We start from the raw sequence: 71515 nt of genomic DNA on the forward strand, positions 1-71515 counted from the left end.
GCCAATCCATCCCTAGAATGACGTCAAAGTCTGTCAAATCTAGAAGCACAAGGTCGGCGGAGAGGCATCTTCCCTCAACAAAAACTGGACTGTACTGGCAGACTGACACTGCCACTGACGGGTCACACTTGGGTCCACTGACCCATAGGGGACACCCTAACCCAGAGACTATCAGACCCAACCTCTCAACGGCTCTCGGAGCAATAAATGAATGAGATGCACCCGGGTCCATTAATGCATACACATCAGAACACCCAATGACGAGATTACCTGACACCACGGTGTTGGATGTGTTAGCCTCCTGCTGTGTCATGGTGAAGATCCTGGCTGGAGCTGATGGACCTTCACCTCGGGAACCAGAAGAAGAGGCTGCCCCTCTCCCTCTACCTCTGCCACTGCCCTGAGTTGTGGCTGGAACTGTTGGCTGTGCCACACTACCAGAAGCTGTCTGCTGGGGCTGGCCCATAAAAGGTGCTCTAGGACAATCCCGAGCCATGTGTCCCTCCTGTCCACATCTGAAACATGTGTTAGTCCCAGCTCGACACACTCCCCTGTGCGGTCTTCCACATCTCTGACATTCTGTACCATCTGAGCCTGAGCTCGAGCCACCGCCGAATCCCAAACCGGATTTCAACTTGTTCCAAAACTTATTCTTCTTCGACTTCCTGGTGGTGTTATCCCACCTCTTCTTGCCTGAACTCTGAGAAGAGAACCCTGGTCCTCCTCTGCCTGGGGTCTTAACCCCTGAAGACTGGGTCACTGACTGCTTCATTGACCCCTCAACTATAGCACTTGCCTCCATTCTTCGAGCCATATCCACCACAGTGTGGAAACTTTCTCTCTCAGCTGACTGAACCAACGAGGAGTACCTGGAATGCAGCTTCATAACATATTTCTTGGCTTTCTTCGTATCTGAATCTAGAGCTTGCCCTGAAAAAGGCAATAGCTCCAAGAATTTATCCGTGAACTCCTCTACACTCATGTGCTCTGACTGCCTCAGTTGCTCAAACTCAATCATTTTCAGTTCTCTAGAACTGTCTGGAAAAGCCCATCCAGCGAACTCATTCGCAAATTCTTCCCACGTCATACCGTCTAGTCTCGGGTCCACATAACACTTGAACCATTCCCGTGCCTTCTTGCACTTTAAAGTGAACCCTGCCATCTGAATGGCCCTACTGTCACTTGCCCCTAGCTCATCAGTTATCGTCTTCACCACTCTCAGATACTCAAAGGGGTCATCCCCTGACTTGTATTTGGGAGCATCTAACTTGAGGTAGTCTGTCATCTTTACCTTGCTCCCATCAACTGAGCTAGGTCTAGGAGGTTGAGTAACTGGGGCTGCTGGTTCTGTAGGTGGTGGAGGTGGAGGTGCAGCATTCCCCGAGGTGGGGTTTGCCGGGTTTGGATAGAAGGGTGAGGGTGGATAAGCTGGGTACTGTGTGTAGGGTGGATAGAAAGGTGGGTAAGGCATGTAGGTAGGGTAGGGGTGAAAGCTGGAGTAATCCGATGTACCTCCCATCGGATACCCTGAACCCTGTGGGAAGGGTGGATAATGGGGTGGAAAACCATACCCCGAGGCCTGAACGCCTCCCTGTGACTCCCCTGTCCCTTCTTCCTGCATGCTCACATCCAGGTTCCCATCCCTCCTCTGATCCTCTTCCATAACCTCCCTCACATCTGAAGAACTTCCTCCTCTATCAGTCCCCCTTCTGCTAGCATCAAAAGACCTTCTAGGGTCCCTTGACACTCTTTCTCTGTTGGCTCTACAAGACATTGCCCTAGGCAATGTAGGAGGACGGGCGCTCGTGCCCTCGTCCTCAGGTGGCACTCCAGTCAACCGTGCAGATCGACGAGTTCCTCTCATCCTGTTTTCTGAAAACAGTACACAACATACAAACATTAGCATCATATGGTTCATGTGAGCACACATGAACCCTCATCACATACATCACATAGTATATCATATCATTAATGCACATGCATAAAGTCATGGCATTTCACATCATCATGCAAGACAGGTCTCAACATCCTATCCTAGTGGACATGACCTTCCTATTGTGCTTGACCTTCTATAACATCTATGAGCCCGACACTCTAGGTCCGACCATATGAACCTAGGGCTCTGATACCATTCTGTAACGCCCCGAAAATCGGACCGTTACCGGCGCTAGGATCCGGGTCGACTTAAGGCCGCCGGGACCCGTAGCAAGCCTGACATGTAACCTGTAACCCTGTTTAATCCCATACATGATCAACAGTCATACATAAAAATTTAAAACTTTTCCTCATACGTACTGTCATCAACTAACTCAATCTGTGCATACCCTGAACATATACATAACATAGTCCCTCTGTGGGATCTCATCATGCCTTAAAGGCAAAACAGCCTGTGTTGAGTTAGTTTACATAAACATCATAACATAAGATCATGTATAGACAAAAGGGATTAACAATACATTATGGTCAAGCACAACTCTATCCTCAATAACCTCATTACATAACATTCTGAATATTTTTACATTTCATCAATTGTCATGTCCACAAACTAACTATTACATACATAAGACATACTTCAAAACTCTGGCTAACCTTCTGATCTACCCTGTACCTGCACATCTGGGGTTAGGGGAGAGGGGTGAGCTACAAAGCCCAGTGAGCAGAATAGTATAAAACAATATATTAAAATTTTATGCTTTCATGGAATGCAACACATCACAACAAATCACATCTCGGATGGTATTGTCACCTATAGTCCTCTACATAGGTCCAACTGTGCCGGGACGTAGAATGGGTCAACCGGTCTTTCCCTTATCATAACATATCATATGGACCAACTGTGCCAGGGACGTAGAATGGGTACAACCTGGACTTTCTCTTACATCATGCCAGGGACGTAGAATGGGTACAACCTGGACTTCCATACCATAACATGCCATAACATCAATCATATCATATGAGGACTAAAGGATCATCCAATAACCAATCCACATCAACATTAACATCATAAATGCAATGCAACATATTCGTGAATACTAATGCAAGCAACCTATTATATCTCATGGCATTCATGATGCATGGATCATGCTCAAAATTCATATTTCATTTATTTAAAACTTAAGGTTTATTCCACTCACCTCTGGCTAGCTCTGACAAACTCTGTAGCAGCTGGCTCACTGCTGGGGTCCTCGGTTCCTCGGGTCCGAACCTACACAGGTGGACTCCAATGAGGGACCAAACATACATAAACATAACTCTAATATACTCCCCAAAAACCCCCTAAAACATCATGAAACAATCACATAACAACATGCAAGAAATGGCTGGACAGGGCACTTTCGGCGGCAGGTTCGGCGGCCGAAAGTCCCTCCAGAGCCGAAAGTCAGGCAGGTTCGGCGGCACCTTCGGCGGCCGAAACTCCCAGACAGAGACGAAACTCATGCATGTTCGGCGGCACCTTCGGCGGCCGAAAGTCCCAGACAGAGACGAAAGTCTCCCTTCGGGGGCAACTTCGGCAGCCGAAAGGCCTGCCTCACCAGCCATGTTCGGCGGCCGAAAGTGCCTTCGGCTGCCGAACCTGGTTTCTACCGAAGGGCAGAAACTTGGCTCCCAAATGCATTTTTGCCTCCAAACTCACCAATCATGCATATACCTCAGTTAAAACATGCATACAAGTTCCTAGGGGCCTCAAAACATCAAATACCCCAACTACAACACTTCAAACACAAAAAAAAACAACATACATTGTCCAAGACATCAAGATTAACCCATAACTCCACATATAACCTAACATGCATTTCTACCCATCGGTCTAGCATAAAACTTATTGAAAACACATAAGGAGCTTAAGATCGGCTCTTACCTCTTGAAGATCGAGAGGGAGACGACCTAAACTTGGAGATCCAAGAAGATGAGCTCCTGAGTTCCCAAAGCTCCAAAACTTGTTTCAAAAGTTCAAAACCTTCAATGCAAGCTTAAAACTCAAGAAAAATGGTGGGGATTTGGAGGAAGAACACTAGGTTTGCAAAGGGAAAGTCGGAAGCTTGCTGTGGCCGAAAATGGCAGAAAGCTCGCCCATTTTGGCTAAGTGCCCCTTATATAGTGGCTGGCCAGGCCACGTTCGGGGGCCGAATGTGCCTCCGCATCCATGCAAATGTTCGGCGGCCGAACTTGACTTTCGGCGGCCGAACCTGAACTTCCCTAACTCATGCTTTCGGGGGCCTAACGTGCCTCCAAAACGCATGCATGTTCGGCGGCCGAACTTGACTTTCGGCGGCCGAACCTGGGTTTTCCTCCAATGCTATTTTCATGCAAAAACTCATTTAGTTTCATACTTAAAAACATTAAAATTCATGAAAACATTTTATAAAACATGTCTTTACCCTTCTAGAAGTTCCCGACATCCGAAATTCCACCGGACGGTAGGAATTCCGATACCGGAGTCTAGCCGGGTGTTACAGAATGCATGTTTAGGCTTGTTGTTAGGTTTATGGGTCTAGGTTGTGATTTGAACAATGTATGCTGAAATGTGTTGTTTGAAGTGTTGTAGTTGGGGTATATTATAGTTTGAGACCCCTAGGTGTGATGTATGATGTGTATGCATGTGTAGAAACAAGTTTATGCATGTTTTGAGGCGTTTTGGAGGCTGTGGACACAAGGGAGCCAAGTTTCTGCCTTTCGGCAGAAACTCAGGTTCGGCCGCCGAAGTGACTTTCGGCCGCCGAAGTGACTTTCGGCCGCCGAACCCCCTTGTGGAGGCAGTTTCGGCTGCCGAAGCCTGCCCCCGAAACTCAAGTTTCGTCTCTGTCTGGGAGGTTCGGCCGCCGAAAGTGCCGCCGAACCTGCATGACTTTCGGCTGCAGAGGGACTTTCGGCCGCCGAACCTGCCGCCGAAAGTGCCCTGTTCAGCCATTTCTTACATGTTTTCATGTGATGTTTTCAGGATGTTTTAGGGGGTTTTTGGGGAGTATTTTAGAGTCATGTTCATGTATGTTTGGTCCCTCATTTGAGTCCACCTGTGTAGGTTCGGACCCGAGGAACCGAGACCCCCAGCAGTGAGCCAGCTGCTTCAGAGTCTCTTCAGAGCTAGCCAGAGGTGAGTGGAATAAACTTTAAGTTTTAAAGCAAATTAATGAAATGTTTTAGCATGATTCACGCATCATGAATGCCATGAGATATATTAGGTTGTTTGCATTAGAATTCACGAATATGTTGCATTGCATACCTTGTTGTTGATGTGGATGAATGTTGAATGATCCATTAGCCCTTGTATGTCATGATAGCCTATGTGAGTCCAGGTGTGCCTGCTACGGCTCTACGCCCCTGGCACTATGACTGATTATGGAAGTCCGGGTGTGCCTGCTACGGCTCTACGCCCCCGGCATGTATAAGTAAGAAAGATAGGGGCTAAATGGTGACAAGTTCATCCTTGTTGTGAAATGTTTGTGTTATGACGCATACATGAAAGCATGATTTAAATTGACGTTTTATTATTCTGCTCACTGGGCTCTAGTAGCTCACCCCACTCCCTTTATCCCCAGAGTTGCAGGTACAGGATAGATCAGGAAGTCGGCTAGAGTGAAGTTAAGTCATGTATGTTGTAATAGATAGTAGTGGACATGAACATGATGTAATGAGTATTTATGACCATGTAATGTAATTAATGATTTGATGATGTATTGAGGATTATAGTAGTGCTTGACCTAGAGGTGTGTGAATCCCCATTATGTACAGAGTATTTAATGAGTAATGATGTTAATGACCATGATTATCCAAGCTGATATGTATGATGATGATACCCCATTGGAGTATTTGATGAGGACTCCAGTGTGGGGTTTATGTATGATTTTGTGCATGCACAGGTTTTGCTTGGATAAGAGAAAAGAAAAATTTTACAGATCATGTATATGTTGTTATGTGTGGGATTCCACAGGTTTACAGGAGGAATGTAGGCTTGCTATGGGTCCCGGCGGCCTTAAGCCGATCTGGATTCTAGCGCCGGTAACGGGTCGGATTTCCGGGTCGTTACATCACATCACCGGGCTGGACTTCTTCCTGCTGGATCTGGGCTCGCGGGTAACCCATCCGGCCCGGCGTGTCTGGATCAAGGCCTGAGATGCTGAGTTGGTCAACTTAAGGAGGGTTTGATGGGCTTTGGATCATTGTTCTCCTCTTGAGTCCGGCCTCACCCAGAGTAGAGGAAGCTCGGTGGTCATCAAATATTAACAATTTTTATATAGAAAATTTAGTAATATTAATAAAATTCTAAAATATAAAAAATAATTAATTAAATATATACTTATATTTTTATACTATTTCATATTATCTCGTAAACACTTGAATTAAATTTATAATTTATTAAATATTTAATATTATAAAAATTAATAATTAAATATAAAGTAATTATATTATTAATGATTTATATAAAAAGGTTAAAAATAATTCATATAAAAGGTTAAAAATAATTCAATATATTACTTAGTTGTAATTAAAATTTTATTAATTAAATTTTAAATTTTATAGAATAAACTTAATTTAATGGTACGTGCATCTGAATAAATCTGAGAGATCTCAGATTCTATTACCCTAATCTCGAATTTTCATTTTAAAAAAATTATAAAATAAAAAAAATTATATTTATTTAATTTTATTTATTTATATAAAATTCAGAGTATAATTAATAAAATTTAAAATACAATATAATTACTTTTTAATTGATTTGATAAATTATTAATAATATAATTAATTTGTATAGTTTTATAAGTTTAGAGGTTTAATAAATTATAATTTTAATTTAAGTGTTAAATAAATTAATTCTAATTAATACAAGGATGTAACTATATATTTAATAAAAATGAGTTATTGCATTGAAATTAATATGTTTAGGTAAGAAAATATATTACATTATTAGATTTTTTTAGTGTCCAAACGTAAAACAATATGAAAAATATGTTGTTGAAAAATATATATATTTTAATTTAATTTTAATTATTAATTTTAAGAAATCATATCATTTTATTAGACGTACATATTTTATTAATTGAATAATTATTTTTTATTATACAGAAGCGTTTAACATGTTCTTTCATTTCATTTTCCCATCCTGATCCATCGATCCACATTTTAAAAATCACCTATTTAATTTTATAATTTTACGCACACAGTTTTAATTCAGTAATAAATATATTTATATTTAAATATGAATAAATATATCTCATATTATATTCATTTAATCTCTGATTTCAGTTTAAAAAAAAAAATAATTTTAAAAGTCAATAAATTGCACTCACACGTTTAGTCCGGTGATAAATGCATTTGAGTAAATCCGAGAGATCTCAGATTCTACTCCTCCAATCCCTAATCCCATTTAAAAAAAAATAATAAATTAGTCCAACTATGAAAAATATAATTAAATTACTATTATTGTATTAATTTTTAAGATTGAAAAAATATAATTAAAACTTAGATTCATTTTTTTATTCTGTGCAGATTGGTTACTGAGCCAATGTGGACATTAGATTCCTAGACTACACTAATGACGAATTAGTAAATCTAAAATTTTAGAACGTAATAATTATTTCTCCTTTATAAATTATAGGAATTAAAATGTAGTTTACCAAACAAAATTTTCTGGTACAAACTGCAAATGGGGAGTTCAGAGAGATTGTACAGGAGGAGAAAGCCATCAAATTCATAAACCATACAATCATCAATCATTCTTCATCATCTCCTTAAATAATGTGCCTGTGATTCTACACGTACTTGTCTCCATAGCTCTGCATGATATCTATCTCTTCTTGCCAGCTTTTTCCTTTCGCTATCAGGTCCACCACCACCAACCACCTCCACAACCACCTCTACCATCACCACCTCCACCTCCTCCTCCTCCTTCCCCTTCACTATGGAGTCATCATGTAGCTAGAAAATTTGGGTTAATGTGTTTTTTGTAATGTGTGCTCTGCTTTTCCCGTGATTGAGGCACCAACATCTCTGCTTTGTCTTTCTCCATGACAACTCTTTCTTCTCTCTCGCAATTCCCACAAAAACCCAGAAAAGTTTTGCCATTTTCTTGCACGCGCAGAGAGAGAGAGTAATTGACTAGAAAGTGGAGGGACAGGGAGAAAAGCAGAGAAAATCCAAAGAAAGCATATTTAAGGAAATTCACGACTGCTGCATGTAAAGAAGGCAAAGACAAGTGTCATGGAAAATGACCAAATATTTTTTTAAGTTTTGTGCATATTAATTTTCTTGATTTCTTCTCACAACAAAACGCAAGTTCCAAAATCTCCCTTCCCTTTCATCACCATCCTTATTCAAGAATTTTGACACAAAAAAGCTAAATTATTAGCCGTTCTTTGGTTTCATCACCATCTGCTCTCTCATTCATTCTCTTGTTTTTTCGATCAAGTGTTTGTTGCTGGTTCCTACACAGACACCCATATCTCCCGTCTTCTTCATCACGTGGTTTTCAAAATTTTCCAACGGCTAGTTAAAGCCCATATCCATCTTTGCATTAAAATTCATCATTGTTACTCAGCAACCTCATATTTTTCTGCTGGGTTGTCCTTTTCTTACTCATATTGCTAGATTTCTATAGCTTTTTCTTCTTTGCAGTGAGACCCAAGTTAAAAATTACATCTTCCATGGCTTGGATTCTTTGGTTTCGAAAGCTATGGTTTGTGGAGCCGGTTAGGTTCCAGTCTTATGAATCACAACAATGTGAGAAGAAAGAAAAAATTGTTGCCTCTGCTAAAGAAAATGACTTAGAAATCACCAAGAAAAGGGCTAAAACAAGGTCTAAAGAATTGGGTTGGGTAGACTACTGTTGTTGGATGATTGGGTATATATGCACAATTTGGTGGCTTTTGTTTTTGTTCTATCACTGTTTGTCAGCCATATTACCTGGCTTTCAGGTCCCTGAATCACCTGGGACAAGACTTAAACGCGAAGGCTTGGTGGCTCAGCATCCAGTGGTTTTGGTGCCTGGCTTTCTTGCTGGAGGCCTGGAGCTCTGGGAGGGCAAGCCTTGCGCAGAAGGTCTCTTTCGAAAGCGACTTTGGGGTGGTTCCTTCTCTGAGATGTTAAAAAGGTTTGCTTTGGAATTGAATCACTATTTCTTTAATCAATTTCTTATGTTCTAATAATCTTGACTGTTCTTATTTTGGAATGTTAGTTGATGATGTTAAAGCTCTTATGAGAGAGATCGGTAATGTTTCTATTAGTTTTATTAAGCAGTCTGGGAATCAGTGTGCTCATACTCTTGCTGAAGCTGTTGTTTCTGTGTCAGGTTCGAATGAATGGGAGTATCTCGTCCATCATTATAAGGGATGTACTTATCTCTGATGTTCCTGTTTAAAGAAAGTATTAGTGCTTTATTAAAAAGAAAAAAAAATACTGAATTACAGAAATGAGAAATTACAGTGAAAATTTTTCGGAATTTGATCCATTTCCTCAGCAGATTGGGCCTGACTATGAATATGATTAATGTTTCTTAACTTCTTTTGGTCAATACGTTAATTTCAGATGTTAGAATTTGGATTGTACTTGCTGGACATGATTTTAATATTATCTGTGCTCTATTCATGAGATGATACTTTGATGATATTAAATAAGCTTATATGCAAGTTGTGTGTTATTGTTTAGACCCCTTTGTTGGTTGGACCACTTGATTTTGCACAATGAGACTGGTCTTGATCCGCCGGGTGTTCGAGTCCGTGCAGTCGAAGGACTGGCTGCAGCTGACTATTTTGCTCCAGGGTACGTTGTTTGGGCTCTTCTCATTGAGAATTTGGCACAAATCGGTTATGAAGAGAAGAATCTCTTCATGGCAGCCTATGATTGGAGGCTCTCTTTTCAGAATACAGAGGTATATGTACCTCTGTTTCTCTTAATGCATCCATCTATTTGAAACTCACTCTATCTTAGATATCTGGATTTTAGTAGCTACAGCAGTGTTGATCATGAGTATCATTCTACTTTCTTAATGAAATTCCTAAACCTTCTTTAAATTTTACCATGTATAGCGAATATTCATTCGATTTCTGGAGGTTCTTCTGATTATGTCTCTGAAGGGATCTTTTTTAACCAAAAGCATTTTAATTTTGTGTACTTATGATTACATTGAATTGAGTTTCCACTAATGTATTCCTCACTCAAAACGAGCAGATTCGGGACCAGTCTCTAAGTAAATTGAAGAGTAAAATAGAGCTTATGTATGCAACAAATGGTTATAAGAAAGTGGTAGTGGTTCCCCATTCAATGGGGTCTATATGTTTTCTACACTTCCTTAAATGGGTTGAAACACCTCCTCCAATGGGAGGTGGTGGTGGTCCAGGTTGGTGTAGCAACCACATAAAAGCAATCATGAACATCGGTCCGACATTTCTGGGTTCTCCCAAGATGGTTACGAGTATACTTACTATGGAGGGCAAAGATGTTGCATGGCTCAGGTTGGTGATTGAAGTCTAGAGCAATTGTTGCGTGGATAATTGAATAAGAATAATTGAATAAGAAAACTGATGCTTTTGAAATGTTTGCGTGGACAATGATAGAGCTATGTTTTCTGGTGTTTTGGATCCTGAACTTCTCGGAATTCAAACTCTAGAGCACGTCCTGCGGTTGTCTCGAACATGGGATTCAACTGTTTCATTGCTGCCTAAAGGAGGAGAGACTATCTGGGGTAACCTGGATCGGTTTCCTGAAGAAGGGCAAGTTTGTGTTTTATCAAAGAGTAGATCCTTGAAAACCTCCAAAAGTAACAGCAGCAGTGATGTGGAAGGTGGTTTACAAGTGAAAGAGTCCATTAAGTATGGAAGAATAGTTTCATTTGGCAAGTCAGCTTCACAATTACCATCCTCGGAGCTTCCCTCTTTCGACACAAAGGTACTATTCTATTAATGTAAGCCTATAAATGTTTCTCGTGTCATGTTTCTTTTGATTTACATAACGTGGATGATCACGAAGAGACATCGACAGGAATTTTTTGGCTCACATACCATCAAGAATTCAGAGTCCTCATGTGGAGAGGTTTGGACCGAATATGATGTAATAAACAAGGAAAGTATTCGAAAATTTGCAGAAAATAAAACTTTTACTGCTGCAACTGTTCTTGATTTACTTCGTTTTGTGGCTCCAAAAATGATGCAACGTGCTGAGTCTCAATACTCTCATGGGATAGCTGACAACCTGGATGATCCTAAGTATGAACACTACAGATACTGGTCCAATCCACTAGAGACCAGGTGAGCATTAATCTCATTTATTCGATTTGTAAGCAATATCAGATTTAACTTAAGGAATTGTTTATTGATATTTCTTCCCTGCGTTAAGCATACAATTCAGAGTCTTCACTAATCTCTTGTTGTGATATCCTATTCCCACATCGGTGAGGAAAGTGCCCGATAAAGAGTTTATATAGCTAGTCTAAAAATTACAAATATTCATGGTTCAAGAGTTGGATTTCTCTTCAGGTTACCTGATGCACCTGATATGGAGATATACTGCTTATACGAAGTTGGAGTTCCTACCGAAAGATCATACGTGTTGAAAGTATCCCCAACCGATAGATGCAAGAGCATTCCATTTCGGATTGACACCTCGGTTGATGGAGAAGAGGGTAGTTGCTTGAAAAGCGGAGTATATTTGGTTGATGGGGATGAAAGTGTTCCTGCACTGAGTGCCGGCTTCATGTGCGCCAAAGGTTGGAAAGGAAAAACAAGGTTCAACCCGTCTGGCAGCCGGACGTACATAAGGGAGTATCAACACAAGCCATCATCTAGCCTTCTTGAGGGAAGAAATACAGAAGGTGGTTCACATGTTGAAATCTTGGGAAACTATGCTTTTATTGAAGATTTACTAAGAGTTGCTGCTGGAGCTAGTGCTGCTGAGCTTGGAGGTGATAGAATTCACTCGGATATCTTGAAAATGTCCGAGAAAATAAACCTTCAGTTATGATTTCTCCCTCTCTCTCTCTATATATATATAAAGAAGAATTTGCCACTGCGAGAGTTGTCGACACTCGACCGACTTCAATGCACAGAAATGCTGGGTAGCCCTATATGAGTTGCAGCATTCAGGTTTGAAGTGTTATGAGTGCATAGGCAAGTAGGAACCATGAGCTCTTGATATATTCAGGAAGTGCCCTACATAAGGTCACTAGTGCCCCAGTGGTTGAGATTTTACAAATTGGGCTTCCCATTTATGTGAGTTTATATAATGAAATAAATGATGAAACTTGTTTTTGGTTGCTAATCATCAAGTGACCATAGCTTGTAATCTTGTTTTTGGCAAATAACATATTTGAAAGAAGTTATAAAGATCAAGTTTTTGTTTTTCCCATCATTCCATCTTCCAATCGTCTACCTTCCATATCTTATCACTCTAATGTATTCACATATCAAACTCACTAAGAGAACTCAGGTGTTTCTTCAATTCAATTTGATCACTTATCATGAGAAACATAAAAGAAAAATTAAATTTCTAAATTGAATTTAATTATTTTATGAATCTCATTTGAATAGTTAATAAATATCTTTAATTTCGAATTTTGGATATATATTTTTTCATGGGTTGAATTGTAATCCGACCAAATCGGACCATGAAATGAAGTTGATACAGTATAGAAGGTTATAAATATAATACGAAGATTATAAATAATTGTATTTTTTTATTATTTAAAATTTTGGAAAAATAACTTAAATTAGAATTTTTAGAGTTTTGAGAGATATTGTATTTCATGGATTGAATTGTGATTCGACCAAACAAGATTCGTGATTTATTCAATTCGAATCGATTCAGACTGTAGAACAAAGCTAATAAAATATAAAAGATTATAAATACAGTACGAAAGTTATAAATAATTGTATTTTTTTATTATTTAAGATTTCAAAAAAATAACTTAATTTAAAATTTTTAGAGTTTTGAGAGATATTATATTTTATGGGTTGAATTGTGATTCGACCAAATAAGATTCGTGATTCATTCAATTCAAACTGATTCAGACCGTGAAACAAAGTTGATATAGTACATAAGGTTATAAATACAGTACGAAAGTTATAAATAATTATATTTTTTTATTATTTAAGATTTAAAAAAATAATTTAAATTAAGATTTTTAGAGTTTTATGAGATATTATATTATTTTATTCTGATTATTGTGAAATTTTATTTCAATTCTGTTCATGATATAAACCTAACAGCTAAATCACATTAATTTTTTTTTTTTTTATATATCTTTTACTTTATTATTGTAATTGAGACTCTGCCGTTGTTAATCATGGATTATAATGGTATCTCTCTATAAAATTCATTCCATTAAAGGAGCATATCCTTTTGACAGTACAATGATAAAGTGTGGCCCTTATCCAAGAAAATGACCAATATTGTTGCAAACAAGTGCAGCTGGCCTGGTTATCTCAAGATCTCGATAGTGATTGCAGAGCTGCTACATGGCCATACAATACAAAGGTTGGCAAAGACTTGAACCTCACAGCTATTGGATTATTGTCTAAATGCATGTGCCTTTTTTTTAATTATTTTAAAAGACATCTTCCTTTCAAGTATAATTTTGATCATTTCAATTTTAAATTAGTTGGGTTCAATTTCAAACTATACTGTGATCTGATTTATTTTCTCCTCATTTTTATTTTTTTTTAATTGAATGATTTAAAAATAACATTCTAAATAATTCACTATTAATAAGTTAATATTTATATTTTTAAATATTTATTAAAAAATTTTAAATCACAAAATTTTCCTTTCATTATTATTCGACTTTCTTGACTTTTTTAATTTTAAAAAATATATTAAAATATATATAAAATTTTAAAAATTTATTATAACTTGATTATTATTCGACATTTTTAACTTTTTTTCACTTATAATTGATTTTAAAAAATATATTAAAATATTTATAAAATTTTAAAAATTTATTATAACTAATAAAAAAATCGATTAATAAATTATTTAAAATTTTAAAAATACTTTAATATATTTTTTAAAATTAAAAATTTTTTTTATATCAATGACCTGAATAATATATATATATATATATATATGTGTGTGTTTTTTTACTTTGAAACGTCTAGGAAACAACTTGTCGTTTCAATCCATTGCTACATATTAAACTATAGACAGTTAAACCACAGCAAGCCAAGGAATACAAACGACCTGTCGTTCTTTTGTGAAAAATAAATAGCTAGCCTTTGGCGTTGGAGGGAAAAGGCAGAAATGGATTATGGTCTAGCAGCGCTGAAGCTGTTCTGTGTGCAACTCAAAGACGCCCGCGAAACCCCCTCTCAGAACGCATTGACTCTCGGCGGCATTCTCTTCCAACGCGCCTGGTTACAGGTTTTCTATACATGTATTTTACCCCTATGCCCCGATTCTTCTCCCTCTCTTTAATTACCACTGTGTGTGTCTCGTGCAGGGAATTTTGGTCTCCAACGACGGAGATGGCCGTCTTCTACTCGATGATGGCACCGGTGTCATCCAGATCTCTCTTTCCGGCGACTTCCGTGTCCGCCGCTGGGATACAGGTGTATTTCCTTCTCTCCCTTCTTGTTTTTGTGGATTTTCACATTTTATCATGAAATTAATTTCTGGGTTTTATTCAGGGATGTATGTGATGGTAGTTGGTGGGTATTTTGTTGGTACGGGTGAGAGCCCCATGATTAAGGTAAAATTATTAATCCGCAAATTATTATTATTGTTATTTAAAAAACAAGCAAAAAATTTGTCAATTCTTAGAAATGCCATGGCTGAGTAGGAAGAGATAGATGAAAAAAAAAAATGGAAACTTGCCTTTACTTTCTATAGTGATAACATAGTGATAGTAACAGACTAACAGTTTACTCACCAAGAAGTTGGCCAAATATATACTTATGCCCATGTACTACTTCATATTAGCCTATTAATCATATGAACTAAAATTGTAATCCATTGTACAGTTAAACTTACAAAAATTATAACAATTAAACACAAATTAACCATACTATGATTTATAAAAAGAAGTAAAAAATAACTCGACTTATTACTAATTGTACTTGAAATTTTGCTGATTAAACTCTCCTAATCTAATTTTGTCAATTTATAAAAATTTAGAGCATAGTTAGTAAGTATGATCAATTTTTATTTTTTTTTCCCTAATAAATTATCGATAATATGAGTATTTAATTGTTATGATTTTTATAAGTTCGGTATTGAACAGATTACAATTTTGTTAAATAGGTTAATCTCAATTAGTACAGAGGTGCAAGTATATATATATTCAATTGTAAGAAGTTCTATTAGAAAACTTGGCATTTTGAGGGTATAAGAAGATGCTGCAGGAGTTGAAATGTATTGCATAAGAATGTGTTTGTGAGGATTCCACATTGTATTGCCTTTATATTGAATTGCAGAAATTTGCTGGATCAGAATTTTATTTCAAAAAGGTCTGTTCTGTATGATTATGAATATATGTGATGTAAAAAATCAGAGAGTTTATTCTTGTTGCTTGATTGTGAGTGGAATTTTGGTTATCATTTTCTAAGTCTCTCCTTTTGGGGGGTACGTATTTAAATTTCAGGTTCATAAGATTGTTGATCTTTCACCATTTCCAGATCGAGAAGCCATGTGGTATCTTGAGGTCATAGAGGCATATAAATTGTTCTACCAGCCCTTGATTGAAGAATTCATGTGAGTTTGTTTGGATGTTTTTTAGCATAGAGAAAGACGTAGATCGCCTTGATTATAGTCCAAAAATTACAAAACTTGTGTGGATCAAACATGCATACCTAGCAGGAGTTTCATCTAGTATAGCTGTCTTGTGGTGTTTAAAATTGCAATGACAGTAATCTTAAGTGGATGTGTTTTAGTTTTATTTATATGATGTTGTTTAGATAGCAGAATTTATTTGGCTTTAGCTTTGAGAGATGAGCGGGCCAGTGATATGAAGCTGAAAGTCCACTAATTTTATAGGCTACAACAGAATTTCTTTGCATCCAAAAGCTGGGGTGGAAGGTCTAATTGGTTCCGCATCTCTAGCTGTTACTTGATACAAAAAGCAATGAGTTGGCTTTATTTCTGTTTAGCATTGAGGTTCTGGGACCAAAAAGCCCTTAAAAAAAACTATCATTTCAGATGTTGATGAATAAACAGGTCAAGTTTGGAGTTCATATGATTAAAACATGTTAAATCTAGTCTTATATACTAAACACATTTATATTATACTTTCCAAGTAATTCCTGAAAACGCACTTCCTAAGAATATAATTTCAGGAAATAGAATATTTACATCAAACGCATGATATTCTTTCTATTCTTCAAAAGATCTGGCAATGTTGAAGATGGTTTTATGCCCTTCGAATTATCACATAGCTTGGCGTTATTGGAAATTATGCTTTTATTGAAGATGGTTTTATGCCCTTCTCAATGTTGCACTCATCGCTTTCCACATAAGTTAGCTGACATGTGAATGTTAACAGCCGCTCACTGTTGATTAAACTGAGATCAGATGTCTGTGCTGACATAAAAATTGAGAGCAAGCAATGGACTTTTTTCGTTTTTTTGGGTTGATTCTCTTTTTGATCCCAATGTTTTTGGAAAATTTCAATTTAGCTTATTTTCTTTTTTTGTTTTCAAAATAACCAGAGGTTTTACTTTATCCTTATTTTTAGCTCAGAAATAAGATAATAGAAGCTTTGACTTCAAAGCTAAATCTACAAATTTAGCCTACGTTCACGAATTGAGTTTATTGACTTATATATGATTAAATTGAGTTTAAATTAAAATTTATAAATTAATTTAGACAAAAAGTTTAAAATAGATTAAATTGAACATCCCGATAATTTTTTGCTTTATTGTATATGGTCCCAGGTTTGGTAAGAATCACTTCAACCTCTGCAATTTGATGTGAAACAATTAAATCCATATAAATACAAATAGTAAATTGAAAAATCAACGTCAAAAAACGTGTTGAAGCCTTTACAAAATACATTACTAATCAAGTTAAACGTACACTCAAGGATCAAAACTGGGTGAGGCTTCCCTACGAGTATCACTGCGAGAGAGAGAGAGAGAGAGAGCCTACTTTATATGTTTACAACAACAATCCAACAGTCCACCGATATTTACCTCAATTGCACAATGTTCTTCCCTCACATCATCTGTTTTGTGACTGACCTTTGATGCTGTCCACTGATTTAAAATACTGACTATTCTTCGAAGCTGTGACAAAGGTTAAGGAGAGAAAAAGATTTGCAAACGCATATGCTAGAAGAAATATATAAGCGTTGTGTTTTCCAAATCAAATTTATGCATTTTTTTCAACATGCACCTAAAAAGAAGACGAAAGAGGATACGGCTATACTTCTAGTATCAAATTTTATACTGGAACTGGTCGAACTCTTGCATTCTTCATTGAGATTATCTAATTGTCGGTCAAGAAGATCATCTTCAATTATGTCAGTTTTGCTTACTAGAACCAACACATACTGATGCAGAATTGATAGGCTCATCTCATTTTCCTTTACACGAACCAGTAACCTTGCAATAATGCTCCACAGTGCGCTACGTGCTTCCACATCATCCGAGACAAGAGGAAATATGTCAAGCAAACCCTGTAAACACATAAAATCTGGACATATCCAAAGCATTACTTCAAACCCAGTTGAGGCTTTGATAAGATGAGAAACATTTACAACGTACCCTGTGATATCTCCGAAGCAAGATCCGGTACATCAGACAGAATATTTGCAAGTAAAACTGAAGCAGTTGCATAAGAGCTGGCAATCTGCATCAAAAAAATAAAAATAAAAATAAAAAAAGACTTACTTGAGCAAGTTACCCAGCAATATAGTAGATCCAATTCTATAAATCTGGCATTAAATACACCTCAACTTTATCAGGGAGTTTGATCAGGTCACAAACTAGTTGAAAGAGTTCCTTGTTAGAGCAAATTTCTTGGGAATGGCCATCTAAAGTTGAAAGAGTTTCAATTGCATGAAGAATTACATCAAGAACACCATACCTGCAATGGTACACAGATTGAACATCGAAAGCAAAATGATACAAATTCATAGTTGGGAAAAATGTAAGATAAGCACATAGAAGAAACAGTTAAAACTTATTTGGCAATCATTAAAAATATTTTAGAATTTCCTCAGTGAAAACTAATCCTTAACCCGCTATCAGATGAACATTTTGATTTGAGGATAGAAGTGTAAAAAGTGTTCACGTATAGCTTTTATAACAGGAGATTAGACCACTTAGTAAACAAGTAAATTACTCCAAAAACCCTTAGTTACAGGAAAATATTTGAAATCAGCTGATATCATGGATCACAATTCAGCTTCCAGCAAATACTCGGGCATTAATGATTAATTCTGTTGTAGTGGAAAATATAAAAGATTCATCTTTGACAGCCAGGATAGAAGTTAATTAACTAGCTACAGTACAGATCATATAAATAATGAATTGGCAAGGGCAAGTACCAAAACAAGTTCAGGTATATTTCACTACAAAACAATGATCTATATCCAAACATATATTTTTAATAAACCCACAACAGATGACAGTAAGAATGAGTACTGATGGTCATAGTTATAGTCTTCCAGACATAGATACATCAGGGAGATAGGGATGTGGTGTAGTTCGCGTGTTAGAATGATCAGCAAATGAACAAAGGGCGTGATCCATAAATGGTTCTTGGTTAAAGTAAATGAAAACAAACGAAGATGAAGTTTAAACAATTGCAGTAAAGGAAGTTTCTGAATTTCTTCCCCCGTAATATTAGAACACAAGAGAGCATCTTGAAAATCAAAAACTGAAGTGATAAGTTTTCATATGCAATAAAAGCAACTCTTTTCCCTCTGTCTTAACCCTTAACTCTGACGACTGTAAAGTACTTTCTTTTTATAGATAGGAAATTGAGACTATTTCACTTGGTTTACAATCTTTGTAACTTCATGGTATACTCATGGTATTAGAAAGGTAAAATTCATTAATTATTTATTTTTAAATCATTCCTAAAGAAAGGATTCGCCTTGCCCTTGAAACCTGGTATGGGGAACGAAGTCTATGCATTCGTGGGTGTTCGCTATAGACAGAAGTCATGTCATTAACGGAAAGGGCACTTGAAGTGGTAGGTTTAGTTTACCACCAAGACCTTGATTGGGGTGTGTCAAGGTGGACAGGGAGACTAAAGAGGCCGTATTGATGAGCTTACACAGTGGGGAAATTGCTCAGCTAACAGTAAATCCATATAGATGTAGCAATTGCCCAAAAGACCTTTCATGTTTGCGGAAAACTCATTATAAGTCCATTGTGTCAACCTCAAAAACTCAGTTTGCCTTTCACTATATGTCAACACCTTTAAGTCCAACGATGTCATACCTTTCAGGTACTCTTTCCCCTCTTAATGTGCTCATTTCAGAAGCAAGTAGATTTACCAATAGACTTGGCAAACCCAGTTTCATCAGAGACAGAAGATGAACAGATGAAGCTTCCTGCTGACTTTCAAGTATAGCTAATAATAATCCCACATTCTGTTCAAAAAAAGATTCTTTAGCTAGTGGATACGAAACAAGATAATAAAAAAAAATCAATTGAAAGATAAAAGATAGAGTTCCACAGATATAAAAGAAAAGAGGGGGGAAAAACAACTCCAGTTTGTACAAAACAAAAATGCAAGCTAAGAAAGATAAAACAAATTTAAAACCATTCAGTTATAGCATGTTTCTGCAACCCTTCAATTACTAACATATTAGTCAAGGGTTCTATTGATGTCTATATGAAAGGGTAACCCTTAAATATTACATAGCAGGGCAAAATTTTTGCAGAAATGCCTTTTTAAGCCTTTGGAGTTAAGTTATATATTCAAATCTTCACTGTCAACATACTGTTGCCACAGTTAGGTTCATGCATACCCAGCATGGTGCCATATACACATGCACAATTTGCCAGAATCATGTATTAAAAATCTTGAATAGCAGTTTTCCTACCTTTTCTAAAAGCTGTGCATTCAAGGTATTTTCTGCAACCCACATAATGCGCCCCAAAATATGTTCAGACTGTAATGCCTCGGCCCAAGTGTTGCACTTGCCACTTTGAAGACCCGAAGTTAACAACCTGTGTCAGAATATTAACTGTAAAGAAGATATACAGCAAAAGGCAAGAATAACATAATCACATGCCCCATTGCATAAAAAAAAGCCCCAACAGTTTAGTGTTGTCTTCACATGTTTTGTTCCACAGGTCCACATGATATAAGGCAAATTATAAAGGATTGAAGGCTGAAAAGAGAGTAATTTTTTTTTTAAAAAAAAGCAAGTGATGAAAAGGAAAAAAAAAAAAAAAATACATACATATATATATATATATATATATATATTAATACCCATTATAATTAAAAAGAAAATCTGAGAAGTTCTCAACTCAAGACAAGACCTTAGAGATTAAATAGAGTTAATATATATTACCGACAAGCTTCACATAAGCATTGGGTGTCATCCAAAAACAACTGGTCAACAATTATCTCAATCAGTCCGTTAGTAGAGATTATGTGCTTCATTGGAACTTCATGGCAGGCAAGGTTCCCAATGATGCCCAGGCAGATCTCCTAAGTAAAGAAAGGCGAAGTACAACAAGAAGCATCATATTCTTGGACTTGCAATGAACCAATTCAGTAAAAGCCAGATCAAAAGAGAAAAGCAGTCCCATAAATAAGATTAATGAAGCAAAAAGTAAGCTTCAGCTTATAATACCGGAGGATTTTCAAGAAAAAAGTAATAGCGTAGCTCACCGTGATTCTCACTGACTGTGAAAATGCAAGATGAGCCAAAAGCACTTCAAGTATAAGGTTTTCCACCTGCACATATAAAGATATTGTTCCAGTAAATTTCTGAAAAAAGGGAAATTTTATCATAAGAGTGTTTGCACATGAAGTGAGTTAGTAGTTGGGTGGGAATTGTGCTCGGAGATCTGAAACATTGAGGCAATGAATATTAATCTAGAAAAGCCATAAAAATCTTCTAATCAATACAAATATGATCAAGATAGGTTCAAATTTCAAAATGGTGCATGCTTGAAGATCTGAAACATTTAGGCAATGAACATTAATCTAGGAAAAGTCATAAAAATATACTAATCAATAAAAATATGATCAAGATAGCTTCAAATTTCAAATTGGCTCTCTCTCTCTCAATACAAATATGATCAAGATAGCTTCAAATTTCAAAATGGTGCATGCTTGAAGCACTGCAACATTTAGGCAATGAACATTAATCTAGAAAAGGTCATGAAAATTATACTAATCAACACAAATATGATCAAGATAGCTTCAACTTTCAAATTGGCTCTCTCTCTCTTGTTTTGACCAAAAAGTAAAACATCAAGAGAGATTAAACAGAAATGAACAGACTCGAGTACCATAAGTTCTGCATGAGTTTTACTCGCAGCAAGATCCCACAATACGCATCCATGCTCTTCCCAAGCCTCTTCTCCTGTTGGCACACATGGCTGTTCACATCTAAAGGATGAATCCTGTTTGTCTCCATCTTGACAAGTATCCGAACCACTTACTGTGTGCATATTCTCAGTCTCATTGAATGAGTCTGGAACTTGATCTCTAGACTGAGAGGGTCCACACTCTTCCATGTAATCAGCACTCGATCCATAACAAGTGGCATCACCAGTATTAACTCCACGAGTGTTGCGATCATTTCCCAAACCAGTTGGAATAAGTTTTCGTATCAAAGATATAATATAACTAGGATCAACTGTAGTTGAAATGTCAAATAACTGCGAAATAGTAATTGATCATTGTTAATATGAGCATTTATCATCATTAACAGAAAAAAAGACATGATGCTTATAGGTATTTAATTAAAATTTAAACTAAAATTAACAGAATTAGCGATAAAATCTGCAACTACACAAGCTTTTCATCATTCAAAACGTCAATAGCAGGCAGCTACTGAGACTGATCCAAAAACCCTAGCTGCAATAATTCGTCCATAGATAAACAGTTCCCACTAGGGATACAAATTTAACATAAAAAAACAAATTTCTATGGGCAAAACTGAAATAAGGAATTTAGAGCCGTGTGATTGTGACCTCATCGGGAGGAGCAGACGGGTGATGTGCAGGTGCATCAATGGCTGCTTCCTGGTCTTGCTGGTATTTTTCTTCTTCTTCTTCTTCTACTGAGTTTGTTTCTGATTCTGACGCCATTAAGCTATGAGCGAGAGAGAAGAAAAATGTTAGCTTTGAAATTGGAATGAAAATAATTAGAAGATAGAGCGAGAAGGAGGAGGGTATTGAAAATGCGAGGGGAAATGGCGAGGGAGTTTTAAAAAATAAACAAAAATCAAACATTTGGGCTTGCCAATGATTATAAATAACTAAATTGAATTACTATTTCATTAAATATTTAAATTAAAATTACAATTTATTGAACATATTCATTTATAAAAATCATAATAAACATAAATTTAATTAAATTTCTATATTTTTACTTAAAAATCAAATAAAATTAATATAAAATTTAAATTAATTAAATTTTATTATTATTTAAAATTTAAGTTCTCATATAATGCAATATTATTTTTTAATAATAAAAATATTTATTATAATAAAGTTTCATTTTATAATTTTAAAAATTATTTATTATATATATATTTTAAAATTTTATGATAATTAAAATTAATCTTTTAAGGTAATAGATAAAATTAATTAATAATTTTTTAAAAAATTTAATTAGTATGAATTAATAAATAAAATATTTATAATTATAAACGTAATATATATTTCCTGTACAGTGTTATTTGTGATTATAAATGTAATGTAAATTTACTGTATAATGTTTTTAATGATAATGTAAAAGATTCAATTTAACATAAAGAAGTGAATTTTTTATAATTTTGAATATTAATTATTATAATAAATAAATTTTTTTTTATAAATAAAATTTGAGTGACCGAGAATTACATACATTAAAATTTTACTATATAGCTCCATTATACGATAATAATCCATAATACACTCTCGGTAACTTTTAAATGTTAAATTAAAAAAAAATAATTATAATATTTGTCCGACATATAGTGAAATTATATATATATAATAAAGGGAGTGACTTTATGAAATTTATTAATTAATAAATTTAAAATTCAATCCCTTTATTTCATTTTATTTTTATTATTTTTGTAACTTTTAGAATCATAGCCAATTAAATCAATCGATGCTCCCCCATTAGAAGGAATAGACATGAAGCCACAAAGTTTAAGCCAGGTGTTAACCATTGAAACTCACTAAACCATCAGCATACGTAGGGCGGGTCCACCTTCCTTAGAATTGAAAATTACACGTGGAAAAGCCAAAAAACGGTGAAACTAATCCAAGCCACAAATAAGTAACTGTCACCATTTTCATATCAACAGCTTCCACTGTAAAAGCGCCTACTCTCTCGCCTACCTTCCATGACCAGAACTCACAATGGCACTGTCTCCTCATCTTCTTCAATTTCCAGTTCACACTTCATCTCCAGGACCTGATTATCTCCTCTTCTATCCGTCTCCATGTCAATCTCCTTCTCCAATTTCCGTCCACAAGACTAAGATTCCGGTGGTTCCAATCGCCTTCAAGGTATCTTCGAGAGTTAGGTGCCTGACGAAGTCGTCTACTGAAGAGGATCGTTGGAGTGATTCGGAGACTTTGGTATCTGATGATGGTGGTGATGATAGAGATGCAGCGCGAGAGGACGCCAAAGTTCAACAACCCCAGCGAGAGAGAATTGCTCCCATTTCTTATGGTGATTCTCTCTCGCTTGGGATTCGCGAGCCGGTCTATGAGGTTTATTTCCTTGCCTTATTTTTTTTCCTGTAAATTTTATTGATTATTTATAATTCTGGCTACTTATTTGTTTTTTAAGCGATTAAAGAATGCAATTTTTAGTGGCACTTGTAAGTGAATACGCAGTTACTATATTGGTTGACAAAACAAACAGGAAGAAGAAGACTATTACAGTTAATTATCAGGCGAAGTGCTAAATCTGCATTTTTTTTTTTTCACTTATTGAATCGATTTTCCTTTATTTTCTCGGTATTATCTCGCCTTGATGTCAATTGACTTGATTTGGTTGTAGGATAATCGACAGGATTGGTTGTAGGATAATCGACAGGCAACCAAAGAACAATTAGTTATTTCACAAATATATTTTCTTCTTTGATTCTGTAGTAGAAATTACTGTACTCGTTACAGCTGCACGATTAGGATGGAAGATGTGAGGTTAAAGCTAGTGCCATTTTCGTATGCATTAGGGAAGAGTGTAGGGAATTGGCTTTGTTTTTTATTCTGTAGATATACAAGGTCAATATAACAGCAGTACTAAAAAAAACACAGCGATGTGGTGGTGGTGGTGTAGAAGGTTCTCAACACATGCAGACATCTTTAGAATGGAATTTACAGGGAAAAGTTTGAAAATTCAATTTGGTTGAAGCTTTTCGTTGTTTATCAATTATTCTTAAAAATTTTCAGCTGCACTTGGAAACTTTTCATGCTTTTCTGTTGCCATTACTCAACAATTGGTGTTATTTCCTGCACGAATTTTGCTTCCCTGTACAGGTTGTAGAAGTAAAGTCAAATGGGATGGTATCTACAAGGAAAATAAGCAGACGCCGATTATTGAAGACAAGTGGTATGTAAACCATTCAGAAAACAGCAGATTTTCTTCCCAGTTAACAGTAATATTATTTTTGTATGATTTCTAGAATCCCTTAGTTTTCCTCTGTGAAATTAACAACATGTTTTCAACATTTTATGATTATGTTGGCATTTTATTTTTTGATGGAGTAGCTGACATTTTTCATTTTTCTCGTACAATGATGTGGGCTCTCTCCTCTTGTGAGTTCAGGTCTTCGCCCACGAGATATCCGGAGTGTTGATCCATCATTGTTTTTGACAAATTCAATGCCCTCTTTAGTGGTACTTTGTCTGCTCCTATGGTTCTATTTTGTTATTCTTTTTATTTGATGATTTGGATCTATTTTTTGGAGAGGCTTCTCTCTAGCATGCATGTGTTAGGTGTCTACCTTTTAATAAAGTTTTCTACTAATTGAGAAGGTGTCAAATTAGCTTGATTGCAATTTTCAGATTTGCATTTGATTGATTTGACTAGTATTGGAGATGATTGCATTTTACTTTTGCATTGTGTCTTCACATTGTTACATGCTCAAACTTTCCAGATTTGTAATTTCACATACTGAGGAGGTATTCAAATGTTATTCTTCTTCTTCTTTCAATTTTTTAGTAATAAGAATAGAACACCTAATACACATATGATTAAGGAAGAGGAAAAATGAGAAAAGGACCATCTAGATATTAGAAGGAAAGTTCTTCTTCTCCTTCTTTTTTTTTCTAAAATTTTTGGTAATAAAAAGAGGACACCACTACACATGATTGGAGACAGAAGAAATTGCAAAAAAAGGAGAGTCCGTCCTAGATTATTAAAAGGAAAACTGCAAATTAATGAACATCAAACTTACCAAAGGATGAAGCTTGTGTGTTTCTGCAGTTCTGCTTGAACTTTTTAGAATTTTCATTTTGAATATTATGTCCAAATCTGATATTGATATTCTTCTACTTGTTCTGGTTAACTGATTGGGATACCCTTCTAGGTTCGTGAGCATGCTATATTGCTAAATCTGGGCTCTTTACGAGCGATAGCGATGCAAGAGCGTGTCCTTATATTTGACTATAACTGGTAATATTTTTCTTCTAGAGTAGGGCAACTTATCTTCTCCACCTCATCCTCTTTTCTAATTTTATTAATTTACCTTGTTCTAAATTGACCTGACAATGGAAGATGACTTTTTTTTTTGGGCTAATACATTTTAGTAAAGGAGGAAAAGCTTTTATAGATACGTTGTTACCTCGATTAAATCCCAGAAATGTCAATGGAGGGCCCTGCATGCCATTTGAGCTTGAGGTCAGTGGGGTATTCTGCATTTCTTATTTTATTTGCTGAAGCATGAGGATGATTATATGAATGCATTTTTTCCGGTTTTATGCTTTAATTTATAAAAAGCTATGGGTTTTTATTAGTGAGCCAGTTGTTATATATGTCCTAATAGCCCAATGGAAAGAACTTTCTTTGAGTACACATGTCTCTGCCAATCTTTTAATCAACCAAAGAATTGATGTATTACATTATATGTGAAAGAGAAAAAAGCTGTATGAAAATTATTTATACGCTCCACATACATACACGGCTCTGGGAAAACAAGAGATTGAAGAACAGTGGATTAGAGAAGATGTTGCAATCATGTTATGGGAGACGTATTCATGCCTTCAAGGATCTATTGAGTAGTTTCTAGAAAATACTTTTCTCAATAGCTAGACAAAATGAAACGAGAAACTGTAATTGGCTCCCTTTTCATGAAAAAGAATCTCTGGCTCAAAAGTACAATGGATATAGAGGATGAGGATCAGAACTGAGCAACTTTGTAAATTATAATGCAGAAAAATGCCCTCCTGATATATAGTCATTTCTTGGATAAAACAACTCCAGCTAAATTTGTCTTTGAGAATCTTTTGATAGAGAAATTAAGAATTATTTCTCTTGTTTAGCAATGAAAGAATTCAATTCTTTTGACTTAAAAGATTTTCATTTTAAAAACATTGAGATTATGCATGGTTTTATGAGAATTCATTTGAATTATTTTCTTGCAAAATGAATTATTCCAAACAAAGCCTTCAGATAAATTGACTAAAAGAAAAGGTTTTCAATGGGCAGTGATATTTAGCCATTATCAAGAAACAACTTTCTATTTTCAAAATGACGGCTTTTTTCAAACTTCTATAAACTTATAAAAAGGGAAATAATACAAGAGAGAAAACATAAGCACATACCTACTAGTCCATTGACCGTCTTTGAATTCCATACTCCATACTCCATAGGCTCCACCAGCTGTCATTAGTCACCGTTGTTACTTCCATGTGAACCAATTAGAGCGTCAGTGGAACACCAATGACTATGGGGTTAACAACCATGTACATTCTACTTGAAAATGGATTAGAGCTTGCAATTATGTGGGCATTTAATTTTCTACCAGTTCATCACAATATTTCACTTATCATATTTTCTCAAGTATCCATGGTTTTGCATTGGGCTTTGTTGTTAAACTTTCAGGTTGTTGAAGCAGCATTGCTTTCACGAGTACAACGATTGGAGCAGAGACTAATGACTGTTGAACCTCGTGTGAGTATGGGAACATAGTGAGTCTCCTTTGTATTTTGTTTCTTTTTTCTGTTTCATATTTGGTTATGGAACAGTTCTTTAACTTGTAGTACTCTTATTATTGTCTTGACCTTCAAATTATTGAAAATTGCCAGGGTTTGTTTAATGTGCTAGATCTAGATGGCTGATAGTGTTCCAATGCCTGATGGTGCAGTATGTTATATTTTTACAGAAATCATTAGGTATTAGCTGAGATGAAAAGGGAGAATTGGGATAGCTCTAATCTTCATTGTTTACCAGATCTAATAGAGAATAACATAAGACCTTTCAGGGTTTCAAAAGAGCAAAGTAATTATTTTTCTACAGATACAAATGTCTCAATATTTGAAAAGAGTTCTTTTTTCAATGATTTACTGAAAATTACTCTGTCTTGTTTCTTATTTCAAAGTTGAATTCTCTTTCTAAAACCCCCATTCCATATACTCTCCCATTATTTAATATTTTCAGAATCAAAATTAGTGCAATACATTTCCCAGCCATTTGTTTGGATTTACAAACAAATGAATTCTATATGTCTTTAAGTTCATATGCCCTAGCCTAGGATAATACCTAGAGTATCGGTGTTGCTTCCATCAAGTTGCACATTGTTTACCTTATTACCTTAGTCATAGGCAAAAAATTGCTCCCTTCTCTTAATAAAATTTGATGATCAGATTGATGTTTTATGTAATTTAATGGTACATGCTCTTGGATTTGAAGTCCGGATTATGGCCTTCCTCAGATGTTTTCTACCATTATGATTAAGTGCTTTTATGAGGCTTCAGGTTCAAGCTCTTCTTGAAGTTTTACCCAACAGGTTAACTGCTGACATTTTAGAGGAACTCCGTATCAGCAAGCAAACATTGGTATAACACACTTGACTTGAAATCACATATCTGTCATGATAGTAGGATGGTATTTGATCTTAACATTTCACTTGCATGTCGAAGGTTGAATTAGGTTCAAGGGCGGGAGCTCTTAGACAAATGTTGCTTGATCTTTTGGAGGATCCGCATGAAATACGCCTTATATGTATAATGGGAAGAAACTGCACTCTTGTAAAGGGAAATGATAATGTGGAATGCTCTGTTCCCTTAGAAAAGCAGATTGCTGAGGGTAAGCCATATATAGGAGCCCATGTATTCTAGTTGCATAAGTAATCTTACAGTTTAGTGTAGTTTTCTCATGTGTTCTATATCTTTATTCACAGAGGAAGAAGAAGAAATTGAGATGCTTTTGGAAAATTACCTTCAAAGGTTATTCCTGCTTCTATTTCTAGGCTTTTAAAGTATATATAATTAGGCAGTCTTCTTATTTATGATTTGCAGGCAATGTAATATTAGGTGGTCTGTAATCCATCTCTTTACTTTTCTTATGATGAGATGCAGTTTAGTGTTATGCCATCAAGAGTTCATAAGGTTATTAACTCTGACTAGTAATAAAAATAAAAGAAATAAGGGAGAGTTTGAGAAACCAATTTAAATTTTGGTTGATATCATCTTATATTTTAATTGTGAATCAATATTGTTGCCTTATCTGTGCATATGGAGTATGCATGTCAATATTTCCATTGTTATATGCTGTGCATTTTTAATGAATAAAAATTTTCTCTGCAATGACTTGATATAAAAATCTGGATAGGATCAGTTGAATGATTATAAACCCCTGAAAATGTGTTGATGGGAATGGAATTTTGGTAACATGGTATTAGAGTTTGTAGCAAAGTATTGGATCATCCAGAGGGAGAGCTTTTCTTTTTATTCTATATTGTTGGTTGGTTAGGGCTTTGGGAGGGGGGAATGGCAGGACATAATTTATGAACATCACTTTGAAATTTCGCCATTGATGCTAGCCAGTGTTCTAAAATTTTCTGTTATAACTTATAAGCAAATCTCTTATTGATAGGGAAAACACTTGATCGTGATTATTTTAGTTCAACTTTAGAAGCAGCAAGGACCCACTAGAAATTGTCTAATCTGACAGGGCATTTAGTAATTCACCCTAAACTTTATTGTCAGTTAAGTTTCACCCAGTACTGAAAGGAGCCAGAAAAAAAAAATACAAAAAGTGTTGGCCCACCGAGAAAGAAAATGAAGAAAAGTGAAGGAGCTTGTATAAGCTTTAGTAAGCTGATATGCATTGTAAAATAACAGGTGTTCTGTTCATGTTACATATTCTGCATCCTGGCATCATCTTATTCCTTTTGCAGATGTGAATCTTGTTATGGTCAGGCAGAACGACTTCTTGATTCTGCAAAAGAAATGGAAGATTCAATTGCTGTCAATCTAAGGTTGGCCTTTGGATTCTGGAAGCTATCGTAAATATTTGTCCTTTTCTTAGGACTAGTATTTCTGCCAAATATGTTACAATCCCATGCTCAGTAGTCAGTACAACAGTAAGCTATCTTATATTGTGCTAAGATACATGGAAATGGCAAATGAAGCCCTGCACATGATTAGTTAAGGTCAGAAATCTCGGTGGGGAGTGTAAAAAGCATCTCTATTTTCAATTGACTAAAATCAAACCAGAGAATTGCTTTGTATCAAACACAACTTTTGACAGTTTCTAAAATTTGCTCATTTTATATTTTCATGTGACAAAGTAAAAATAATTGCATTTAAACTACCTACCATATCCTTAACTCTTCATTAGTAAATGTAAATTCCATGACATGGTAACTTAAAATTTTCTGTTGAAAAGAATTGTAGATTGGGGAAACTTGGCTCATTCTTAGTTCCTTACCATAGAGGCGTGGGGTAGGGGGGAAGAGGGAAGACAAGAAAAAGCCATGGCCGTACCCTGGCAATGGTGGTGATGGTTTTCAACAGTGCATAATGATTTGGAGTTCATTGTTCATCTTGCTGTTGTCTTTGAAACTGCTTTTTCTTTATCAGCTCTCGGAGACTTGAAGTAAGCAGAGTGGAGTTACTTCTCCAGGTTGGGACATTTTGTGTGGCAGTCGGTGCCCTAGTTGCAGGTGTGTCCTTTGCAAGATGTGAAGTTAATGTCTTTCATATTGTATATGAATATCTTGTGAAAGCCATTCTTTGGGTTTATGTATTTCACAACACACTAGTTTTGACTGTTGAATTGTTTACTCAGAAGAATGAACATAGGCCATTCTGTTCTATGGTTACTTTCAGAATTACAAATCTCAAAAAATTTGGTGCATCGTAATTTATTTTTTGAATAAAAAATTATATAACAACGACAGAAATTTCATATTACTTAGACTATTGCTCATGTTTCAGGTTCCATGTTAATTAAACAGTGATTTATTCTATCACTTCTACGGCTTGCAATGATCTGCAAAATTGTTGTGTGAAGAATCTGTTCATGGGTCGTTCATTTGAGTAATTGTTTCCTGGTTGCAGGTATTTTTGGCATGAACTTGAAGTCCTATCTTGAGGAGCACGTGGTATGCCCATCCAAAAGTTTAGACGTCTGCATGTTTAAGCATTTCCGCAGCTGTTGAATTATACTGAAAGCAATTCATGATAACGTAACCTTTCTTTTTTCTCTTGCAGTTTGCCTTTTGGCTGACAACAGCTGGGATACTTGTCGGTGCTGTTGTGGCATTTTTTATAGTGTACTTGTATCTCAGGGCTAGGAAAATATTGTAATTTAGCAAATCTTCAGTTAGGTAATTTCCCTTTTTCCCGGTTATCTTCTCTACTAGCATCCATTTGCAATTCTACTAATTAAAGATATTCCCAGGGAGATCCAGCTCATTAGTGAAGAATTACCAATTATTGGAGGTTTATAAATCTTTACACAAAGTTTAGTCCATGAAACCTGAAATGAAGTTTTAATGATGGTAATAAAAAACCTAATGTTGTGTGTTTACTTTACAGGTGATTTCAAAGGTTGGCATACTTGGCCAACTAGTTATGATTGACCACTTGTACAAGGAACCATATATATTACAATCTTTTGTTGGGAGCGGAATGAGGTTCCGTGTATTCTTGATGGAAAGGGTTTGCCGTTGTGGCAGTGGAAAAAAACTTGCTCTTTAGAGGTATGTTAGCATTTTGTAATATGAAATGTAATAAAGAAACTTTTAGTACTGGCTGTGATTTATCAGCTCTTACATTTGAATGAGATCTTAGGGAAATGAAACACCTTCTCTTTCAAATGATCAATGAGACGAAAATGCTATTCCTTATAGTTCAGTGCCGAATTTGCGCAGCTATTGAATATCAGGTTGCAAGGCACTGAGTTAATATTTTGATCATGACGAAGATACATTTCTAATATTGCTGCAGCAACGGATCCTTATTTTGTTTGCATGTCCAACAAGCATTTCCAAGATCAACCAATTTGCACTTTAGATCAACTGCACCCAACAGCTCTTGCCTTGTGGAACGACTGCCCCTTGATAAGCATTCTTGTTGTCTTGACGCTTTCCTGATTCATCTTTTAACCACCAAAATATTTGATTGTTCATCGAGAGAATCTTTGATAGATTTATGTCAGAATTAAAACCTTCAGGTCCAGGTATTTCAGGATCAGCCTTGGTTTCCTTCAGGTTATCTCCCAAGAACTCGAAAATAATATTTACTGATCTTTATCTCATCTATTGCTGATTCAGTATGGCGTTGAATTCTTTGAACTTTCGAAGCTACAGACAATTGTTTTCTCATGTTGTTTAGGAGAGGAACAATTGAGACTAATCAGTCTAAGTCACCGTACAGCCTGTATCATCAACATAATGAAGCTTGATGATCCTCTCATGTATTAACGTACGCGTGTATATTTCTTCTTTTCCTACAATTTACTCTATTGTAGAAAATTCATCCCTTTACCTCAACATGTCCATCAAATTTTTTCTTAGTTTCTAATTTTCTTAATATAGGTGTGTAATTGCGCCTTAAGCCCAACTTTAATCGGTTTCACAGTGAATGGACTCTGGCTTGTTTCTGCAGTACGTGAGTTTGTTGTTGATGGGTCTTGTAGTAGTAGTGGACTAAGGTGGACTCTTAACTTTCTTTACAAACGAAAAGTTGATAAATAATAGAAAACATTGAACTTTCCTTACAAACGAAAAGTTAATAAATAATAGAAAACATCTATTTAGATTAGTGTTAAATTAGAGTTATAATTAAAAAGGGTGACCAATGGATTTGAGTGCTAAGGCATAATGCTTATTATTCTGTGTTAATAAAATTTGGAGGGCGTAATATTATTAGTAATATATCTAAAGTGTCTTCATAATCAATAGCAATAATTGTTGAGACATGCAATTAGAGAAAAAATGGCTTCACAATATCATATGCTTGATGGGCATGGCATTCATAGTCTCTTATTAGATCTTCCAGTGCTTGCTAAGAAAATATTGGTGACCTCTCTCCTTTTAGCCAAGGGCTTCCATTCCGAGATCTCTAACCGTCGGAGCAAGCAGTGATGCACCATTTCGTAGAGCTCTAATCGTCCGTGCAAGCAATAATTATAACACCATTGTTTTCGGCTTTTAAGGGAATTACACACATTTTGAACTAAAAAGTGTAATTAGTCCAATTGAATATAGTTTGAATGGATTGAATAACTTGTGATTAAGCCAATAATTTTAGCAATAATTGGTTTATTCAAAGATCAAAATAAAATCTAAATTGATTTATAAGCCGTACAGAATTGCAAGCTATGATATCATATTAAAATGAACTAAAAATAAAATGAAAAAGAGAATATTGCTTTATTCACTGTATATAGATTGACTTGTGTACAATAAAAAGATTCTCAAGACAAGAAAATATACAGAACAAAATATTTAATTAATTATTGATTAAAAGTCTAATATAAGCATCAATTAAGCCTAAATTATGAAATTTATAGCCAACATGAATCCTAATCAGTGGGATTTGTTGACAACAGGATTATGTCTACAATATTTTAATAGAAAAAAACAAGAAATGGAGCTTGGGCATGTACCAAATTAACTACTAAAAAAATCAGAAGAATTATGGATATCCACTAAGTATAATAATTCTTTTTATAAGCAAAAATATTATTATTAAAAACCAAGAAAAACTTAATATGATTTCATTTACACCATCATCAGGACAGGCTCCCAGGTATGGAACTGAAGATATATTATAAAAACAAAAGCAAGTAGATACAAAGAAAACAATTCAATCGGCGGAAAAGAAAAAAAAAAATCAAACCCAAGCAACGAATCCCCGGTTCAATGGCTGCCTAATTTCGCAAGGGCATATATAATCCAATTGGCCTCTCTAAATTTATGCTTAAACCGAATAAAGGGGAGAATTTTAAAGCTGTAATCCAATTAGATGTAGAGTTAGCAGTGGAGGAAAGTCCATTTTTATTACAGTATAATATATTTTTCTGGTACATATAACAAATATTCTAATACCAAACCGACATTATATTTCCTAAATCAAGTGGCATTTTACAAATCATTATTAAATTTTGAACGACTCTTTTTGTCTTGTAGGGATAGAGTTTGGTTACTAACCCTCTGAATATTTTCTTCACATATCATATCAATAATGCATCAAAGGTCAGCCTCTTCTAACAACAAAGTATCCCATATTATTAGTATTATAATTTTAATTATGAAGTCAACCATAAGGGAGAAATTTTTAAAAGATGTGGTTGGCTGGCAACAGCAACTGCATGTATTTTTTCAACAATTTGATAAATGGGGTTTACTTAAAATTGGACTTTTTGATGATTATGGATATTGTAATTAATAAATTAAATTAATATGAAAATGATGTCTTAATATTTCCACCACAAAATCTAAAAATCCAAAAATCTAACTGGTAAAGGTTCAATCTGGCTTAGATAGGAAGAGCTTTCTGGCAATCTCTGAATGCCGCCTCTCATATCATTTTCTTGACCCTTGCTTACCATCAAATAATCTTTTGATTATTTTTTTTTTCTAATTATGCAAATTAAGCTTTTAAGTTTTATTTCATCCTGTGATTAAATCGCCAGCTCTCCGTTATGATTACGGTGTATCTACGTAGAAACCGAAGGGGTATTAACCCCTGAAATTTCTATACTTTTTAGGGGTATTTTGGTAATTTCTCAAAACCCTATTTTATTAAGTGAAAGAGCATTATTTTACTTATTTTTTTTCTCTATATTACTTTGTTGGAAACTAGTTAAGAGAATTGATTGAACAAATGAGTTTCTTATAATAGATTATTTAAATTTAAAAAATAGATTTTAAAATTAAGAAAATATAAATTATTAATTTAATATATCAGACTATTTAAATTAAAAAAAAAGATTTTAAAGCTAGAAAAATATTAATTTCATGAGTTTCATTACTCATACTATCTAGAAAAAAAAATGCTAGATTTAGAAAAAAGAAGTTTCATATTTCATGAATTAAATTAAATGGAAAAATTTTTTATGTTAAAATTACTACGACTATTTAAATTAATTTAGTACCAAACGGTTTTGTATCACTTTTTTTTTTTTTTAATCTGTAAAATTGTATTAAAATCCAAAAGGGCAAAGATATATAAATTGATTCAAATGTGTAATTAAACCTTTCTCAGAAAACAATTCAAAAAATTAAAACAAAATCCAATAAATCAAACCAAAAACCAAAAATCCTAAAACAGTAAAACAAGAAAATAACCATAGCCGCAAAACGTAATTTCACCGTCAAAAGCGGAGGAAGGGCAACCAACACAGAAATTTCTAGCACACGATTTTCATAATGAAATTAAGCTTTTTGATTAATTAATTAATTGAATAGTGGTGAACAAATTCCTTATAGTCATGCAGCAAAATCATGACATCATAACCCTAATAAATCAAATAATTGAAGTGAGATGGAAGCATTATCCAAAATTCGTAAGGATTAAATTAATTAAGAATCTAAAAATATTATTAGCCGATGTCTTCATATTAAATATTAAGGAAATACTTAAAAATGCATTTAATTAATTATTATTTTTAAATACAAACATTCCAAATTTGATTAGAATTACATCATATTCCTATTTAACTAAATAAAATACATTAATCGAGTATTTAGACAAAACTTCATTTAAGGGAGAAAAGTAATAAATTATTCATTTTAAGACTCGATATTAAATTTCTTTTTTTTTTTATAAAATTTGATATTAAACATTTAAAAATAATAGATAGCTTAGAACTCGAATAACAAATAAAACGTAACATATATAAGCAGTTAACTATCGGTGGTTATATATAACAGTTATATATATAGTGATTTTATTATAATATTAATTATATTTCTCAAATCGATTATCAATACTATATGATCTAATTTTTAATATTTAATCAATAATCATATAGTGAAATTTCTAGGTGGAGAAAGATACTCCTAGGCTAATCTAAACATGTGAAATACTATCAAATTTTAAATCATATATATATATATATATATAAAACACCGTCATGAAAAATTAGATCTAAATGAGTTCACATGGTTAAATTTGCTCATGATTATTAAGGGATTTTTTTTTTCGGTCTTTTATGATGAGCAAAAGTATTATCAAAAAGTTGTTGTAACAGAATATATTTTTTTCTTCAAAAATAAAAAAATAATTATGTCAACAGATTAATTATAGTTTATTAATATTTATTCATTTTTAAGTCAACAAATGTATTCCTAATACGTAAGAGATGACCTGGCCATCGTCAATCTTTCATCACAAAGTTCCAGACATGGGTACCTAACTTTAGATCCATTGTTCTATTGTACTGAATTAATCTTTGACTTGTAATAATTCTTCTCTGATACGTGGAGCCCAAGTCATGTCTACACTCTATCTTTACTAGAAAAGAATATGGAATAAGTACTCCTCGTTTGGCAAATGCTTAATTAGCTTCTACACCATTTTTTTAGACTTTAGAGAACAATTCACCAACCACCAAGGTTTTGGCATAGGCCAACACTTCACTATATAAGGAGGTGAGCGCTGCCTCAGTAGATATGCTAAAAAAAAAAAAACTACATAGCCAATATTAGCCTACCCAAAGAAAAAACCAAATACCAAAAACCATGAAGGTGAGAATTGAGAGCACAAGAACTGTTCAGCCAATCTATGAAGGCAATTGCCCTCCTCCAACCTCTCACTGTATCCCTCTGAGTGTCTTTGATAAGGTCACATATAACACCCACATCGCAGTTATCTATGCCTATCGTCCACCGACACCAAAAAATGCAACCATTGAGCTTGGTCTCCAAAGGGCCTTATCAGAGTATAGAGAATGGGCTGGACGGCTAGGGGAAGATGAGAAAGGTAATCCTGTCATTTTTCTCAATGACAAAGGGGTTAAACTAGTTGAAGCATCTGTGGATGGCAAGCTTGATCAACTCATGCCCTTGAAGCCATCTCCTTTTTTGCTTAGCCTTCACCCTAGCTTGAAGGATGTGGAGGAGCTTGTGCAAGTTCAACTCACAAGGTTCACTTGTGGCTCATTAGTGGTTGGCTTCACAGCTCATCACTTGGTAGCTGATGGTCATTCCACTAGCAATTTCTTGGTTGCATGGGGCAAAGCTAGTCGTGGAGTTGATATGAGCCCAATTCCTCTTCATGATCGAACCATTTTCATCCCTCGAAAACCTCCTCATTTTGAGTTTGAACACAGGGGAGTTGAGTTCAAAACTAAAGGTCTCCTCAAAGATTGTCCAAATAAATATGATGACAACTTTGTGGATGATATTATAGTCCATAAAGTCCATTTCACATTGGATTTTCTGTCCAAGCTCAAGGCTAGAGCTTCTCCACCATTAAATAATCTGCAGAACAAGCCTTACAGTACTTTTGAGAGCTTGGTTGCTCACCTATGGAGAGCTGTAACAAGGGCTCGAGGGCTCGGTGGATTCGAGACAACACATGTGAGAATCTCTGTGAATGGACGCATGCGAATGAATCCAAGAGTATCCAATGAGTACTTTGGAAACTTGGTGCTATGGGCATTTCCAACTTCCAGGGTTAAAGACCTACTGCGAGAGCCATTACCTTATGCAGCCAAGCTCATTCATGAAGCTGTAGCAAAGGTAAACAACAACTACTTCAAATCATTCATCGACTTCGCTACCCACAAGGTGGAGAAGGAAGAAGACCTAGTACCCACGGCAGAGATGAACAAAACGGTGCTATGCCCTAATTTAGAAGTTGATAGTTGGCTAAGGTTTCCATTTTATGATTTGGATTTTGGAGGAGGAAGTCCATATATATTTATGCCATCTTATTTTCCAACGGAAGGAATGATGTTTCTCCTACCTTCGTTCATTGGAGATGGAAGCATAGACGCCTTCGTACCTCTTTTCCAGGAAAATTTGGCAAGCTTCAAGGAAATTATCTATTCATTGGACTAAGTATTTATCTTTTCCATTGTTATAAGAAGTTCTTTAATAGTTGTTTGTCATGTATTTTTCTTGAAGGTGGACCATTTACCTGCTTGTCAGAACAACTGCTTTCAGGAGATATCATATAAAGAGATTTAATTATATTTGCATGGAAAATTTTCAAGTAAAAAACTTTGAAATTTGATAACCAATCAATATAAGAGATCATAAATAAACTATACGCAATTGGTGACGTGTTGTCGGGATTGGGAACTGAATATATTTATATATATTTTTTGAATTATTTGATAATTAAGTAATTTAAGATAACAAATTATAAAATCTATAAAATAGTTATTTATTAAATTCTTAATAATAAATAAATTATTAAATTTAATTTCTGTTTAATAAAATAATCATTTATAAAAGATATGAGTTGATTATTGATTAGTTGTCCTTTTAAGTGGTTAATATTTTTTATAATAAAAGTTTTTTTTTATTATTTTAGTAATAAATTGAGAGATTACTCTTTTAATTTTAAAGATAGATTTTTATTCATTATTTTTATTTATTATTATAGTAAATAATTTTAATTTTTAAAATATAAAAATTAATATTCTATAAATATAAAAATTTTATAATATAAAAATCAATTTAGACGGATTGCAATTATGATGGTAAGTATTAAAATCAATTTTAAGTGTAAAATTTTATATACTTATAAAAATTAATTTAGACGGACTATAATTATAATATATAAGTATAAACATTAAGGTAAAAAAGTTAATTTTTAAGAAAAATAAAATTAAAATAGTAATTTTTTAATTTTTTATCATTAAAATAATGAATAAAAATAATTTTTTATTATAAAAAAATTCCACTTAGAAGAGTATTTTGATTATTGAATAATATATATTATAATATGTACATTTTATTTAGGAAATGACCACATTATTCTATGAATTTTATTAAATTTCAAATACGTTAATATAAATTACCTTTTAATATTTAAATTATATTAATTTGATTAAGTTAGATTGAGTCTGACATATTCACTAAAAGACACAAAACATTCTTTTAAATATATTGTCATGATTTGAATTTAAAATTACTGGTTGAAACTAGTTATATATTATTATAGTATGAGGTTGATGAAGTCAGCTTGTAAATAAATAAATAAATAATTAATTAATTAATTAAAATATAATGAAATTAGGTATGAGGATTTTAGACATTGTGTTAATAATGTATATATTTGGAGTAGTCACACTTTGCATGGAACCATGTCTCCTCGTCTTAAGGTCAAATTTGATTTGGATGTTAACTTTTTCTGTATATATATATATATATATATATAAAAGTTACGTCTTTTGACCGCTTTCTTTAGCTTTGCTATTTGTTTGATTTAGGTTTTTTTTTCTAGATTTTTTTTGTTAGTATAATTTTTTTAATTAAATTGATTTTATTATCTATTTGATCCAACAATTATTACTATAAAAATGTATTTAAAGTAGCATTTAAAAATTATTATTTAGTTATAAATTAATAATAATAATTTAATATTTATTAAAATTATATTTATTTATAAAATAATAATTTATTTATTTTTAAAATAATAAAATTAATATGGCTATATAATTTTATTTATTTATTATTATGACTATATAACTTTATTATTGATGTTTTAAAATTCAGAAAATAGAGTTTAGAGTGTGATTGTCGGCTTAATCAGAAAGGATTACGTCTCTCCCTTTATCCTTTTTCCTTTTATCCTCTAATAACATTCTTTATCACTCTGGTCTGTATGTACAGACGAGTTAGAGCGTCTGTTTATGTCAAACAGTCATTTAATTCTTTCTAGCGTGTGTACTGATCGGGATGCGAAATAAATGGGTATGCTCTTCATGTGAAGTTGGACTAATCTACTTGTTTGTGACATTGTATTCTTTTATCGGATCTGATGTCGTCTCAGAGTGTAAAAAATTGAATAGCCATCAATTATTATTAATTTTTAATATTTATTATAGCAATTTAAATATTAAAACGGAAAGAAATAAGTAAAAAAAAGGAAATTATAAGAAAGTATAAGTTTATTTTTTAATGTTTAATTTTTTATTGTTAAAATTGAGAGAAAAATATTATCTTTTCTGTAATATTAAAATATTTTAAATATAATTATTGTACAAAATATATACTTTTAAAATTTTTGTGAAATTACTGTTTTTCTTTCCACAATAAAATAACCCAATACTTTTAAGATATAATATTATATTTGAAATTATTATCGATAAATTTAAAATTTTAATTTTGCCACCGACAGCTTTAATTCAAAACAAAGCTGTAATCGATAAATTAAAATATTTTTAATTGTGAATTTCTAAGTCTTGAAAGAGAGTATTCGTCAAACTGTCCTGTATCTTTTATCTTTCAACCAAATTGTAAAATATGGGGTAATTCACGGTATAGTTTTCAAAATTTACTAAAATTTATAATTTAGTTGCTAGTTTTTAAATAATAAATAATTTAATTTTTAATTAAAATTTTATTCTATTAATAAAATAATCAGTTACTTAATTTTTAATTAAAAACTCAAATTAAAAAAATTAAATTATTATTAATATTAACACTATAATATTAAATTATTATAAATTATTAAAATTAAAATAAGTAAAATTTAAAATATTAAATTTAGAGTACGGCTCAATTAGTCTAACGGAACAACATTCGGTTTAAATTGAAAAAATTGACTGAACTAAATTAATTTAAAAATATGATTCAGTTTTTTATTTATTTCAGTTTGGATTGGTTTTTAATTTTAAAAATTTCAGTTATTTTAATTTAATTCAATTTTGATAAAAAAAATTAAAAAATCAAATCGAACCGATTAATAATAATAGTATATTATTTTCAATAATATAGAGATTAGATCATATTAAAGTTAAAATATTTCAATTAAATTTTAAAATATTAAAAATAAAATATAAAAAATTAAAATATAAAAAATTCAAACCGATCAAACCAAATCGAATTGAACTGAATTAGATCAGTTCAGTTTGATTTCGAATCAAAATCAATTTGATTTGATTTTTATAAATACTAAAATTTTGATTTTCAGTTTATTCGGTTCGATTCAGTTTTAAACCGAACCGACCGAACATTCACCCCTAATCTAACTCACTTTAAAAATTAAATCAAGGAAAAAAAATGCTTAACATTTGCCTCTATTCCAAATTGATATAAGTCTAATTTCTAGAATTATAATGAAGTGTGAAATATTTTATGAAAAATTTAATATTAATCCAGAGATTATATTAAATTTGAATTAAATTTAATTTATCTTAAAAATTAACTCTAAAAAAAATGTCTAAAACTATTATAAAAATACATTAATTTTATTCTAAATTAATATGAAATTAAACACAAAAAATTAAATTATTATAGGCAAGAATAAATTTTATTTGAAAAATCATTTGGTTAACAAAATGAAATTTTAAAAATGATATTATTTATTATATATTAAAATAATAGAGAGTAAACTGTGGTGCCCTAAAATATATCAAACTGTCCTGTTGTTGTCTTTCAACCAAATTGTAAAATATACCAAATTATGCTATTTTATAATTTATGAATTAAAAAATAATTTCCTATTAAAATATTGAAGAATTTGAGAGACAAGTCCTCAAGAAAATAATAAATAATTTAAATACAAAAGTTGTGTTTATGAAATGTGTGAATTTTCTAGGGAAGTGATTATTTGAATGCGTATGGCAAGTTAGGCCGAGAAAAATATGTTTCACCGGCTAATCCGTTTTGATTAAATCAATTTGATTTTTATAGGATAATTTAATATTTTAATAAAAAATATTATTTAATAGATAATCCATAATACAAGCCTCGTTAAATATGAACGTGATTATTAGATAAATTCAAGACCAAATTGTCCAATATGGCTCACGAGAAGCATGAAGAAACTGAGAAACATGGTGCACGACATAACTTATGTTAAGGCATGTAATTTGCAAATATTAATAAAATATAAAAATATATTATTTTATTCATTAAATATGTAATTTAATTAATATCAAAATAATATTTCATCATATTATCTTTCCACGTCACTCCACGGATTTTTTTTTTTTTCCTTAAAAGAATATAGAGAAAGCCCTCATTTGACAAATAGTTAATTAGGTTCTACACCCTACCCTACCTTTAGGCTTCAGAGAACAATTCACCAACCACTAAGGTTTTGGCGTAGGCCAACTATATATATACCATTAACAACATTATTCCTAATGTTGTATATTAATTTTTATAATAATAAAATCTACTTTATAGTTTTTGATATCCCTGATTAGATACCAGACAATATAAGAAAAAAAATAAATTAAAGATAAAAATTTTATTAAAATTTTTTAAAAATTAAAAAGTAAATTTTTAATAGTTAAAAAAAATTATTAATAATAGAAAAAATTTTAATATATAAAATTATAAAAATATTTTTAAAAATAATTAAAATATAAAATTAATTCTTTAAATGATAGAATTTTACGGCGATTCTCCTAGCACGTTTAAAGGTAGTACATCTTAAAATTTTCATTATGAAAAGTTATCATAAATTTTTATGTGATATCAACAGTCAAAATTAAATTTAATTATAAATTTTAAAATTAATTGTTTCATGTAAATTTTTTATTATTAATTTTAATAATGATTTAAATCGCAGAATCGAAAGGAATAAGTTGAAAAAGAAATAATCAGAAGGGATAAAAAATTTTTTCATAAACTTTTTTTTTTTCGTTAAAATTGGGAGAACAATTTTATCCTTCCCGTAATATTAAAATATTTTAAATATAATTATTATACCAAATATATACTTAAAATTTTTGTGAAATTACTTTTGCCTTCTCATAATAAAATAACCCACTACTTATAAGATATAATATTATATTTGAAATTTTTATCAATAAATTTAAATTTTTAAATGTACAACCGACGGCTTTAATTCAAAACAAAGCTGTAATCGATGAATTAAAATTTTATTAATTGTGAATTTCTAAGCCTTGAAAGTGATTATTCGTGAAAGAAATCTGTACTACTTTTGTCTTTCAACCAAATTGTAAAATATATCAAACTGTCCGTTTTTTCACCTCAATCGCATTGTAACTCGAAAATTATTATTTAGTCTTAAAAATTTATTAATCAGTATTTTAATTTTAAAAAATATATTTAAAAGTTTTTAATAATTTAAAAAATTTATTAATTAAAAATTTTAAACAATAAATATTATAAAATCTTTGATTTTTTATAAAATTAAAAGATTCACCGATGATTTTTTTTATAATATAGGATTAAATAATACAATAATTAAAAATTAAAAATAATAGAAAAAATTACTTAATAAAAAATATTTAAATATATTTTTGAAAATTAAAAAATTAATTAATAAATTTTTTTTCCAACTAAATAGTATATTTTTTAACAATAAAATATACCTATTTTATAATTTATGAATTAAAAAATTCCTATTAAATTAATAGAAATTGAGTGACAAGTCCTGAAGAAAATAATAAATAATTTAAATTTAAAAGTTGTGTTTAAGAAATGTGAGAATCGATCACATTTTATGGGGAAGTGATTATTTGAATATTGTATTAGTGATGTCTATCTTTCCTAGAAAAGAATTTATTATTTTACTTGTAAACTGTCACGTGGAGATCAAGTCATGTCTGCAGTCTTATCTTTCCTGGACATAGAATACAGAATTAGACCACGTTTGTCAAATACAAATTTAAAAGTTGTGTTTAAGAGAGGGAAAATTATTTTTTAGTCCATGAGATTTAATATAATTAACATTTCTGTCTCTCTGTTTTGGTGACCCAACACTTAAGTTGTAATACCCGGCTCGAGTCTGGCATCGAAATTCTACTGTGCGGTGGAATCTCGGATGTCGGAACCCTCTAGAAGGGTAAGAGCTATGTTTTTCTAAAGTGTTTTAATATGTTTAAAAGTTCTAAGTGTCAAGAAAATGAGTTTGTGAAAGAAAAGCACTAAAGAGGAAAAGCCAGGTTCGGCCGCCGAAAGTGATGTTCGGCCGACGAACATGCATGGCTTTGGAATCACATTTGGCCGCCGAAGGTGGTCTGGCCAGCCACCTATAAAAGGTCATAGGTCGGTAAATGGATAAGATTTTTCTTTCCATTTCCACGGACATAGGTGAAACCATGATCTTCCTTGGGTGATCTTCATGTTTTCTTAAAATCTTTCAAAGTTTTGATGAGTTTTCATGTTGTTTTGAAGCTTTTGAGCTAAAAATCAAAGTTTTAAAACTTGGAGACTTTGTGAGAGAGTTGCTTCATATCTCCACGTTAGGATCACCTATCCTCTCGATCTTCAAGAGGTAAGTGTAGATCCATACCTTCTTTCATGTTTTATGAAGGTTTTATGGAGTTTTATGGGTAGAGATGCATGATTAGGTTAAGTAGGATTTTTGGTTGATTGTTGGTGAAAGCATGTTTATGTGTTGAGTTGTGATGTTTGATGGGTTTAAGGTAGTTTTGGACCCCTTTGTGCATATACTTGGGTATATGTTTGTTGTTAAGTTGTTGGTTGCATGTATGTGAAAGTTTGGAGAAGTTTGCATGAGGCAGAGCAGGGTTCTGCCTTACTGGAGAACCCAGTTTCGGCCGCCGAAGGAAGGTTCGGCCGCCGAACATGCTAAGGAGGTGGTTTCGGCTGCCTAAGCTCGCCCCCGAAAGTTTGGACTTTCGGCTCTGGAGGGATTTTCGGCCGCCGAATGTGCCGCCAAAGATGCCGCCGAAGGTTGGGGACTTTCGTCTCGGGAAAGGACTTTCGGCAGCCGAAGGTGCCGCCGAAAATGCCTGAGTTTCGGCTCTGGAGGGACTTTCGGCCGCCGAACCTGCCGCCGAAAGTGCCCTGTCCAGCCTTCTTTTGTATGTTTTCCTTGATTATTTTAGGATGTTTTAGGGGGGTTTTTGGAGAGTTTTATAGAGATGTTCTTGAGTTAGTTTGGTCTCTCAGTTGTGTCCACCTGTGTAGGAACGGACCAGAGAAACCGAAGAGATCAGTAGTGTTAGCTGCTTCAGAGTTTTCAGAGTCAGTACAGACTGAGCCAGAGGTGATTGGAACTAAACTTAATCCTTTTAATTGAGAAATCAAATGCTTTTAGCATGTTTCATGCACCATGATTATGCCATAGGTTGATTGCATTAGAATTCACTAATATATGCATTGCATTAATTATTGTATTTGCGGACGGACATAGAGTTGGTTTCATTAGCCCTCCCAGTAAAGTCCTGAGGAGCCCCATTGAGGGCCGGGCACAGTAAAGTCCTGAGGAGCCCCGAGAGGGCCGGGCACAGAGTACTTTTGTACTATTGATTGTATAATAAAGTCCTGAGGAGCTCCTTCGCGGGCCGGGCACAGAGAGATTTTTTATTCAATCCGTCCGGTATGTGATTACTTGTGCTGTGATGCATTTCATGAGAGCATGTTTATTAACATGTTTTTATTGTTCTACTCACGGGGCTAGTATAGCTTACCCCTCTCCCTTAACCCCAGTCTTACAGGATTAGAGTACAGGGGGAGTTCAACAGAGTACATAAAGAGTAAAGAGTTGTATAATAGCATAGTGTGGACATGTAATATTGTAAAGAGATGTTTTAGTATTGTATAGCGCATAGTAGTGTGCTTGACCCATATGTTTTGTAAATCCCTTTTGTATACATGGTTTGTTTTTTGTAAATGTTTTCTAGATGAGTATGAAAACCAGGATTAACATATGAAGAGTGTAACGACCCGAAAATCGGACCGCTACCGGCGCTGTAATACCCGGCTAGACTCCGGTATCGAAATTCCTACCGTCCGGTGGAATCTCGGATGTCGGAGACCTCTAGAAGGGTAAAACCATGTTTTCATGAGATGTTTTAAGGTTTTTGATGATTTTGAATGAAAATTAAATGAGTTTTTGCATGAAAAGTCCTTGGAGGAAAACCTAGGTTCGGCCGCCGAAAGTCAAGTTCGGCCGCCGAACATGCATGCGTTTTGGAGGGACGTTAGGCCCCCGAAAGCATGAGTGAGGGAAGTCCAGGTTCGGCTGCCGAACCTCAAGTTCGGCCACCGAACATGGCATGCATGCGGAGGCACATTCGGCCCCCGAACGTGGCCTGGCCAGCCACTATAAAAGGGTCCCTTAGCCGAAAACGGGCGAGTTTTTCCCCATTTTCGGCCAAGGTGAGCTTTCCGCCGCCCCTCATCGATCTTTGATGTTTTTCCTCTAAATCTTTCAAGTTTTTCACTTGTTTTAACTCTGTTTTGAAGATTTGAGCTTTTGAGCAAAGTTTTGGAGCTTTGAGGTTCAAGAACTCAAATCTCTCCCAACTCCAAGTTTGGTCGCCTCTACTCTCGATCTTCAAGAGGTTAGAGTCGATCTCTAGCTTATATTATGTTTTAAGTAAGTTTTATGAAGTTCATGGGGGTAGAATGCATGTTTAGGTTAAAGTTATGTTTATGGGTATAAATGTATGTTCATGAACAATGTGGCTTGCAAATGCTTGTGTATGTGTGTTGTAGTTGGGGTTTAAGGTAGTTTGAGACCCCTAGGAGTTTGTATGCATGTTTTGGTTGAGCTAAATGCATGATGGTATGAGTTTGGGGCTTTTGTGCATGTTTGAACCCAGTTTCTACCATTTGGGAGAAACCAGGTTCGGCAGCCGAAGGGGCTTTCGGCCGCCGAACCCTCTTGTGGAGGCAGCCTTCGGCTGCCGAAGCTTGCCCCCGAAAGGAGACTTTCGTCTCTGTCTGGGAGTTTCGGCCGCCGAAAGTGCCGCCGAACATGCATGAGTTTCGCCTCTGTCTAGGAGTTTCGGCCGCCGAAGGTGCCGCCGAACCTGCCTGACTTTCGGCTCTGGAGGGACTTTCGGCCGCCGAACCTGCAGCCGAAAGTGCCCTGTCCAGCCTTTCTTTGCATGTTTTGCATGGATGTTTTGTGATGTTTTAGGGGGGTTTTTGGGGGATGTTGTTAGAGTTATGTTCTAGTATGTTGGTCCCTCATTTGAGTCTACCTGTGTAGGTTTGGACCCGAGGAACCAAGGACCCCAGCAGTGAGTCAGCTGCTTCAGTCAGTGTCAGAGCTAGCCAGAGGTGAGTGGAATAACTCTTATGCTTTTAAATAAATAAATCAGTTTAGCATGATTCACGCATCATGAATGCCATGAGATAATAGGGTGTTGCATTAGACTCACGAATATGTTGCATTGCATATTATGTTTGATGATGTGGATGGATGTTGAATGATCCATTAGTCCCCCTATGCTATGATGATGATGATACGGTACGGAAGACCAGTGAGGCCCATTCTACGCCCCTAGCACTATGTAAGAGAAAGACCAGTGAGGCCCATTCTACGCCCCTGGCACAGTTGGACCATGTTATGTTATGTTATGTAAGAGAAAGACCAGTGAGGCCCATTCTACGCCCCTGGCACAGTTGGTCCATGTAGGGGACTATTGGTGACAAATTCATCCTTGATGTGATTAGCTGTGATGTGATGCATTTCATGTTATCATATGTTTTAAATGTTTTACTATTATGCTCACTAGGCTTTGTAGCTCACCCCTCTCCCCTAACCCCAGATGTGCAAGTACAGGGTAGACCAGGAGGTTAGCCAGAGTTTTGAAGTATGTTTATGTAATAAGTTAGATTGTGGACATGACAATTGTACTATGATGTAATGTAAGAGATTTCAGTATGTTATGTAATGAGGTATATTGAGGTTATAGTTGTGCTTGACCCTATGAGTATTGTAATCCCTTGTTGATACATGATCTTAATGTCTATTGATGTTTATGTTTAACCAACTCAACTCATGATGTATCGCCCATTGGGGCATTGATGAGATCCCACTGAGGGGTCAAGTTTATGATTATGTTAGTGCATGCACAGGTTGAGTTTGGTGTATGAGGAATGATGAAAAGAAAAGTTTTAATTTTTATGTATGATTGTTGATCATGTATGGGATTGAACAGGTTTACAGGTTCTATGTCAGGCTTGCTACGGGTCCCGGCGGCCTTAAGCCGATCTGGATCCTAGCGCCGGTAGCGGTCCGATTTTCGGGTCGTTACAGAATGGTATCAAAGCCTTAGGTTCATATAGTCGGACCTAGAGTATCAGGCTCATAGATGTTATAGAAGGTCAAGCACAGTAGGAAAGGTCATGTCCACTAGGATAGGATGTGGAGTCCTGTCTTACATGATGATGTGATATGCTATGATGTGTGATGCGGGTTCATGTGTGCCCACATGAACCATATGATGCTAATGTTTATGTGATGTGTACTGTTTTTCAGAAAACAGGATGAGAGGAACTCGTCGATCAGCAAGATTGACTGGAGTACCACCTGAGGATGAGGGCACGAGCGCCCGTCCTCCAACATTGCCTAGGGCAATGTCTAGTAGGTCTAACAGAGATAGAGCAGTAAGAGACCTTAGAAGGTCTTTGGATCTGGGAAGAAGCAGATCAGTCAGAGGAACAGTTCAGGGAGGAGCGTCCGCGGACATGGGGGATGATATGGATGTAGAGCAGAGGAGGGATGGCAGTTTGGGAGTCAGTATGTCAGAAGAAGGAATGGGAGAATCCCAAGGAGGCACTCAGGCCTCGGGATTTGTTCAGCCACCTTACTACCCACCCTTCTCACAAAACCCTGGGTATTCGATGGGAGGCACATCGGACTACCACAGCTTTAGCCCTTATCCCACACAGATGCCATACCCACCCTACTACCCACCATATTCACAGTACTCAATGTATCCACCTCCACCTTATTATCCAAATCCAGCAAACCCTACCCCAGGGGATGCTGCACCTCCTCCTCCAGCAGAACCAGCAGCCCCAGTTACCCAACCTCCTAGACCTAGCTCAGCCAGTGGGAGCAAGGTCAAGATGACCGACTATATGAAGTTGGGTGCTCCCCAGTATGAAAAAGGGGATGACCCGTTTGTGTATCTGGAGAGGGTCAAGGTGATCACAGATGAGATTGGGGCTGACGATAGTAGAGCTATTCAGATGGCTGGGTTCACACTTAAGTGCAAGAAGGCACGAGAGTGGTTCAAGAATTATGTGAACCCGAAAGTGGATAGCATGTCTTGGGAAGAGTTTGCAAACGAGTTTGCGGGATGGGCTTTCCCCGATAGCTCGAGGGAGCTAAAAATGATTGAGTTTGAGCAGTTGAGGCAAACTGATGAGATGGGTGTAGAGGAGTTCACAGACAGATTTTTGGAGCTGTTGCCTTTTTCAGGGCAAAGCCTTGACACGGATCAGAAAAAGTCAAGGAGGTATATCATGAAACTCCACTCCAGATATTCCTCCTTGATCCAGTCAGCAGATAGGGAGAGCTTCCATGCCATAGTGGATATGGCCCGAAAAATGGAGGCCAGTGCCATCGTTCAGGGAACAGTTAAACAGTCAGTGGCACAGCCTTCTGGTTCTAAGACCCCAGGCTCTTCTTCTTTTAGTGCAGCAGCTTCAGGCAGCAAGAGGTGGAGCAGTACCACCAAGAAGCCAAAGAAGAACAAGTTTTGGAACAAGGTTAAGTCCAGTCTGGGACTAGGGAGTGGCTCAAGCTCTGGTGCTGATAATGCAGTTTGTGCAAGGTGTGGTAAGCCACACAGAGGAGTATGTTGGTTTGGGACGACGGCCTGTTACAGATGTGGTCAGGAGGGGCATATGTCTCGAGATTGTCCAAGAGCAGCCCCGATGGCACAGTCCCAGCAGACAGCTTCAGGCAGTGTAGCGCAGCCAGCAGCTCCAGCCATGACTTAGGCCAGTGGCAGAGGCAGAGGGAGAGGGGCAGCCTCTTCTTCAGCGGGTTTTAGAGGTGAAGGTCCATAAGCTCCAGCACGGATCTTCACAATGACTCAGCAGGAGGCAAATGCATCTAACACCGTGGTGGCAGGTAATTTAGTCATTGGTTGTTCAGATGTGTATGCCTTGATGGACCCTGGTGCATCTCATTCTTTTGTTACACCGAGAGCCGTCCAGAGGTTAGGGTTGATGATCTCTGAGTTAGAGTGTCCTCTCTGGGTCAGTGGACCCAAGTGTGATCCATCAGTGGCAGAGTCAGTCTGCCAGTGTAGTCCTGTGTTTGTTGAGGGAAGATGCATGTCCGCCGACCTTGTGGTTCTAGACTTGACAGATTTTGACGTTATTCTAGGGATGGACTGGTTATCTACCCATGGTGCTACCTTGGACTGCAGGGACAAGGTAGTCAGGTTCAGAGGTCAGGATGGGTCTGAGGTTGTCTTCAGAGGAGACAAGAGGGGTACACCTAGAGGTCTGATATCAGCTCTTCAGGCTCGTAGGTTGCTTAGGAGGGGATGTCAAGGGTATTTGGCTCATGTGAGAGAGCTTAACAGTCAGGTTAGAGAGCCCGCCTCGGTGCCAGTGGTTAGAGAGTTTCTAGACGTCTTCCCAGACGAGCTGCCAGGTTTACCACCTGCTAGGGAGATAGAGTTCGAGATAGAATTGATGCCTGGAACCTGACCGATCTCTATCCCTCCCTACAGGATGGCGCCAGCAGAATTGAAAGAGTTGAAGGAACAGTTGCAAGAGTTGGTAGAAAAGGGCTTCATCCGACCGAGCACTTCACCTTGGGGTGCACCAGTTTTGTTCGTGAGAAAGAAGGATGGATCCCTTAGACTTTGTATCGACTACAGACAGTTGAACAAAGTCACTACCAAGAACAAGTACCCTCTGCCAAGGATCGACGATCTATTTGACCAACTAGCCGGAGCAGGTTGTTTCTCCAAAATAGATCTGAGATCGGGGTACCATCAGCTGAGGATCAGAGATGAGGATGTGCCAAAGACGGCTTTCAGGACCAGATATGGGCATTTTGAGTTCCTTGTAATGCCGTTCGGGTTAACTAACGCCCCTGCAGCATTCATGGACCTCATGAACAGAGTGTTTAGCCAGTACCTGGATCACTTTGTTATTGTCTTCATAGATGATATCTTAGTGTATTCCAGGAATGCAGAGGAGCATGCCCATCATCTGCGGTTGGTCTTGCAGACTTTGAGGGAACATGGCTTGTATGCCAAGTTCTCTAAATGTGAGTTCTGGCTGAGGAGCATTTCGTTCTTGGGGCATGTAGTGTCAGAGAATGGGATTGAGGTAGACCCCAAGAAGACAGAAACTGTGGCTAACTGGCCTAGACCCACTTCGGTGACGGAGATCAGGAGTTTCTTGGGTTTGGCAGGTTACTACAGGAGGTTCGTTCAGGACTTCTCGAAAATAGCAGCTCCTCTGACTAGACTAACCAGGAAGAATCAGAAGTTTCTGTGGACCGACCAGTGCGAGGAGAGTTTTGAAGAGCTTAAGAAGAGGTTGACTTCAGCACCAGTTTTAGCTCTGCCATCTAGTGATGAGGACTTTACAGTCTTTTGTGATGCGTCCCGTGTGGGACTGGGTTGTGTACTAATGCAGAATGAAAGGGTGATTGCTTATGCTTCTAGGCAGCTGAAGAAGCATGAGTTGAATTACCCCACACATGACCTGGAGATGGCAGCAGTAATCTTTGCACTCAAGATGTGGAGGCACTACCTCTATGGGGTTAAATGTGAGATCTTTACGGATCATAAGAGCCTGCAGTACATCCTGAGTCAAAGAGACTTGAATTTGAGACAGAGGAGATGGGTAGAGCTGCTGAGTGACTATGATTGCAAGATTCAGTACCATTCGGGTAAGGCGAATGTCGTGGCAGACGCCCTAAGCCGGAAGTCACTAGGCAGTCTATCCCACATCATGGCAGAGAGGAGACCCGTGGTGAAGGAGTTTTACAAGCTCATTGATGAAGGTCTACAGTTAGAGTTGTCTGGTACCGGTGCTTTAGTGGCCCAGATGAGAGTGACACCTATGTTTCTGGAGCAAGTGGCTCAGAAACAGCATGAGGACCCAGAGTTAGTGAAGATTGCCAGGACTGTTCAGTTAGGCAAGGACAGTGAGTTCAGATTTGACAGTAAGGGGATCCTCCGCTATGGGAGTCGACTGTGTGTACCAGACGACATAGGGCTAAAAGGAGACATTATGAGGGAGGCTCATAATGCAAGATACAGCGTTCACCCCGGAGCCACCAAGATGTATCAAGATTTGAAGAAAGTTTATTGGTCAGCCTGCGAAGTGTGTCAAAGGGTGAAGCTGGAACATCAGAAGCCGGCTGGAATGCTTAACCCGCTACCTATTCCAGAATGGAAATGGGAGAATATAGCTATGGACTTCGTAGTGAGGTTACCGGCAGCGTCCAACAGATTGGACTCCATATGGGTGATTGTGGACAGACTCACCAAATCTGCTCACTTCATCCCTGTCAGGAGTGGCTACTCTGTGGACAAGTTGGCGCAGGTATATGTGGATGAGATCGTCAGGCTGCATGGGGTTCCGGTTTCGATAGTGTCGGACAGAGGGCCCCAGTTCACCTTCAGGTTTTGGCGGAGTCTGCAGAATGCCATGGGTACTAGGTTGGATTTCAGTACTGCCTTCCACCCCCATACGGACGGACAGTCCGAAAGGACCATCCAGACTATCGAGGATATGCTTAGAATGTGTGTGCTGGACTTTGGCGGTCCTTGGAGGCAGCATCTACCTTTGGTGGAGTTTGCCTACAATAACAGCCATCATGCTAGCATCGGGATGGCTCCATATGAAGCTTTATATGGGAGGAAGTGCAGGTCACCTGTTTGCTGGGAGGAAGTTGGAGAAAAGGCCTTGGCAGGGCCTGAGCTAGTGGAGATCACCAGCAGGGTGGTACCCATAATCAGAGAGAGAATCAAGACTGCTGCAAGCAGACAGAAGAGTTATACAGACATCCGCAGAAGACAGGTAGAGTTTCAGGAGGGGGATCTGGTATTGCTCAAGGTGTCTCCAATGAAGGGAGTGGTTCTGATCAAGCATAAATTAGCCACATTTTTATTATCTTTTTTATTGTTTATTTACACATTTTTTAGTTTAATTTATGGTTTCTATCTTGTTTTTACAGAAAAGGAAAGAATTGGAAAATTGGAGAAAAAGTGTAGAAAATTGACAGAAAAGTGATTGGGTCAGTGATTTGCCCAGTGATCTGCCCAGTGATCTGCCCAGTTCAAGCTGAAGCAGAAACCTGGAGGCAACAGGCAGAAGTGATATGGGCAGTGATTTGCCCAGGACACTCGAGGACACTGGCCAAATCACTCGCAGAAGACAGAGAGAACTGACTGGCAGAAACGTGATCAGGTCTGTGATTTGCCCAATCCCTTGAAGAAACTGGTCAAATCGCCGAGCAAATCACTTCGACAGCAGAAAATACAGCAGAGCGGGAAATTGTTCAGGAAACCGAATTTCAAGTTTTCAGAAGTCCAAATCCAACTCAATCACTACCAAAACAATTCCAAGAGCCACGAAAGAGTTTCTCACCTAAGGAATTCCAGTTGCAATTAAATTCAACATCAAAAGAGGAGTCACAAGCCAAATTAAAAAGGGATTTCAAAACCCTAGAAGGATGGAACTCTTCAACTATAAAAGGGCAACCTCCAAACCAGCAAAGGCATCTTCTGCTGAGGAATTGAACTCGCCAGAAACTCTCCAGCATCCTCCTCTTTCTTTTCTTTTCATCTTTTTGTGTATTTAGTCCACCATGAGTGGCTAAACTCTTTCTTTTTCTAGTTGAAGTTGGTGAATTTCAGATTTTGTGATGAATTGGGAGATTTAATACTCCATTGTTGAACTCTTGTTTATTTCAATATTTATGCAATCTGATCTTTTCCATAATTATTACTTTGCTTTTAGAATCAATAAGGGCCCATTGCTTTTAAATTGCTTAAGTGATAAATTGTTTGAATGATTTAGGTCCGTAATTGCTTAAATTGTTTAAACTCACATTTAATCAAGTTGCATGATCTAAACTTGACCACGCGGTTGGCAAGGTTAGAATTAGGTTTCTCTAAGTCTTAATGTAGTTAACAGTTGTTCGATGCTATAATGCCCCAAGGACGTTCCTTGGCAACTTGTTAACTAGTGTTTGATTAGCGAACGTTTCCTAATCAAACTAGAACTAAGGAGGAATTTGGATTGTGAGAAGCGTCTTCCACATCCAAAACTAATTTATTGGAATAAATAGGAGAGTTAAAGAATCAATGATCAATTCTAAACAATCTGAAATAAGATCCATACTTCAACTAGAAGCTTTTCTCTTATTGATTTACTCATCTTTAAATTATTACTTTCTTTTGCTATTTAGTTTTAATTCATCAACTCAAACCCCCCCTCTTTTAATTATTTGTTATTTACTTATCTTGGTTATTATTAGGAAGATCTTTAGTGTCAATTCCCTGTGGTTCGACCCTATTGCTACTATCTACAAATTTATTTGTTGATTGATAATAGGTTTATTTTTTACGGCTTCGACAACCGCTTATCAAAAATTGGCGCCGTTGCCGGGGAATTGATTTAAACTAACGTGTTTTCCCTTTATGACCAGGTCTGGCCGTAAAGACACTCTTCTTTACGATCCGGAGATTGAAAAAACTGCCAAGAGCTTAAGGAAGCAAGCAAATTTGAGGAACCAAGCCTCAAGACCATCTTCATCAACAACACCATCTCACAGACCACCTACTGACCCTGCTGAAGAAATTTCTGCACCAGCAGAAACTTCCACCACCGCACCTGCTACAGCAGAATTTTTACCAGAAACTGAATTTCTGGTCATGGCAGAAAATCCAGCAATGGCAGCACCACCTGCTGCACATGTAGAAGCTGAAAATCAAGCAAGAAACGTGCCCATCCAAGCACCACAGCCACGGGAGAGAACTCTTGGAGAGTTAGCTGAACAAGCAGGAGATCAAGCACCCTTATGCATTGAATATCCCCTATTGACAGCACCATTCGAGCTAAGGACAGGTCTGATTCATCTCCTTCCTAAATTCAGAGGCCTAGAAAATGAAGATCCTCACAAGCATTTGAAGGCATTCCACGTTGTGTGCTCAACCATGAGACCCCAAGGCATTCCAGAAGACGATATCAAGCTTAGAGCCTTCCCTTTTTCCCTTGAAGACTATGCCAAAGAATGGCTATTCTACTTGCCACCCGGATCCATCACATCATGGGCTGATATGGTAAGAGCATTCTTGAGAAAATTCTTTCCAACCTCAAAAGCCATAGGCATCCGTCGAGAAATAAGTGGTATAAAGCAAAAGCACTCTGAAGGCTTGTATGAGTACTGGGAGAGGTTCAAAAAGTTGTGCACAAGCTGCCCTCGGCATGATATTTCTGACCAATCTCTCATTGAGTACTTCTATGGAGGTTTGCTACCCTCAGAGAGAAAATTTATTGACGCAACCTGTGGAGGAACAATTGAAAAAAAATCACCTCGAGAGATGAGGGACTTAATTTTTTCCATGGCTGCAGCTTCTCAACAATTTGGAGACCAAGAGCTGCCAACAAGGAATGTAAATGAGGTGAGTAATTCCACTTTATCATCCCAACTTTCTGAACTCACCGATGCTGTCCGTAGCCTTGTTGTGAGTCAAACCCAACAAGTCCAGCAGATTCAGCAGCCCAAGACATGTGGAATATGTGCCAACAACCACCCTACTGATCTATGTCCTTCCCTTCAAGAGGAGGACCAGCAAGTCAATGCTATTGGAGGCTTCAATGGGCAAAGAAGGTATGATCCCTATGCAAATACTTATAATCCAGGTTGGAGGGACCATCCAAATTTCAGTTATGCAAGGGGACAGCAATATCCAAGTTACCAGCAAAGAAACCAAGCTCAAGCTGCACCTCAGAATTCTAATGCATCTCTTGAAGAGATTGTGAAAAATTTGGCAAATACTGTGCAGAATCTTGAGAAACAAATGGGGCAAATGGCTTCATCCTTGAACAAAATTGAGTCACAAGGAAAGCTACCTTCCCAAACTGAGATAAATCCAAGACAAAATGTTAGTGCCATCACATTGAGGAGTGGAAAGGAGTTGCAAGACAATAGGGCTGAAAAATTGCAAAAACAGACCATGGAAGAAATTCTGCCAGAAAGTGATCAGGGCAGTGATTTGCCCAGTTTACTCGGAGGAACTGGCCCGATCGCTGGGCAAACTAAGCTGTCCAGCAGTGATTTGCCCAATTCTCCAGAGAAGGCAGAAAGTGATTTGCGCAAATCACCAACAGACCAAGCAGAATCCAGTCAAAGGCAGAAACAACAACCTATGGAGAAATTCAAGGTACCTCCTCCCTTCCCAAAGAGGTTTGCAAGGTCCCAAAAGGAGAAAGAGGAAAAAGAGATATTGGAGACACTTCGCAAGGCAGATAATCTGCTCAAATCACAGACCAAATCACTGGAGCAGACAGACTTGACAGAAAGTGATTTGCCCAGACCACCAGATAATCTGCCCAAATCACAGCCCAAATCAGACAGCAAACAGCAGAAATCAGCACTAGAACTGAAACCATTGCCAAGCCACCTCAAATATGCCTACTTGGGAGCTGGAAATTCACTTCCAGTCATTATTTCTAACCAGCTCAGCCAAGAAGAAGAGGAAAAGCTCCTTGATGTGTTAAAGAAGCACAAAAAAGCAATTGGGTGGACCTTGGAGGACATAAAAGGCACCTCAAGACCATTCGGTGGAGGCTCATCTCACCAGAATCAGAGACAGAATACAGCACATGAAGCTATTGACATACGGAGTCCACAAACAAGCAAGGTTTTCAAGGTTAATGGGCGTCGTTTGAAGAGATTCTATGAAGGTTTTATTGTCCATGTTGTGGAGGAGGTTCCCTTGGATCCCCCTTCCCAAGACTGCTGAGCAAGACACTGAAGTCCAGCCCAAGACAGAAAACAGGGCGCTACTGGGAGGCAGCCCAGATGTAGTGATTTGCCCAGTGATTTGCCCATTGCTTGCCCAAATCGCTGGGCAAATCAACTGAATGTACCATAGTCACAAGTGATCAGGGCAGTGATTTGCCCAATGGCCCAGATAATTTGACCAAGATCACCGGTCCAATCGCAAAATCAAGCACATCATCAGAAAAGGGCGTGAACAGTACCAGCCCAGCAACTGCAAAGGAGAAGCGATCTGGCCAAGTGATTTGCCCACTGCTTACCCAAATCACTGGTCAAATCACCCTGTCAAGAATCCAGAGGGCCAGCATTAAATGATCAGGGCAGTTCACATACCCAAATCACTTTAAGTAGTTTTTTTCTTTTATTTTTACTTTTTACGCAATTACTATTTTTACCTCTTCTTCTTCTTCAAGATTTCTCTCCTCCGACCACCACTCACCCTCCGGCAAACTCAAAGACCAACATGGTAAGAATCAAGATGAGGGCCACCGGCGGACCGTTCATGTGGAAGAAACTAGGGCTGCCGCGACCCATCCCCTCCGACAGTGATGACGAAGCGCGGGACACAGCCTATTGGGACATTTTTTCCATTGCACCTGCAGGTCCAATAACACCTCGCCATGAGCGAATTTTCAAAAGGAAAAAAACCTCCATAAGCACCAGCACCCAGCAGCCGACCTCCACAGCAGCACCAACAGAGGGAACAACACAGGCAATAGGGCAGGAACCAGCAAATGAACCACCTCCAGCAGCCCCACAGCAGATGCTCCTCAGCCACCTGAAGACGAAGCCCCCAACCAGACAGTAGAGGCTCGTCTCAGAAGGATTGAAGATCGAACGCAAAGGATGGAGCACTTGTTGGACCTGCTGGTGGACCATTTTCTGACCACAGCACCGTGACAGATAGCGATCTGCCCAGTGCTTGCCCAAGTCACTGGTCAAATCACTCACAGGCCAGGGAGTCCCTTTCCCTTTTCTCCTTCATTTTTTCTATATGTTTATTCACACATTGAGGACAATATGTGGGATAGGTGTGGGGGTACTGGAGAGTATTTATTCATTAATTACACCATCTTTTTGCTTCTTGTTGTTTCTTTTTGTTTCTTTTTGCATTGTTCTCACCCCTTTTTGCACACACCAGAATTTTTTTTCACACTCCTAGCACACACACACAGAATTTTGTAGCTAATTGCTCTACTCAACATAGATAACAAAGTTGAAAGAGTGCCCTTATCTCATGACCCCATTGATTTGCCACCCCTTTAAGCCTAAATTGAATCATTCACAGTATGTTACCTTCACTTAGGGAGTTTTTCTCTTGAATTGAATCCTTAAATGTGCTAAGGTCAAGGGAAATAAAAATACAAATACATGCAAACACAAAGCTAGTGTAACTCCCTATGAGCTGATTTGCCCAAATTATCATGAAAAACCAGCACAAAGCACAAATCACAAACTTGTTCCAATGGTCTAAGACTATGAACTGAGCCTAATAGCCACTTGGAGAAGTAACTGACTGAGTAACCGGGGGTGTATCACCCATGTACACAATCGCGTAAAAAGGTCAGTAACTTTTCAAGTGAAAAAGTTTCGATGGTCTAGACTATGAACAGAGCTAGTAGCCACTTGAACAAGTGACTAACTGAGTAACCGGGGGTGTATCACCCATGTACACAATCGCGTAAAAAGGTTAGTGACTTTTTCAGGCAAGGATAAGAATAAGTGCTGCTAAAAATAAAAATAAAAATAAAAGAAAAAGAGAAGAGAAAAGGGGCAAGTCACTCCTAGGGGTTGCATTAAAACTAACATAAAGGATTAAGCATAATTGATTCAAAAACCTTTCTCTTGACCATGGTAGGTGAAAGGAAACAAGGAAAGGAGAGGATGACCTTAGTGCATGTACTCTATACTGTGATAATTCAGATTAGGAGTCTAGGGGGGCTGATTAAGTGGTACTTAGGCTCTAAGGAAAAAGGGGACTTGATTGGCTAAGTTATTTGTTGCTTGAGGACAAGCAAAAAGCTAGGTGTGGGGGTATTTGATCAAGCATAAATTAGCCACATTTTTATTATCTTTTTTATTGTTTATTTACACATTTTTTAGTTTAATTTATGGTTTCTATCTTGTTTTTACAGAAAAGGAAAGAATTGGAAAATTGGAGAAAAAGTGCAGAAAATTGACAGAAAAGTGATTGGGTCAGTGATTTGCCCAGTGATCTGCCCAGTTCAAGCTGAAGCAGAAACCTGGAGGCAACAGGCAGAAGTGATATGGGCAGTGATTTGCCCAGGACACTCGAGGACACTGGCCAAATCACTCGCAGAAGACAGAGAGAACTGACTGGCAGAAACGTGATCAGGTCTGTGATTTGCCCAATCCCTTGAAGAAACTGGTCAAATCGCCGAGCAAATCACTTCGACAGCAGAAAATACAGCAGAGCGGGAAATTGTTCAGGAAACCGAATTTCAAGTTTTCAGAAGTCCAAATCCAACTCAATCACTACCAAAACAATTCCAAGAGCCACGAAAGAGTTTCTCACCTAAGGAATTCCAGTTGCAATTAAATTCAACATCAAAAGAGGAGTCACAAGCCAAATTAAAAAGGGATTTCAAAACCCTAGAAGGATGGAACTCTTCAACTATAAAAGGGCAACCTCCAAACCAGCAAAGGCATCTTCTGCTGAGGAATTGAACTCGCCAGAAACTCTCCAGCATCCTCCTCTTTCTTTTCTTTTCATCTTTTTGTGTATTTAGTCCACCATGAGTGGCTAAACTCTTTCTTTTTCTAGTTGAAGTTGGTGAATTTCAGATTTTGTGATGAATTGGGAGATTTAATACTCCATTGTTGAACTCTTGTTTATTTCAATATTTATGCAATCTGATCTTTTCCATAATTATTACTTTGCTTTTAGAATCAATAAGGGCCCATTGCTTTTAAATTGCTTAAGTGATAAATTGTTTGAATGATTTAGGTCCGTAATTGCTTAAATTGTTTAAACTCACATTTAATCAAGTTGCATGATCTAAACTTGACCACGCGGTTGGCAAGGTTAGAATTAGGTTTCTCTAAGTCTTAATGCAGTTAACAGTTGTTCGATGCTATAATGCCCCAAGGACGTTCCTTGGCAACTTGTTAACTAGTGTTTGATTAGCGAACGTTTCCTAATCAAACTAGAACTAAGGAGGAATTTGGATTGTGAGAAGCGTCTTCCACATCCAAAACTAATTTATTGGAATAAATAGGAGAGTTAAAGAATCAATGATCAATTCTAAACAATCTGAAATAAGATCCATACTTCAACTAGAAGCTTTTCTCTTATTGATTTACTCATCTTTAAATTATTACTTTCTTTTGCTATTTAGTTTTAATTCATCAACTCAAACCCCCCTCTTTTAATTATTTGTTATTTACTTATCTTGGTTATTATTAGGAAGATCTTTAGTGTCAATTCCCTGTAGTTCGACCCTATTGCCACTATCTACAAATTTATTTGTTGATTGATAATAGGTTTATTTTTGATGGCTTCGACAACCGCCTATCAGGTTCGCTTTGGGAAGAAAGGTAAACTAGCCCCACGATACATCAGACCCTTCGAAATCTTGCAGAAGATTGGGAATGTGTCGTACAAGCTAGATTTGCCTGCTTCAATGGCAAGAATCCATCCAGTTTTCCATGTTTCAATGTTGAGGAAATTTGTGTCAGATCCGGGCAAGGTTCTTAGTGAGCCTAATGTGGAGATCCAAGAGGATCTCACCTATGTTGAGTAGCCAGTGCGGATCATAGACACCCAGATCAGAAAGCTAAGAAACAAGGAAATCCCGATGGTGAAAGTCCTATGGAACCACCACAATATGGAAGAGTGCACATGGGAGACACGGGAGTCCATGCTCCAGCAATACCCTTATCTTTTCTGAGGTTTGTCCCTTGTGAGTTCTATGTGTTTTATGTGTATGTTATGTGTTTGCCATGCTATGTGTTAGTTGAGGAACATTCGGGGACGAATGTTCTTAAGGGGGGGAGAATGTAATACCCGGCTAGACTCCGGTATCGAAATTCCTACCGTCCGGTGGAATCTCGGATGTCGGAGACCTCTAGAAGGGTAAAACCATGTTTTCATGAGATGTTTTAAGGTTTTTGATGATTTTGAATGAAAATTAAATGAGTTTTTGCATGAAAAGTCCTTGGAGGAAAACCCAGGTTCGGCCGCCGAAAGTCAAGTTCGGCCGCCGAAAGTCAAGTTCGGCCGCCGAAAGTCAAGTTCGGCCGCCGAACATGCATACGTTTTGGAGGCACGTTAGGCCCCCGAAAGCATGAGTGAGGGAAGTCCAGGTTCGGTCGCCGAACCTCAAGTTCGGCCGCCGAACATGGCATGCATGCGGAGGCACATTCGGCCCCCGAACGTGGCCTGGCCAGCCACTATAAAAGGGTCCTTTAGCCGAAAACGGGCGAGTTTTTCCCCATTTTCGGCCAAGGTGAACTTTCCGCCGCCCCTCACCAATCTTTGATGTTTTTCCTCTAAATCTTTCAAGTTTTTCACTTGTTTTAACTCTGTTTTGAAGATTTGAGCTTTTGAGCAAAGTTTTGGAGCTTTGAGGTTCAAGAACTCAAATCTCTCCCAACTCCAAGTTTGGTCGCCTCTACTCTCGATCTTCAAGAGGTAAGAGTCGATCTCTAGCTTATATTATGTTTTAAGTAAGTTTTATGAAGTTCATGGGGGTAGAATGCATGTTTAGGTTAAAGTTATGTTTATGGGTATAAATGTATGTTCATGAACAATGTGGCTTGCAAATGCTTGTGTATGTGTGTTGTAGTTGGGGTTTAAGGTAGTTTGAGACCCCTAGGAGCTTGTATGCATGTTTTGGTTGAGCTAAATGCATGATGGTATGAGTTTGGGGCTTTTGTGCATGTTTGAACCCAGTTTCTGCCATTTGGGAGAAACCAGGTTCGGCAGCCGAAGGGACTTTCGGCCGCCGAACCCTCTTGTGGAGGCAGCCTTCGGTTGCCGAAGCTTGCCCCCGAAAGGAGACTTTTGTCTCTGTCTGGGAGTTTCGGCCGCCGAAAGTGCCGCCGAACATGCATGAGTTTCGCCTCTGTCTGGGAGTTTCGGCCGCCGAAGGTGCCGCCGAACCTGCCTGACTTTCGGCTTTGGAGGGACTTTCGGCCGCCGAACCTGCCGCCGAAAGTGCCCTGTCCAGCCTTTCTTTGCATGTTTTGCATGGATGTTTTGTGATGTTTTAGGGGGGTTTTGGGGGATGTTGTTAGAGTTATGTTCTAGTATGTTGGTCCCTCATTTGAGTCCACCTGTGTAGGTTTGGACCCGAGGAACCGAGGACCCCAGCAGTGAGTCAGCTGCTTCAGTCAGTGTCAGAGCTAGCCAGAGGTGAGTGGAATAACTCTTATGCTTTTAAATAAATAAATCAGTTTAGCATGATTCACGCATCATGAATGCCATGAGATAATAGGGTGTTGCATTAGACTCACGAATATGTTGCATTGCATATTATGTTTGATGATGTGGATGGATGTTGAATGATCCATTAGTCCCCCTATGCTATGATGATGATGATACGGTACGGAAGACCAGTGAGGCCCATTCTACGCCCCTGGCACAGTTGGACCATGTTATGTTATGTTATGTAAGAGAAAGACCAGTGAGGCCCATTCTACGCCCCTGGCACAGTTGGTCCATGTAGGGGACTATTGGTGACAAATTCATCCTTGATGTGATTAGCTGTGATGTGATGCATTTCATGTTATCATATGTTTTAAATGTTTTACTATTCTGCTCACTAGGCTTTGTAGCTCACCCCTCTCCCCTAACCCCAGATGTGCAAGTACAGGGTAGACCAGGAGGTTAGCCAGAGTTTTGAAGTATGTTTATGTAATAAGTTAGATTGTGGACATGACAATTGTACTATGATGTAATGTAAGAGATTTCAGTATGTTATGTAATGAGGTATATTGAGGTTATAGTTGTGCTTGACCCTATGAGTATTGTAATCCCTTGTTGATACATGATCTTAATGTCTATTGATGTTTATGTTTAACCAACTCAACTCATGATGTATCGCCCATTGGGGCATTGATGAGATCCCACTGAGGGGTCAAGTTTATGATTATGTTAGTGCATGCACAGGTTGAGTTTGGTGTATGAGGAATGATGAAAAGAAAAGTTTTAATTTTTATGTATGATTGTTGATCATGTATGGGATTGAACAGGTTTACAGGTTCTATGTCAGGCTTGCTACGGGTCCCGGCGGCCTTAAGCCGATCTGGATCCTAGCGCCGGTAGCGGTCCGATTTTCGGGTCGTTACAGGCGCTAGGATCCAGATCGGCTTAAGGCCGCCGGGACCCGTAGCAAGCCTCACATACAACCTCTATACCTATTTAATCCCATACATGATCAACATACTCATAAAACTGTAAACTTTTTCTTTCCTTTACCAAGCTTAGCCTGTGCATGCACATAACTATAAACATAAACCACACTCTGGAGCCCTCATCAAATGCTCCAATGGGGTATCATAACATACATTAAGCTTGGTTAAACATAAACAACATAAAAATATTTTATAGATCATGTATCAAGGGGATAACCATACACATAGGGTCAAGCACAATTCTAATCCTCAATATCATTATTACATGACTATTCAATACTTTACAATTCATCATGTCCACATCTAACTATTACATAACATAACTTTACTCTTCTTGACCTCCTGGCCTAACCCGTACCTGCATACCTGGGGGATTAGGGAAATAGGGTGAGCTACTAGAGTCCAGTGAGCAGAATAATAAAACATTTAAAACATATGCTATAATGGAATGCATCACATCACAGACAAATCACATTAAGGATGAACTTGTCACCAATAGTCCTCTACATATCCAATAGTGCCAGGGACGTAGAATGGGTCTTCCTGGACTTCCTCTTACATAACATATCATAACATTCCAGTGTGCCAGGGACGTAGAATGGGTCTTCCTGGACTTTCTCTTACATTGTGCCAGGGACGTAGAATGGGTCTTCCTGTATTTCCATACCATATCATCATCATCACATCATACCATATCATACGAGAACTAATGGATCATTCAATATTCATCCACATCAACAACATAAAATGCAATGCAACATATTCGTGAAGTCTAATGCAACAACCTAATATATCCCATGGCATTCATGATGTGTGAATTGTAATACTCGGCTAGATTCCGGCATCGGAATCCCTACCTTTCGGCGGAAGCTCCGTTGGAACTTGGAATTTCTGAAGATGCCAGAGTCTTCTAGAGGGGTAAAATGTGTTTTCTAAAATGTTTTACATGATTTTATAGTTTTAATGCAAAAGGAAATTTAGTTTTGAAAAGAAAAGACCAATGAGGCATTTGCCAGGTTCGGCCGCCGAAAGTCAAGTTCGGCCGCCGAACATGGGATAGTTTAGGAGGCACGTTAGGCTTCCGAAGGTGGCTTTCTTTCGGCCGCCGAACCCCAAGTTTGGCCGCCGAATGTGGTGAAGTTTTGGCAGCAGCTTTGGCCGCCGAAGGAGGTTTAGCCGGCCACCTATAAAAGGCCCCGTGTCCGGAAAATGGGCGAGTTTTCTCTCTCTTTTCGGGCATAGGTGAGTTCATGCTCTCCTTTGGTTGTTTTTATGCTTTTTCTTCAAATCCCTCAAGTTTTCATGAGTTTTATCTTTGCTTTGAAGAGTTTTAAGTTTTGATCAAACTTTTGAGAGATTGGAGACTTTTGGAGCTTGGACTCTCCATACCTTCAAGCTTGGGTCGCACCAACCCTCGATCTTCAAGAGGTAAGTGTAGATCTCTATCTTTTATGACATTTTAAGTGAGTTTTATGAAGGGTTAAGGGCTAGGAATGCATGGGTTGTGTGGATGTGCATGTTTGGGTTTTGATACCCTTTATGATAAAAGTATGTTAATGCATGTTTATGTGATGTTTGTTGGGGGTTTAAGCTAGTTTGAGACCCCGATATGCTTGTTGTATGAGTTGTGCATGTTTTGGAAGTGTTGAATGTGAGTGTGGGAGGTTTTGGAGGCGGATTGCATGAGGCGGAAACGGGTTCTGCCTTACTGGGGAACCCAGGTTAGGCCGCCGAAAGTGGTTTCGGCTTTCGAACCTGCCTGTGGAAGCAATCTTTGGCCGCCAAACCTTGCCCCCAAAAATGGACTTTCGGCTCTAGAAGGGACTTTCGGCCGCCGAAGGTGCCGCCGAAAGTGCCTGGCTTTCGTATCTGGAGGAGACTTTCGGCCGCCGAACCTGCCGCCAAAAGTACCTGACTTTCGGATCTGTGGGAGCATTCGACCGCCGAATGTGCCGCCGAAGGTGCCCTGTCCAGCCTTCTTTTGCCTGTTTTGCATGCATGTTTTGAGGTGTTTTAGAGGGATTTTTGGGGAGACGTTTGACGTTTAGTGTTATGTTAGAGTTGTTTGGTCCCTCATTTGAGTCCACCTGTGTAGGATCGGACCTGAGGAACCGAGGTGGTCGGCAGTGTTAGCTGCTTCTTCAGAGTTAGTTCAGAGCTAGCCAGAGGTGAGTAGAACTGAACTTTATGTTTTAAGATAAAGCAAATGAACTTTAGAGCATGATTCATGCATCATAAAATGCCATGATATATATATATATTAGGTTGTTTTGCATTAGAATTCACGAATATGATGCATTGCATAATATGTTGTTGATGTGGATGGATATTGGATGATCCTTAGCCCTCAATATGAGATGAGATGACATGATATGAGATGATATGGCATGAGATGGAAAGACTAGGTGTGGCCTAATCGCCCCTGGCATTATGTTATATGTAAGAAAAGACTAGGTGTGGCCTAATCGCTCTTGGCATAGTTGGACATGTTATGATATGAGCTATGTAAGAAAAGACCAGGCGTGGCCTTATCGCCCCTGGCACAGTTTGACATATTACGATATGTGGAGGGCTATTGGTGACAAGTTCATCCTTGATGTGATATGTTTGTAATGTGATGCATTTCATGAAAGCATATGTTTAAATGATTTTATTATTGTTCTGCTCACTGGGATTTATAGCTCACCCCTCTCCCCTAACCCCAGGCTTGCAGGGTCAGAGGTAGTTCAAGAGGTCAGCGGGTTAAGGCTATGGTTATGCTATGTAATAGAATAGTAGTGGATATGATGTAATGTAAAGTTGTGTAATTATGAAAAAGAAATGTATTGTGTAGAGATGATGTAAAGTAAGGTTATGTTATATACAGAGTTATAGTATTGTGTTTGGCCCGAGTTGGATAATTCCTTTATACATGAGTTTTATATTGACATATGTGTTGGACCGAGTTTGACATAAGGTATGCTGACCCTATTAGAGCATTATTGAGGGCTCTAGCATAGAGGTTCTATGTGTTCAGACATAGTGCATGCACAGGTCAAGCTTGGTAAAGGAAAAGTTTTAATGTTTTATGGAAATGTTTGATCATGTATGGGATTATACCAGCTGTATAGGATGCATTGTAGGCTTGCTACGGGTCCCGGCGGCCTTAAGCCGATCTGGACCCTAGCGCCGGTAACGGTCCGGTTTCCGGATTGTTACATGAATCATGCTAAAACTTTATTTATTCACTTTGCAACATAAAGAGTTATTCTACTCACCTCAGGCTAGCTCTGACAAGACACTGAAGCAGCTGACTCACTGCTGGGGTCCTCGGTTCCTCGGGTCCAAACCTACACAGGTGGTCTTCAAATGAGGGACCACACATACATGAACATGACTCTAAAATACTCCCGAAAACCCCCTAAAACACTTTAAAACAATCATAGAAAACATGCAAGGGAAGGCTGAACAGGGTACTTTCGGCGGCAGGTTCGACGGCCGAAAGTCCCTCCAGAGCCGAAAGTCATGCATGTTCGGCGGCACCTTCGGTGGCCGAAACTCCCTTCCAGAGCCTAAAGTCCACTTTCGGGGGCAGGGTTCGGCTGGCCTCCACAGGCAGGTTCGGCGGCCGAAAGTCCCTTCGGCTGCCGAACCTGAGTTCTTCCAAAGGGCAGAACTCAGCCTCCAATCATGCACATTTGCCTCCCAAACCAATCAACTCAAACACAACACTTCCACAACATGCATACACACATTCATAAGCTCCTAGGGGCTTCAAACTATCCTAAACCCCAACTACAACACATCAAACATACATAAACAACCCACATTGTTCAAAACTCAACATAAACCCATAAACTCAATAAAAACCTAAACATGCATTTCTACCCCATAACTTTCATAAAACTTGTTTAAAACATAAAATGAGCTAAAGATCTACTCTTACCTCTTGAAGATCGAGAGGAGAGGCGATCTAACTCGGAGATGGGAGAGATCTAACTCTTTGGGTCTCCAAGCTTCAAAACTTGCTCTTTTTGCTCAAATATCTTCAAACCAAGATAAAATTGATTAAAACTCGAAAGATTGGAGGAAAACATCAAAAATCAACCATGGGAGAGCATGGACTCACCGTTGGCCGAAAATGGGGAGAAAACTCACCCGTTTCGGCCATGGAGCCCTCTTATAGGGGCTGGCCAGACCACCTTTCGGCAGCCTAAAGTGCCTCCAAAACTCATGCAAGTTCGGCAGCCGAATATGACCTTCGGCGGCCGAACCTGAACCACTTTCGGAAGCCTAACTTGCCCTCCTAAACTATCCCATGTTCGACGGCCGAACTTGAGGTTCGGCGGCCGAACCTGGAAATGCCTCAATGGTCTTTTTTTATTCAAAATCCAGTTTCTTTCTTACTTAAAATCTTAAAATACATTAAAATATTTTATAAAAATATGATTTTACCCTTCTAGAGGTTTCCGACATCCGAGATTCCATCGGACGGTAGGAATTCTGATACCGGAGTCTAGCCGGGTATTACATTCTCCCCCCCTTAAGAACATTCGTCCCCGAATGTTCACCAAACAAACATGGCCTAGCATAAAACATAAACATACATACAAAACACATAAGACTTACTTTAGAAGAGATGAGGATATTGCTGGAGCATGGACTCCCGTGTCTCCCAGGTACACTCCTCAATGTTGTGGTGATTCCAAAGGACTTTCACCATCGGGATTTCCTTATTTCTTAGCTTTCTGATTTGGGTGTCTAGGATTCGTACTGGCTGCTCAACATAGGTGAGATCTTCTTGGATCTCCATATTAGGCTCACTAAGAACCTTGCCCGGATCTGACACGAACTTTCTTAACATGAAAACATGGAAAACCGGATGGATTCTCTCCATTGAAGCAGGTAAGTCTAACTTGTACGATACATTCCCAATCTTTTGCAAGATCTCAAAGGGTCCGATGTATCGTGGAGTTAGCTTACCTTTCTTCCCGAACCGAATCACCCCTTTCATTGGAGACACTTTGAGCAATACTAAATCCCCCTTCTGAAACTCTACTTGCCTTCTGCGGATATCTGCATAACTCTTCTGTCTGCTCGCGGCAGTCTTGATCCTTTCTCTGATTATGGGCACCACTCTGCTGGTGATCTCTACTAGCTCAGGCCCTGCCAAGACCCTTTCTCCAATTTCTTCCCAACAGACAGGCGACCTGCACTTCCTTCCATACAAAGCTTCATATGGAGCCATCCCTATGCTAGCATGATGGCTGTTATTGTAGGCAAACTCCACCAAAGGTAGATGCTGCCTCCAAGAACCGCCAAAATCTAACACACACATTTTGAGCATATCCTCTATTGTCTGGATGGTCCTCTTTGATTGTCCGTCCATCTGTGGATGGAAAGCAGTGCTAAAGTCCAACCTGGTACCCATGGCACTCTGCAGACTCCGCCAAAACCTGGAGGTGAACTGGGGTCCTCTATCAGACACTATTGAAACAGGAACCCCATGCAACCTGACAACCTCATCAACATACACCTGCGCCAACTTGTCCACAGAATAGCCACTCCTGACAGGGATGAAGTGAGCAGATTTGGTGAGTCTGTCCACAATCACCCATATGGAGTCTAATCTGTTGGACGTTGCCGGTAACCCCACTACGAAGTCCATAGCTATATTCTCCCATTTCCACTCTGGAATAGGTAGCGGGTTAAGCATCCCAGCCGGCTTCTAATGTTCCAGCTTCACCCTCTGACATACTTCGCAGGCTGACACGAACTGTGCCACTTCTCTTTTCATAGCTGGCCACCAATAAACTCTTTTCAGATCTTGATACATCTTGGTGGCTCCAGGGTGAACACTGTATCTAGCATTATGAGCTTCCCTCATAATATCTCCCTTCAGACCCACGTCATCTGGTACACACAATTAGGGATGTAAACGGGTAGGGTACCTGCGAAATTGAGAGTACCCAAACCCGAACCCGATTATATATACAATTCCCGAACCCGTCCCAAACCCGTTTAATATTTTAATTTTACTATCCGAACCCATCCCAAACCCGTTTAACAATACCCGCACAATACCCGAACCCGATACAAACCAGCAACTCAGCAACTCAGCAAATAATTTTTTTAATTCAATTCAATGACAAAACCAAATAAACTATCTAACAGTTGCACAACCCAGTAGGAGGAGAAATGTTCAAGGACAAGAACCAGCAACTCAGCAACCCAGCAAATAATGATTTATAATCAAATAATTAGATTAATTGTGTAATACCCGGCTAGTCTCCGGTATCGGAATTCCTACCGTCCGGTGGAATCTCGGAGCCACCAAGATACAACATTCACCCCGGAGCCACCAAGATGTATCAAGATCTAAAGAAGGTTTATTGGTGGCCAGCTATGAAGAAAGAAGTGGCACAGTTTGTGTCAGCCTGCGAAGTGTGTCAGAGGGTGAAGCTGGAACATCAGAAGCCGGCTGGAATGCTTAACCCGCTACCTATTCCAGAATGGAAATGGGAAAATATAGCTATGGACTTCGTAGTGGGGTTACCGGCGGCGTCCAATAGATTAGACTCCATATGGGTGATTGTGGACAGACTCACCAAATCTGCTCACTTCATTCCTGTCAGGAGTGGCTATTCTGTGAACAAGTTGGCGCAGGTGTATGTTGATGAGATCGTCAGGCTGCATGGGGTTCCTGTTTCTATAGTGTCAGATAGAGGGCCCCAGTTCACCTCCAGATTTTGGCGGAGTCTGCAGAATGCCATGGGTACTAGGTTGGATTTCAGTACTGCCTTCCACCCACAGACGGACGGACAGTCAGAAAGGACCATCCAGACTATCGAGGATATGCTCAGAATGTGTGTGCTGGACTTTGGCGGTTCTTGGAGGCAGCATCTACCTTTGGTGGAGTTTGCCTACAATAACAGCCATCATGCTAGCATCGGGATGGCTCCATATGAAGCTTTGTATGGGAGGAAGTGCAGATCACCTGTTTGCTGGGAAGAAGTTGGAGAAAAGGCCTTGGCAGGGCCTGAGCTAGTTGAGATTACCAGCAGGGTGGTACCCATAATCAGAGAAAGGATTAAGACTGCTGCAAGCAGACAGAAGAGTTATGCAGACATCCGCAGAAGGCAGGTCGAGTTTCTGGAGGGGGATCTGGTATTGCTTAAGGTGTCTCCTATGAAGGGAGTGGTTCGCTTCGGAAAGAAAGATAAACTAGCCCCACGATACATTGGACCCTTTGAAATCTTGCAAAAGATTGGGAATGTTTCGTACAAGCTGGATTTACCTGCTTCAATGGAAAGAATCCATCCGGTTTTCCATGTTTCGATGTTGAGGAAGTTTGTGTCAGATCCGGGCAAGGTTCTTAGTGAGCCTGATATGGAGATCCAAGAGGATCTCACCTATGTTGAGCAGCCAGTGCGGATCATTGACACCCAGATGATGAAGCTAAGAAACAAGGAAATCCCGATGGTGAAAGTCCTGTGGAACCACCACAATTTGGAGGAATGCACTTGGGAGACACGGGAGTCTATGCTCCAGCAGTACCCCCATCTCTTTTAAGGTTAGATCTCTATGTGTTTATGTGCTATGTATGTATGTTATGTTTTATGTCATGCTATGTGTGCTAGTTGAGGTACATTTGGGGACGAATGTTCTTAAGGGGGGGAGAATGTAATACCCGGCTAGACTCCGGTATTGGAATTCCTACCGTCCGGTGGAATCTCGGATGTCGGAAGCCTCTAGTAGGGTAGAATTATGTTTTCATAAAATGTTTTAAGGTATTTCATGGTTTTAAGTAAAATGGAAATGAGTTTTTGCATAAAAACAACCTTGGAGGAAAACTCAGGTTCGGCCGCCGAACCTCAAGTTCGGCCACCGAACATGCATGCCTTCGGGAGCGCCTTTAGGCCCCCGAAAACATAAGTGAGGAAAGTCCAGGTTCGGCCGCCGAACCCCAAGTTTGGCTGCCGAACACGGCATGCATGCGGAGGCACGTTCGGCCCCCGAACGTGGCCTGGCCAGCCACTATAAAAGGGTCCCTTAACCGAAAACGGGCGAGCTTTTCCCCCATTTTCGGCCAAGGTGAGTTCTCTGCCACCCCTCACCGATCTTGAGTCTTTTCCTTCAGATCTTTCGAGTTTTTCACTAGTTTTCATCTTGTTTTGAAGATTTACGAGTTTTGAGCGAGTTTTGGAGCTTTGAGGTTCAAGAACTCAAATCTCTTCCAACTTCAAGTTAGATCGCCTCCACCCTCGATCTTCAAGAGGTAAAAGTCGATCTCTAGCTTACTTTATGTTTTAAACGAGTTTTATGCAAGTTCATGGGGTAGAAAATGCATGTGTAGCTTATGTTGAGCTTATGGGTTTTTGATGTGATTTTTGAACAATGTGAGTTGCTTGTGTGTTGAAGTTGGGGTTTTGATGGTTTGATTCCCCTAGGAGCTTGTATGTTTGCTTGTGAATGCTTGGGAATGTTGTAGAATAGGTTTATGCATGTTTGGTTGAGATTGGAGGCATAAATGCATAAGGGAGCTGAGTTTCTGCCATTCTGGGAGAAACCAGGTTCGGCAGCCGAAGGAACTTTCGGCCGCCGAACATGCTTGTGGAGGCAGCCTTCGGCTGCCGAAGCTTGCCCCCGAAAGGAGACTTTCGTCTCTGTCTGGCACTTTCGGCCGCCGAAGGTGCCGCCGAACATGCATGAGTTTCGCCTCTGTCTAG

At 37.6% G+C, this 71515-nt stretch overlaps 5 protein-coding genes across 14 annotated transcripts; 4 read left to right on the forward strand and 1 right to left on the reverse strand.

Moving 5' to 3' along the window:
• Nucleotides 1–7619: 7619 nt before the first annotated feature.
• On the forward strand, nt 7620–12333 carry LOC110613312 (putative phospholipid:diacylglycerol acyltransferase 2). Its single transcript, XM_021754369.2, has 6 exons — nt 7620–9085; nt 9640–9862; nt 10162–10445; nt 10548–10878; nt 10972–11237; nt 11466–12333. The coding sequence occupies exons 1-6, from the start codon at nt 8640–8642 to the stop codon at nt 11947–11949; spliced, it is 2034 nt and encodes a 677-aa protein (XP_021610061.1). The 5' UTR covers nt 7620–8639; the 3' UTR covers nt 11950–12333.
• Nucleotides 12334–14163: 1830 nt separating this feature from the next.
• LOC110613275 lies at nt 14164–15860 on the forward strand. The gene is made up of 4 exons (XM_021754326.2): nt 14164–14343; nt 14423–14531; nt 14610–14671; nt 15563–15860. Exons 1-4 carry the CDS (start codon nt 14224–14226, stop codon nt 15674–15676), a joined length of 405 nt encoding a protein of 134 aa, XP_021610018.1. The 5' UTR covers nt 14164–14223; the 3' UTR covers nt 15677–15860.
• Nucleotides 15861–16887: 1027 nt separating this feature from the next.
• LOC110614069 lies at nt 16888–22334 on the reverse strand. Its single transcript, XM_021755531.2, has 10 exons — nt 22089–22334; nt 21402–21773; nt 20776–20841; nt 20453–20592; nt 19976–20102; nt 19368–19519; nt 17868–18003; nt 17682–17766; nt 17336–17610; nt 16888–17201 (listed from the first exon to the last, which is right to left on the reverse strand). Exons 1-10 carry the CDS (start codon nt 22203–22205, stop codon nt 17061–17063), a joined length of 1611 nt encoding a protein of 536 aa, XP_021611223.1. The 5' UTR covers nt 22206–22334; the 3' UTR covers nt 16888–17060.
• Nucleotides 22335–23398: 1064 nt separating this feature from the next.
• LOC110613887 (magnesium transporter MRS2-11, chloroplastic) lies at nt 23399–32123 on the forward strand. 10 transcript variants are annotated; one of them, XR_006350506.1, is made up of 16 exons: nt 23400–23825; nt 24597–24669; nt 24886–24956; nt 25649–25734; nt 25869–25959; nt 27163–27231; nt 28035–28115; nt 28200–28365; nt 28460–28505; nt 29459–29539; nt 30144–30226; nt 30624–30667; nt 30777–30892; nt 30967–31028; nt 31104–31267; nt 31439–32123. XR_006350506.1 is itself a non-coding variant. In XM_043956076.1 (14 exons), exons 1-13 carry the CDS (start codon nt 23469–23471, stop codon nt 30870–30872), a joined length of 1344 nt encoding a protein of 447 aa, XP_043812011.1. In that variant the 5' UTR covers nt 23400–23468; the 3' UTR covers nt 30873–30892; nt 31104–31429. The 10 variants fall into 10 exon arrangements, 2 of the variants coding, with proteins under 2 accessions (XP_043812012.1, XP_043812011.1); XR_006350500.1 differs by having other exon boundaries at nt 30967–31007; XR_006350507.1 differs by having other exon boundaries at nt 30977–31028.
• Nucleotides 32124–36204: 4081 nt separating this feature from the next.
• On the forward strand, nt 36205–37776 carry LOC110613924 (agmatine coumaroyltransferase-2). The gene has a single exon (XM_021755344.2). The coding sequence runs from the start codon at nt 36257–36259 to the stop codon at nt 37577–37579; it is 1323 nt and encodes a 440-aa protein (XP_021611036.1). The 5' UTR covers nt 36205–36256; the 3' UTR covers nt 37580–37776.
• The last annotated feature ends 33739 nt before the right edge of the window (nt 37777–71515 follow it).

The sequence above is a fragment of the Manihot esculenta genome, chromosome 4 (assembly GCF_001659605.2).
Source record: "Manihot esculenta cultivar AM560-2 chromosome 4, M.esculenta_v8, whole genome shotgun sequence".
NCBI classification, from domain to species: domain Eukaryota; kingdom Viridiplantae; phylum Streptophyta; class Magnoliopsida; order Malpighiales; family Euphorbiaceae; genus Manihot; species Manihot esculenta.

Excerpts from the sequence above, each read along its gene's own strand:
- LOC110613312 (XM_021754369.2), top strand. The coding sequence starts at position 8,640 with ATGGCTTGGATTCTTTGGTTTCGAAAGCTATGGTTTGTGGAGCCGGTT. Across the intron at positions 9,086-9,639 it reads TTCTCTGAGATGTTAAAAAG|ACCCCTTTGTTGGTTGGACC; the intron begins GTTTGCTTTGGA and ends GTTATTGTTTAG. Across the intron at positions 11,238-11,465 it reads TCCAATCCACTAGAGACCAG|GTTACCTGATGCACCTGATA; the intron begins GTGAGCATTAAT and ends ATTTCTCTTCAG.
- LOC110613275 (XM_021754326.2), top strand. The coding sequence starts at position 14,224 with ATGGATTATGGTCTAGCAGCGCTGAAGCTGTTCTGTGTGCAACTCAAA. Across the intron at positions 14,344-14,422 it reads TCCAACGCGCCTGGTTACAG|GGAATTTTGGTCTCCAACGA; the intron begins GTTTTCTATACA and ends TGTCTCGTGCAG. Across the intron at positions 14,532-14,609 it reads TGTCCGCCGCTGGGATACAG|GGATGTATGTGATGGTAGTT; the intron begins GTGTATTTCCTT and ends GGTTTTATTCAG.
- LOC110614069 (XM_021755531.2), bottom strand. The coding sequence starts at position 22,205 with ATGGCGTCAGAATCAGAAACAAACTCAGTAGAAGAAGAAGAAGAAGAA. Across the intron at positions 21,774-22,088 it reads CGTCTGCTCCTCCCGATGAG|TTATTTGACATTTCAACTAC; the intron begins GTCACAATCACA and ends ACTATTTCGCAG. Across the intron at positions 17,611-17,681 it reads TGCTTCGGAGATATCACAGG|ATTTTATGTGTTTACAGGGT; the intron begins GTACGTTGTAAA and ends GGATATGTCCAG.
- LOC110613887 (XM_043956076.1), top strand. The coding sequence starts at position 23,469 with ATGGCACTGTCTCCTCATCTTCTTCAATTTCCAGTTCACACTTCATCT. Across the intron at positions 24,957-25,648 it reads ATTCAATGCCCTCTTTAGTG|GTTCGTGAGCATGCTATATT; the intron begins GTACTTTGTCTG and ends ATACCCTTCTAG. Across the intron at positions 29,540-30,143 it reads TCAATTGCTGTCAATCTAAG|CTCTCGGAGACTTGAAGTAA; the intron begins GTTGGCCTTTGG and ends TTTCTTTATCAG.
- LOC110613924 (XM_021755344.2), top strand. The coding sequence starts at position 36,257 with ATGAAGGTGAGAATTGAGAGCACAAGAACTGTTCAGCCAATCTATGAA.